This window comes from Balaenoptera ricei, chromosome 8, assembly GCF_028023285.1.
Source record: "Balaenoptera ricei isolate mBalRic1 chromosome 8, mBalRic1.hap2, whole genome shotgun sequence".
NCBI lineage: Eukaryota > Metazoa > Chordata > Mammalia > Artiodactyla > Balaenopteridae > Balaenoptera > Balaenoptera ricei.
Genome location: NC_082646.1, coordinates 42,438,034 through 42,501,492, shown reverse-complemented (window position 1 = coordinate 42,501,492; position 63,459 = coordinate 42,438,034). Strand labels below are relative to the sequence as shown.

At 46.1% G+C, this 63,459-nt stretch overlaps 1 protein-coding gene across 1 annotated transcript; it reads left to right on the top strand.

The window, feature by feature from the left end:
* Positions 1-6,107: 6,107 nt before the first annotated feature.
* PANX1 (pannexin 1) lies at positions 6,108-47,563 on the top strand. Its single transcript, XM_059929400.1, has 5 exons — positions 6,108-6,681; positions 31,039-31,178; positions 43,497-43,720; positions 44,801-45,459; positions 46,004-47,563. The coding sequence occupies exons 1-5, from the start codon at positions 6,501-6,503 to the stop codon at positions 46,081-46,083; spliced, it is 1,284 nt and encodes a 427-aa protein (XP_059785383.1). The 5' UTR covers positions 6,108-6,500; the 3' UTR covers positions 46,084-47,563.
* The last annotated feature ends 15,896 nt before the right edge of the window (positions 47,564-63,459 follow it).

The window sequence follows — 63,459 nt, the reverse complement described above, 5'->3', positions numbered from 1 at the left end:
CATCTTTATGCTAATAAATTCAAAACATGTTCCTCCTTGGGTTGCAGACAACAAATCCTGTTCAAGCAGATCACGGCAGCAGTCCCCTAACCAGTCTCTCCCTTTGTCACTCCTGTCCCTTCCAGCCACAGTCAACACAGCTGCAGCAGTGTTCTTCCACATCTGATCACATCACTTCCCTGGTGAATCTCCTTTACTGTCTTTCCACTTCACTTTCAATAATATCCAAACTCCTTACCTTCGTCAGTAAGACTCAGACCGATTTGGCTGCCCAACCTGTCCTCCTCTCCAACTTTATCTCTGGCTCCTCTCTGCTCCAGCTTTTATCAGCTCCTGTGCCCTGCTAGTTCCTTCTTGCCTCAGAGCCTTTGCACCTACTGCTTTCTGTGCCTGGAATGCTCTTTCTCTCCAGCACCCTCATCCCCTTTCCTGCCTTTCCTACTTCAGATGTGAGCTCCCCAGACTGCCCTTTCTAAAGTGGGCCCCTCCCCCTGTTATTTCCAATTTCCATTATTTTCCTTTGTAGCACATATCACGGGACATATCCATTTTACTCTTAGTTTGCTTTTTGTCTGCTTCTTTGACTGAAATGTAGGTTCCATGGAAGCAAGGACCCCAGACCTGTTTTGCTCACTGCTGCATCCCCAGCACAGACCATAGTGTAGATACATAATAGTTGCTCAGCAAATATTACTTGAATGAATAAATGAATATATAAACAGAACAGGCAGAACAGGGCTTAACTATCTTGACTTTGACTATTTTGGTCACAAAAGATCTCATATTCAAATGTCAAGTGTCAAGGATACCAAACAGACAAAACAGAGTTCTGGCACCATAGTTGTGAAGCCCACAGCTGCTTCGGCCTTCTAACTATTGACACTGGGATAAGGAGTGGGGGAAGGGACACTGGGATAAGGAGTGGGGGAAGGGAGGATTTGGAGGAGGATGTGTTATTTAATCCCTAAATGCACGTTATAATTATAAAAAGCAATGTCATCAAAAATAAGGAAATCCCAAGAAACTTTCACGGCTAAGGGGAGCTAAGGAGACAAGACAACGAAACATAATATGGTATCCTGTATGGGGTCCTAGAACAGAAGAAGGATAGTAGGTAAAAATTAGGGAAATCTGAACAAACTAGACTTTAATTAATATTAATTTATCAATATTGGTTTGCTAATTGTACCAAATGTACCATATAGGGGAAACCGCTACAGGCGTCTTGTACCATCTACTCAATTTTTCTGTAAATCTGAAACTGTCCTAAAAATTAAAGTCTATTTTTTAAAAAAGCAACATTATACACACTCTCATGTGACACCTTAAACTCCTGAGATTGGTAGTGACAGCTATGAAAAGCTAAGTGCCCCGGGGAGGAGGAAGGGTAAGCTGGGATGAAGTGAGAGAGTGGCATGGACATATATACACTACCAAATGTAAAATAGATAGCTAGTGGGAAGCAGCAGCATAGCACACTGAGATCAGCTCCGTGCTTTGTGACCACCTAGAGGGCTGGGATAGGGAGGGTGGGAGGGGAATGCAAGAGGGAGGGCATATGGGGATATATGTATACGTATAGCTGATTCACTTTGTTATACAGCAGAAACTAACACACCGATGTAAAGCAATTATACTCCAATAAAGATGTTAAAAAAAAAAAATCTAAGTGCCCATGATGTGGCAGGCACTGTTACATATATGATCACATGTAATCCTTACAACAACCCAATGAGGTAGGCGGTCTTACCCTTATTTGGAAAATGAGGACATTGAGACTTAGAGATTCTCAGTGATATACCTTTGGTCACATAGCAAGTAAGTGGCCAGTCCAGGAGTTGAACCCAGGCCCTTCTTACTTTCACATTTCCTGCCAGAGAAACTTGGCACACATTGGATTATTTGATCTGATTTTTGCAGTAGGAAAAATGGCTCCCTTAACCACCACTCTTTTTTTTTTTTTTTTAAATCAGAATAATCTTTACTGATAGGCTCGGTGCTACCTTGTTAATACGGTCACGTTGTCGCCGTGGCTGAGGTAATGGGGACAGCCCCGCCCAGCGCCGGCCCGGGCCCTGGGGGCGGGGTTGGCCTGGAGGAGACGTGGTTATTGCGTTGGATTCCTGCCCTCGCTGGCACGCTGGCGCCCAAGCCTAGCCTCACCCCGTGCCCACTCACGCACACACTCGCACGTTTACCCGCTCACGCACAGACCCACGGGCACGCTGGCGCCCTCGCTTTCCTGCCCGCACGCTCCCTCACTCCCACACACAACATCCTTTGTTTTAAATGAGCCCGAGGGCTCCTGATAATATACTCGCTAGTTACAGTAATCATAGTAAAATACAGATTTGTCGGGATACAGGAGAAAGTGCATGTTGACCTTTGACTGGAGGGTGGACCCCGGCCCCTCCCATCGCGGGCTCCCGGTCCCTGAAGGGGGCAGCCCTGACATGCCACTGAGACCGACCAGGGTTCTTGGCCTTCCCCAATCAATAGAAATTGACTAGAGGCCAGACAAGAAATTCAGGAAGGCTTTATCGTGGCCCCTGCTGTAGCAGGGGAAAGTGAGCACAAACCAGTTTCCCTTGCTTGCTTGCTCGTTACATGGGGTGAGGGTAGGGGTGTGTCCAGGGGTCAAGCCGGAGGCGGGGCTTGGGTGTCTTGCCCACCCCTTAGGTGGTGCTGTGTGCAGGAGGCATGCGCAGTACCCTGCTTTTGCTCCCAACACCCTGTTTTTGCTCCCCGTTCTTCAGAAGTGGCAGTTGTTTTTGTTTTTCTCTTTTGTAGCTTTTGGTCCAGAATTTGCCTCAACTGTGCATGCACACAGTTATTTTTAGTCCCATAGAGTTTCTTTGTATTTTGTAGCTTGAGGAGAGGTGTGTCCACGTGCAAGCTTTGCAGCACTGCAGCAAAGGGTCCCAGGTCCCAGGGCTATCTCACCACCACCCGCAGCTCCCTCCTGAGTTGTCCTGCCACCCCCCAGGCCCCTCACAGGCCAGCATCCCAGGCCCAAGACAAAATCAACTAAAAAAATAAATTCTTCATCTCGCAGCTGAGCACCTGATGTAGGGGAGAGGGGCGGCTCCGGGCCTTTCTGGCCAGGGGCTCCACTAGGGTCATGGTCAGCCCCTGCCCAGCCAGTGCCCTGACGATGCCATCTGGGGCACTGGGTGGGAGAGGTGCTGAGCCCCACAGCACGTGGACAGGAGGCTGGGGGAGTACCACCACTCTTTTCTGTGCCATTCGTGACTGTTCTCAAAGACAAGGTGCCAGTTTGGGCTCTGATTACTTCTCATGTGCAAAATCTCAGCAGCCTCTTACATGGCCTCTCCACCTCCACTCTGCATTTCAATCCAGTCTACATGTGGCTGGAAGACTAATCTTTAAAGCGCAGCTCTCTGTATATTACTCCCGTCCAAAACCTCCCTAATGCCTACTGAAAAAAAAAAAAAAGATTCCAGACTACCTTCTCTGGCCCCAACCCCTTCACTTTTATCTCCCTCACCTTCCTCTTCCCTATACCAGTGTCAGAGGTCTCCACTTCCCATTTCCTAACAAGTTCTCTTTCTTGCCTCTGTTGTAAATTCAACACAGGTGGATTGACTTCCTGCTAAATTTGAACAACTCTGCCAGGGCTGAGGGTAACTGACAAAACTGTTGGGATTCCATCCAGATCCTCAGAGGAACGTGATATCTAATGAGAAAGCAGACATGCAATCAACCATCACGCAAGGCAAAATGAGCTAAATGCTAGAATAGAGGAAAGGGATAAGGGAGAGAATGATTCATCACAACTGGGGGATCCTGGAAGGCATCTGGAAGAAGGGACATGGGAGCCTGTTGGATACGTAGATTCTGACAAGGAGAGAAGGGGCAAGGTATCCATGCTTTCACTCCCTCCTAGAAAGTTCCTGTGCCAGCTCTGCCTGCCACAAACGGACGCATCCCACCAGGCCCCATCTTTTTATGCACACCCCTTGGCATACCCCACATTTCTCAATATTACTTACACTTTCTAACATGTATCATAGTTAATTGTGTACATTGCCTTATTTCTCTTACTAAGCCATGAGATCTTTAAGGAAATGGAATGTGTCACTTCATCTTTGCTTCCCCATCCATCGAGCCCAGACCTGGCCCATCACTACCCTCTAATACATGCCTTGAATGTATGGCAAAATGAGTGTAAGTTGGGCCACCTGTTTTTAAACAATTTTCAAAGTGAAAGATTTTCAGATTCCTTCATTTAATAAACCTTTATTAAAATACCTACTATGTGTCAGGCATTTGTGCTAAGTGCTGGAGATGAGAGTGCTTGGTATACACGAGTGTGGAACTGCCCTCATGAAGCTTACCATATAAAGGGGGAGACAAACGTTAAATAAATGGACAAACACATACTTGTTGAATCATAACTGTGATTCTCATTAAGAAGGAAAACTAGAGGGCAACAGTAATGGATAACATTTACATAGCACTCATCAATTGCCGGGCAATGTCCTAGGCGCTTTACATATATTAACTTTTGATCTTTATCTCAATCCTAAGCAGTATAAACACTTTACAGATGAAAAAACTGAGGTACAGGAGGGGCAAGTAACTTTCCCAAGGCCCACAGCTAGTATTACAAGAATACTTAACAAAGGGACCTAATCTAGTTTAGTATTATCAGGGAAGACTCTCCTGGGAAGTGGCACCCAGTAGCGATCAGGAGGGTGAATCTGAGTTGGCCAGGCAAAGAGGCTACCATGGAAGTGTTTTGGGCAGGGGAAGGTCTGGAGGAGGCATGGGGCTGGCTAACTTGAAGAACTGACGGGAAAGTAGTGAAGCTGATAAGGCAGGCAGTGGCCATGTTAAGAAATTTGGATTTTATCCTAAAAACAATGTACACTTTAAGTAGGGGAGTGAAAGGATCAGATGGGAGCTTTTGAAAGCTCCCTCTGGCAGCCATGGGGGAGAATGGCTTGCGGGCCTGCAGGGTACATAACCTGTATGCGGTTAGGAGAGAGGATGGCGGCAAGGAGCGTGGGCAGTGCAGGTGGAGAAAAACTATGAGATTTTCTACATTTAGGAGAGAGAAGCCACAGGATTTGGAAATTGGTTATGGCACCTGGGCAGAGATTGCAATGTTATACAGGGCACTCCAGCTTTCTGCTTTGGGCATACGGGTGGATGGTGGTGCATTGAGCAAGATGGGGAAGACTGGAGTTCAGGTTGAGATGAAGATAAGGATTGCTGTCCTGGCCATTGTGTGGTCCTGGTCCTGTGAGTCATCTAAGTGGAGAGTCGTGTAGGCCATTGGATGAGGGCTCAGAGAACAGGGCAGGGTGGAGATGTACATATGGCAGTTGAGGGCACAAAGAAGAGGCTTGCGTGCACGGACCTGCCCATGTACAAAGAGCAGAAAAGGCAGCCCAGCCCCAAGGAGCCCTCACGTTCAAAGGTCCTGTCTGCCCCCAAATGTTGCTGATTAGAGCGTCTCTTGACTATTTCTCAGCATCCACTACCTGAAAGTGGTTCAGAAGCAGCTCTCCCCCAACACCCGCTTCCTGCAGACACCCACTGCTGGCTCCCAGACCGAGGCTCCCACGGGGAAAGCACGAGGCTAAGCACAGACGCCTGAGACCTAGTCAGACGCAGGGCTCACCACCACTGACCCCGCACTTCCCTGTCCCGCAGTGCTTCTGGAAGAGTCCAGAGTTCCCTCTTCCGCACCGGCTTGGTCTAACCCGCTCGATAGCCTTTTAGGGCCCCGTTGCTCTTTGAAGCGTTCGCACCTCCTTTTAACCTGATTCCGCCACGTAGAAATGTTGGGGGTGAGGCGTAAAAGGGGGCCATCCTGTCCACAGGGTAACAGGTCGCTTTCAGAAATGATTTCAAAAATCCCGGGTGCCAGGAAGTGGAGAGAATGAGGTTGGGGAGAGGCGCGAGCATTTGACGAGGTACCGCTCGCCGGGAAGCTCCCTTTGCTGGGGGTGGATCCCAGGGTCGCTGGATGCTGCCGCGCGCACCCGCCCCGCGTCGCCTCAGCTTCCGGAAACTCCAAGCCTCTCATTACTCCGGCTCCTCCGAGGTTCCGGAAGAGCGCAGCGGAGCGGGCCGAGAGCGCACGGGCTGGTCGCCAGGGCGCAGCGCCGGAGCCGCGGCGAGGCTAGCGCTTTGTTCCGCGGTTGGGTCTCGCGCCCTCGGGCGCGCGCATCCCGGGGACCTGCGGGTGCGGCTCTGCCCCAGGCCCGCGGCGGAGGAGCAGGGGCGATCCCGTGCGCCCGGAGCAGTCCCGGAACCCGCCAGGCCAGGCGCCCAGAGAAGACAGCTGCGGCGCTTCGAGACACAAAGACCAGTGGGATGTGGAAGCAACTGGGGAGCCGGCAAAGGGAAAGCGAAAGCCGCGGGCCCGATCAGTGACCGGGTGAAGGCGCCGCGCCGCCCTCCCGACGCCGGCGGTACCCGGGCCTGCCCTTGTGAGCCTTCCTGGCCCAGCCCGGTGCGCCGCAGCCATGGCCATTGCTCACCTGGCCACCGAGTACGTCTTCTCAGACTTCTTGCTGAAGGAGCCCTCGGAGCCCAAGTTCAAGGGGCTGCGGCTGGAGCTGGCCGTGGACAAGATGGTCACGTGCATCGCCGTGGGGTTGCCGCTGCTGCTCATCTCGCTGGCCTTCGCACAGGAAATCTCGATTGGTAAGGCCCGGGGACAGCGGCACCGGGGCGGGCTGGGCCGGCGTTATCAGAGGTGCCCGGGTCTCTGGCGAGAAGTGATTTTACCGCGCGTCCCTGGCGGTGCCCGCCGTTGTCATGGGCGTGAATGTTGGGAGGGAAGGTAGCCCGAGTTGATGGGCCGCAGCATTCTTTGTTCGCGTGCTCCCTTTTCCCCCCCTGCTGTGGACACTTCTCGCATCCCTGCTACCCGTTTCTGTTCCCGGCTGCCCACTGATCCCGACTCTGGCTTAGTGTTCAAGTCCCACTCTCAAGACCGGCGCCGTTGTCACCAGATTTGCCTCTCTTTTCCCTCCCACACATTTCTGCAGTCACCCAAAATTTGTGTCAGAGAAGCTCCCGAGTGGCTAAACGGAGGACGTGAAGAAAAGTAGCCCATGAAAAGTGCTTTCTCCCTTATCTTACATTTAGTTGATGTGTACTGAGACTTTACCTCTGCAGGGTTGTGAATAATGGGAAATAACTGCTCTTGGCCAGTATTAGAAGGGATACCCAAATCCTCTACGTGGATGGCCTTATTTTGAATGTGAGATGAACGAGTCTCCTTCTTGTAAATTCTCCTTTATCCTAATAACAGTTATGTGAGATTCTGAGACTCTGGTGGTTTGGTCAAGATCACGTGGCTAATAAGCAGCTGGTCTTCCTCATCATCTCTTCTGACTTTGAGCGCAGGAGAGAGTGTTTATGAGTCAAGAGGAAGGCAGTGTATGAGGCTAGACACAGCTCTGTGGGGAAGGAGGCCGGTGGGGCTGGACAATGGGGAAAGCTTATGTGAGAGATTGGGCTGGCCCTGAGCCCCTGCCCGTGGGTGGGATTTGGATAAGCAGAGGTGAGACCTTTGCCAAGATTTTGGGATGTCAGAGAATGGTACGTGTTCCTGGAAGGAGAGAAACAGCGAGGAGTGTCCTGACTGAGGCAGGAGGATTAGTCAGGGTTCCTGGAATGTGAGAGTGAATATGGGCCTGAGTTAGTGAGAACAGAGGAGTACAGACTTGATGGTTTAAAAAGTGCAAAGTTATTATTTGAGCAGAGGCTGGACTGGTTGAAAGCAGCCCTTAATAAGTAATAGCCTGAGGGTACATGTAGGGTCTGTGAAGGAGGGGAGTTGGAGCTAGGGAGGATGCCATAAAGATGAGGCATCAGTTGAGGTCTTGTGCGAAGGTGGGCGCCAAGACTAGAAGGGAAAGGATGGGAAATTTCCAAGATCAAGGAGTAATGATCCACTCTTGGGCCCCTAGCTTTTCATCGGCCGCAAAGGGCCGAGACTGATCAGAGCTATCAGAAAGGCTGCAGGCCTGGGTGATTGGAGAGTGATATTGATGGAAATGGTGAGGTTGAGGGAAGAGTTGGTTAGGAAAAGGTTACAGTGAGCTTGATTTTGTGATCCACACCACTAAGTTGTTCAACTTGGCAGGAAGTCGCCAAATTCATTGTGGAAGGCAGTCTTCAGTTTTCCTTGTCATTGGGCAGGCATAGACAGTCAAGGCTTTCCCTCCGCCTTCCAGATGGCCGGGAGTTGAGGCTTCCGGTTGGAAGGAAAACCGCCAAGTAGCATGGGTCCTGGAGATAATCTTTCCCTTCAGCAAATGTTTCTTGAGTACCAGCTGTGGGCCGGACCCAGTGCTGGGCGCTGAGGACCCAGGAGTCAGGGAGACATGGACCCTGTCTTGGAGGAGCGGCCATCTGATGCCAGGAGGGAGAAGCTGGTTACCATTCATGATGAACCCCGTTCAGCTGCCCCACTTGACTTGTAAGCATAGGTTGTATTGCAAGTACCTCAGATTTCCTTTTGCAGTAATTTCCTTTCGCAGTATTTTTATGGCAAGGCAGAATCTGTGTTTGAAATGTTGAAAGGCTCAGTGGGAGGTGGATGAGTGTCATTCCATATGGCTCCACGGAACACATGAGTGTCGCCATATGGTAGGTGCAGGAGGTCAGAGTTCTGTGCCACGGAAGGACCTTCATTTCTACCACACCTGTCCCCAGATGCCTCTAGAGGTGCAGCCCCTTTCACCTGGAGGTATAGCTATATCTACATTTATATTTCTATCTCTATCTATATCGAGAGAGAGTTAGCGAGTTAGTTTAGGAAACAGCTGAGTGACAACTCTGTGTAGAATTACAAGCATAATTAGGCTACATAGCCTTCAAGCTCTGAAATTCTAGGAATATTTACCTAAATCGTTGAAGACGATTCCCTAATTCCCTAAGCATGCTACTTTTCAACAGACCAGACTCTGAATGGGATTCTTGTTCTTGGGGTCTTTTGATGGGTCTGCAGTACCCTCGGCTTAGGGCTACTCAGGACCTGGGACCGAGATGTCCTCCCTCAGGGACTGCTTTGACTCTCTGGTGCCCTAGCCTGGTGTCTTAGGAGACGGTGGGAGAGCAGAGCTCCTATCTCCCACCAGGATGCTTCATGCCCGGCGCCAGGGAGGCTGGACCAGATGAACAGCAGGGGCAGCAACTGGACCCCTGGGGAAGGGTGCCTGGTCCGCCCAGGGAACCTTCTCTCCCTGCTGCCCTCCCAGCAGGCAGCTGTAGTTCTGGACAGAGGGACTTGGTCCCTTGGGGTTAGCTCTGCTCTGCTGCTGTCATTTACAGGGCAGGCGCTGGGCCCGCCCCAGTGAGCCAGGGGACAGGGAGAGCTGCAGCTGCTTCCAATGCTGTGAGTTCCCAGTTCCCCTCGTGTTTCCTCCAACTGAGTCAGCAGCCAGGTGGCTTAAGTCATCTGCTCTGTCATGGCTGATTGTAGGCACATCTTTGGGAATGTGTTCAGGCTGCCCTTCAGCATGTACCAGGTGGCAAAGCTGATTCTTCTTTTCAGGGGTGTCTATAAGAATGGGCTGATATTTAGGGTCTCAGGGCAAAGGTCCCAAAACAGCATATCCTCAGCTCACATTTAAAGCCAAAGCACCAAGGGAACCTCCTGGTCCTTTTCCAGAAAGATGCCTGCTATCCAGAGAGGCTACTGATACATACATGTTTTTCTTTGTTAATGTTTTTTTTTTTTTTTGGTATTTTATTGTACAGATATACCTAAATACCTTCTCATGGTAAAGGATTCATAAACCTCCTTCACTATGTGTTAGAGGTGACCACGGTAAAACAGCCGTTCTCTGCATTAATATAACGTATACACATTTTTTTTAACCAAACTGAGTCACATTGTAGCGGTTTGCATTTTCCTGCTTAGTATGGAAAGCATACTGTGTGGAAAGGTGTGGAAAGCCTTCTGTGTCAGTACAGAGGCGTCACCTCACTGCTTTTTCATAGACAGGCAGGCAGATCTTCCATAGCGTGGAACGTTCTCATCATAGTTCAACCAGGCACTCCCCTTGTGATGTACGTTTAGGTTCTTCCGAATTTTCCACGATTACACATCAGGCTTGTTGGTACATAAATCTTTGTAACTCTCCCCTCCGCCCAGCATTGAAAGGAAAGGAGAAGAGACCAGTATCGGTTTCCAGAAGGATGAAGTCATTTTCCAGGATAATTTTGCATTCCTGAGTTCTTATTTCAAGTAAGGAGAAGAAAATGCTGCCTTGTATACCCTCCACCTCCAGCTCCCTCTGAATGTGATGCTGTCAGACGAGTGGAAGAGGGATTTTGATGTGCTCCTGGTTTTAAGAAAGAAATAGCCTCTTTCAAGGGTAAGAGTGCAACTTGCCATGGACTTTCTGATGTGTCCTCGTAGCACACTACATTTCCTTCCAAGCACTTATCACAAGTTGCAGTTAGGTAATTATTTGCATGATTATTTGTTGAATACTGTCTCGCCACCAGCCTGTAAGTTCATCAGGGACAGGGACCATCTATCCTCTGTCGGGTTGACTGCTCTGTCCATAGCTTCCACCACAAAACTTGATACATAGTAGGCATTCAATAGAGTGTGTAAATGAATGGAATCATCAAGGATATCAGTAGGATTTTAGCATTTGGGAATCCTGAGTGTTAGTTATTCTGTTGTCTGTAAGATGGGATTTTATGTATCTTGAAAGAGTTCGTCTTAAAAAAAGTACCATCAAAAATATTTGAAAACTCTGTATAATGTCATTGGAGCTGACTAGAATAACAGTAATAGAGCGTAGAATGTGAACTGACAGATAATAAGCAAACATTTAGTAACGATGAGATCGATTTTAAAAATATACTAGAATTTACCCAAATAGCATTTGTTCTGTTTCAGTGTACACTGTTGCCTGACTTTGAAAGACCCAGTGAATTAGAAGATCTATTTTTAATTATTTACTAATCCCTTTCTCTTCCCCCCACCCCACAGAAAAAAAGAAAAGCAAATGAAGTTGTGGGAAAAACCCTATTATTTCAGAATAGATGAAACTCCCACCCTTGGCAGAAACTGAACATATGTCTTGAAATCTTCGCAGATTCTGGGTTTGGATTAGCAACATCCTTTTTCAAAGCCATGCAAACACCCACCCTTCCTCTGCACATTGCTTCCTTGGATTGCTTTCTTCTCAAACCCCTAACTGAGGCAGTGAGCTTAGTCCAGAGTAGGGGAGGGGAGGCAGTTTGGGAGCATCGTGCCCTGGCTGAGTGAGTTGGACACAGCTGCGTGCTTTGGGGTTACCGAGGGCACCTGGGGCCACTGGTTTCCAGGGGAGAAGGCACCGAGATGAGCCTGGCTTTGTGTGGGGGCGCAAGGTGTATGGCAGCAAAGGGAGATTCTTCTCATTTATTTATTCACCATCTCTAAAGCTTGCACTCCTTTTTCTCAAAAGCCATTTGTGTATGTGTATATTTATCTGATTAAAAAGATATGGCTGACTGTAGAAAATACGGGAAATGTAGAAGAGAAAAGACCTGTAATTCCACCACCGTTATAACACTGAGATAACCACTGTTAAATCTTGGTGTGTTTTCCCCCAGCCTTAATTATGTATACATAGCTGACAACTTGTATTCTACTTTTTAAAAACCAAACTCCATTTCGGGTCATTTTTGCCTCTTTCTTAAATCTTATAAACTTGCTTTTTGTTGGCTACCAAATTAAATGTCGAATAGGTGTATTGAAACTGAACCCATTTACAAATTTTTTTGCTAATATAAATAGCATTGTGAGGAACACTCCTGAACATACACCTCTAAGCTATAAAGATCTCAGTATTTCAACAAATTATATAAATCTAATTACAAAATCAAAGAAGAGTGGCACTGTTTTCCGACTTTGCAAGTCTCCTTGATGCCTGGCTCAGTAGAAGACCACTGCCTGCTCCTATCAGCTTCTCATTCATTGTGCAGTGATATCCCACGTCAGTAGCCTCTGGAAACCCTACTGTATATACTCACAAGAGAATGAGAATGAGAAGGCAGATAACAACTTAATAATATTATGAAAAGAGGGTTCACATCATGAACCTCCTGGAAGAGTCTCAGTTTCTGGATCCCCCTCTGAGAACCATTCTCTGGGGTCAAACTGGAGAGTGGCGTTTGCAGTTAGAAGCACACGAGGTGTGCACATTTCATGTTCAAAAGGCACTTCCAGTTGTCCTTCAGAACACGGTTTACACTCCTGTCAGCATGTAAGGAGCAGCCCTTTCCTCACTTCTTTACTGCTACCTAATATTTTCAGAGTTTTCCGTTTGCCATTCTCATGATGGAAATGGCATCTTGTACATCACCGCGACTTCGATTAAAAAGAAAAATTCAAAAAATTTTTTTAAACTACACATGAAAAAAGTCTATTTTCTCTGATTAAAAAAAAAAGAAAGAAAGAAATGGCATCTCACTGTTTCAGCCTGTAGTTCCCTGTATGCACTGGGATTTCACAAAATATAGTTCTGGGCTCTTTCTCTGACACTTGGCAGTTTCTAGAGGCTGCTCATTGCCTCCAGGCTAATTACCATTGCCTTTTGGCCTGGAGTATTTGATCCTAGAGACTGTCAGGTCTCAGCTGATTATCATTAGCTTATAAAATATTTCCCTCCCTCCTCCACCCTTCCACAGTCTCTTTTTATCTTTTTTTTTTTTTAAGTTAAAAGGTTAAAAAAATAAGTTGCTTCAATTCTGACCCCTCTGTTTCCTGTTTAAATTTAATTAAGTAGCAAAACTAGCAAATACCATTTTTTAGGAAATATAAAGATGTCTTTACAAAATCTTTTTTTTTTTTTTTTTTTTTTTTTTTTTTTTTTTTTTTTTTTTTTTTTAAATTATTATTTATTTATTTATTCATTCTTGGCTGTGTTGGGTCTTCGTTTCTGTGCGAGGGCTTTCTCCAGTTGTGGCGAGAGGGGCCACTCTTCATCGCGGTGCGCGGGCCTCTCACTGTCGTGGCCTCTCTTGTTGCGGAGCACAGGCTCCAGACGCGCAGGCTCAGTAGCTGTGGCTCACGGGCCTAGTTGCTCCGTGGCATGTGGGATCTTCCCAGACCAGGGCTCGAACCCTTGTCCCCTGCATCGGCAGGCAGGTTCTCAACCACTGCGCCACCAGGGAAGCCCTACAAAATCTTTTTTTAATATTAACATCTACTCCACATTTGATGATCAAATGTGGGTTCTCAAAGTTGTCAAAAAGCATAGTCACTGCAGTGTGGAAAGGTGACTTTTCAGAGAGAGAAGTGCTTATTCAGCTGTACCCTTTCTTGGCAAGGTTCACCTCTCCTCTCTGATCAGGTTTTCTTTTGCAAAACAGATAATGATGCTGTTAAACAAGATAATACATGGAAAGAGCCTGACACATGGTTTGTATTCAATACATGTTGGTTGACTCAAACTAGTGGCATAAGCTTCTACAATCTGAAGGTAATTTGCAGTATTATGAGCAGCCAACAAAGCTGAGACGGAGGCCTCATGCTTCTCTCCAGGGATCGTGCAGATTCAGGTGCTATTCAGACAGGCACTGGAGGCTCAGCTCGATGAGTCTGGGTGACCGTAACTGTGACTTGCCCACCTGTGTTCCTTGGAGAGAGGAGAGTCCAGGGGCTGATGGTCTTGACATTCTTCTTCTTAATAAGGCTTTATTCCTTTTTGAGTCTCTATAAACATTCTAAGCCCTTACGTTCTCTGTGTTTCTGTTTTGCACACATTGAAGTGAATTCCAGAACAGAAAAATGATGCACTTCGGAGAATTGAAGGAACACCCTTCCGGCACTTCTTGCTTACCAGAAAGGAAAAGCTTTGTGAAGCGTATGTGACCGGAAGGTGTCTCACCTTGACTCAGTTTCTTCCTTTGTAACATGAGGACATTGGACTAAAATTAGTTATTATGTGCACTCCAGTACCTTTCTGATTCTGGGTGGTTCATGCCTCGCCTTACTGTAATTATTCTTTCTTACCTTTCGTGTCCATTCATTCACATCCTCATTCATGTCACTTATTCACTGAGCACTGCTCTGTGTTCTAGGATCTATCAGTGAAGGAGACAGACATTGTCCGGGAGCTTGCAGCCTGGCAGGGGTGACAGCTTCCCAATAATTACAGAGTTCTGGCTGTGATAAGTGCTTTGAGACAAGTGCCATTGCGGGAGCCTCGCCCCGTCGGGGGCATTGAGATGGCTTTCTGAGGAAGTGACAGACATGATTTCTTGGAGAATGGAAAAGGATCAGTGTTACAGGGACCTGCTGAGCAGGGGGGAAGGGTGAGTGGTACAGATACGAGAGCTGGGCAAGGATCCGATCATGGAGGGCCTCACGGGAATTTGGATTTTAGGGTTTATCCAGAGCAGTCGGAGGGCTTTTAGTTATACATGACATAATCAGGTACACATTTGAAAAATCTCACCCTGGATACTTTGTGGAGACGGGAATGGAGATGTGGAGAGACTAGTTAGGGGCTGTCACGGTTAAGTTAAGGCTTACTAACTCTGTGCACTTGGAGGACGAGGACTGTTATATGTATCTTGGACTCCACCATGGTGCTTTGTATGGGGCAGATAGTTTATAAAAGTTTATCGGGAGCCATTGCTGGGAGCTCTGCGGGCACACGCGATACCTCCCCGTTGTTCTGGGATGTTGGAGCTGATTTGGGAAGGCCCCAGGCTGGCCGCATCCAGCGGTTCTGCTCTGGGGCTCCACGGTCTCGTGGAAGCCCGGCCTGGCGCAGTGTACTGTGAGGAAGGCTGTGCCTGGCAGGGGTGGGCCGGGTCCATGTGGAAGCCTGGTCCAGGGTAGACCCCAGCAGCCGGCTCTCATCGCCTGGCACAGCAGGAAGCCCTGTCCGCTGAAGGCCTGGGAGAAGCTGCAGCTCTGGAAGGGCCTGGCCGGGGCCCTGCAGGTGAACAGCCAGAGGGGTTGGTGTCCAAAGGGAAATGTTGCCTCTCACCTCTGCACTTAGGCAGTTGCTTCTAATGCCTTCCTTCCCCTGCTGTCCTTAGGAGCAATGTTAATAGCTGCTGTGTGTATGTGCACACACACACGCGTGCGTTTTCATTAAGACTTCACTTTTTTAGGGCAGTTTTAGTTTCACAGCAAAATTGAGGGGAAGGTACAGAGATTTGCCATATATTCCCTGCTCCCACACATGCACAACCTTCTGTGTTACCAACATTTCCCACCAGAGTCGTACATTCTGTGGATTTGGAAAAGTGTATAATGACATGTATCCATCATTATGGTATCATATGGAGTATTTTCACTGCCCTCAAAATCCTCTGTGCTCTGCCTATTCAACCCTCACCTGTATAACCCTTGGCAACCACTGGCTTTTTTACAGTCTCTATAGTTTTGCCTTTTCTACAATATCATACAGTTGGAATCATGCAGTACGTAGCCTTTTCACAGTGGCTTCTTTCACTTAGTGACATGCATTTAAGATTCCTCCATGTCTTTTCATGGCTTGGTAGCTGTTTCTTTTTAACACTGAATAATATTCCATTGTCTGGATGTACCACAGTTTATTTGTCCGTTCACCTACTGAAGGATGTCTTTGGTTGCTTCCAAGTTTTGGCAGTTACGAACAAAGCTGTAGTAAACATCCATGGGCAGGTTTTTGTGTGGACGTGAGTTTTCAGTTCCTTTGGGTAAATACCAAGGAGCACGTTTGCTGTAAAAGTATGTTCAGTTTTGTAAGAAGCTGCCAAACTGTCTTCCAAAGTGGCTGTACTATTTTGCATTCTGACCAGCAGTTAATGAAAGTTCCTATTGCTCCACATCCACACCAGCATTTGGTGTTGTCCGTGTTCCAGATTTTGGCCCTTCTAATAGGTGTGTACTGGTATCTTGTTGTTTCATGTGCTTATTTTCTATCTGCATACCTTCTTGGGTGAGGTGTCTGTTAAGGTCTTTGGCCCAGTTTTTGAGCTGTTTGCTTCTTATTGTTGAGTTTTAAGAATTTTTTGTATATGTATTTTTTATTTGAGGTATAGTTGATTTACAATGTCGTGTTAGTTTCTGGTGCACAGCAAAGTGATTCAGAAGATATTTGTAAATATAAATAAATATATTCTTTTTCAGATTCTTTTCCATTATAATTTACTACAAGATATTGAATATACAGGAGGACCTTGTTGTTTATCTATTATACATATAGTAGTTTGCATCTGCTAATCCCAAACTCCTAATTTATCCTCCCCCCCACCCACCATGCTCCCCTTTGGTAACCATAAGTTTGTTTTCTATGTGCATGAGTCTGTTTCTGTTTTATAGATATGTTCACTTGTATCATTTTTTTAGATTCCACATGTAAGTGATATTATATGAAATTTGTCTTGCTCTGTCTGACTTACTTCGCTTAGTATGATAATCTCTAGGTCCATCCATGTTGCTGCAAATGACATTATTTCATTCTTTTCTATGGCTGAGTAATATTCCATTACATATATATATATATATATATATATATATATATATATATATATATATATACACCACATCTTCTATATCCAAGGAATTCTTTGTATATTTTTAATAACAGTCCTTTATCACATGAAGCCACCATACATTGACACTGCCTGTGTGCTAGGTCCTTTTAGCATGATATTTTTCCCAGCAGAAATTCTTCAAAACAGGTATAGATTTTAATTTTGGGGAGACTGTGGAATATTGGTTAAGATGTGAGTTTGGAGACAGACTGCCTGGGTTCCAATCCTGGTGCATCACACATACACTGTGAGACGTTGGGCAAGTTACATAGTTTCTCTGTGCCCCAGTTTCCTCATCAATAAATGGGGTAATAGTAAAAACCTATCTCACAGGGTGGTGAGGATTAAATGCATTAACACACGTGAGCCCTAGAACCATGTCTGGGACATAGTAACCTTTCAGTAAAGGTTAGCTGCTACACACGCCCCAGTACTTAGGACTCTGACAGATGAGGAACTGAGGCCAATAGAGGCCAGATAACGTGCTCAAGGGCACACCGAGCAGAGCTGGAGTGCAGCTTTGATTCTGAAGCCTGAATTCTCGGGCACTGCTGTGTACTGTGCCCTCCCCGTGTCCTGTGCATCAGGAACAGTGCACTGAAAGCCGCACGAGCTTGTACCCAGCACAGAAGCTACTAGTTTGTTCTGGGTCTCGGCGCTGCTGCCACGGGATCATCCTCCCCACTCTCGGGACCATCTTCCCCATTCCTTGCTTGCTTGCTGGGGGGGATGCCTTCCCCGTTAGCATCATGGCCAGCCCCATCCCCAGTTCAGCACCGCAGCCTCAGCAGGGCATCAGGACCATGGGTGCATGAATTACAGCCCTAAGGATATTAAAACACAGTCCCTCCACCCATCCTGCCAGACCTCCTTGCCATTATCATAGCATCAAGTCTAGACTTCCCAGCATGTCATCCCAGGATGTCCTTTATCTGATTCCCAGACCTGGACTCTCTTCCAGGCACAGTGGCGTGCTCCCCTTCGTAATACGCGGTGAACTTTAAAGACTCCGAGCCTTTCTCGTGCTCTTTCCCAGCCTGGGTTTTCTCCTCTCCTCCCTTCAAGTATGAACGTCTGCCATGGCTCAGCCATTACCTTATGCAATTTTTTTGTTTGTTATCGTTAGTGGTTCATATTCTTGGCCTCCTCCTGGACCGCAAGCTCTTGGAGGACAGGGGCCATGCTTTCTTTGTCTTTGAATCCCCCGTGGTACCATGCCCAATAAATGCTTTTTGGGTGGAGCGACCATCAAGGTCTGCGTACCTTCGGGAGAACAGCTGTGCTCTGTTGTACCAGAAGAGAAACAGCAGGAACAGCCCTGGGGGAGAGCAGGGTCCTTGGCTCTTTCTGGTATGCTGCTGGCACAAAGGCTCTGTGGCATTAAATACCAAATGTAGACACTCAAGGCCTTCTACGACACAATAGGATCTCTTTGCTGCAGGAACTACAAAATCTAGCTCTTAAAATCTAGCAACTTTGAGGGAGAGGTGATACAAAAGGACTTAACAAAGTTGGGTCTAGTTTCAGGCTGGGGCCCCGTTAAATCTCAAATCCCGATTATCCAAGGCCTGCTTTCACAATGCGTATGTTCAAGATTTACAGAAGATAAGACCAACAGGTAAACCAGTAAGAACGGTGAAATTCAAATAATTACAAATGCACTGAAGAAAATAATACAGGATGTGACAAAGGAACCGTGTATCTTTGTATCTCCAGTGCTTACCATGGTGCGCCCGATGCATAGAAATAAAAACAGCTACCATTTATTGAGTTCTTACTATCTGCTTGCACTGCGGCAGATATTTCATTAATCATTATAGGAATTCTATGAGGTTTTGCAAACAAGAAAAATTAGGTTCAGAGAGGTTAAGTAACTTGCTAGCAAGTAAAAGAGAAAACTTAATAACTATTGGGTATCATGGGATCTTAAAGCAATATTCAGGAAATAAAGATTCTAGAACCTCTTCTTATAGATGTACCTAATTTTTTCTCTTTAGGCTGAAATCCCTTCCCCACACCTAACTGGACTTCCGTGTTGTTTCGCACAAATTAGGCCTCTGTGTCAGTGAGGACCAGTTGGACAATAATTTTCTTCTAACCCTTTTTATACTTAAAAGTATCTATTAACTTGCCCCTTGGCCTTAAATGCGCTGTTCCTTAAATGTTTTCTTTCTTAAGCCCCCTCCCCCCACCTTGGGGGGCAGCATCCATTTCTCATGTTCATTTTGGGGTGGTGCCTGGTTTCCCCACTGCCCTCTTACAGTGCAAAAACAGAGACCTCATTTCCTCTAGTGGAAGTGTGACCCGCCTCGGGTTACTGCAAGGATTTATTTCTGGCTCTCACATGTCCTTCTTGCTGTGACTTTTCTCATGATGTAGTTTATTTGATCTGGCCCTTCCTTCCCTCCATGGGTGCAGCCTCCGTCCCTACTGGGTGAACACCTCTATTGGTTGGCCCCTTCCACCCTGCCAACAATCTTTCTGCCAACAATCTTTCTGACGCCACATGAAGTAACATTAGGTACTCTGTGTTAGGTCTTCACGCACCAGCCATTTGGCCACATTAGCCAAAATTTTTTTTTTAATTAATTAATTAATTTATTATTTTTAGCTGCATCGGGTCTTAGTTGGCGGCATGTGGGATCTTCATTGCGGCGCACAGGCTTCTCTCTAGTTGTGGTGCACGGGCTCCAGGGTGCATGGCCTCAGTAGTTGTGGCATGCAGGCTCTCTAGTTGTGGCGTGCAGGCTCAGTAGTTGCAGTGCTCTGGCTTAGTTGCCCCACAGCATGTGGGATCTTAGTTCCCCAACCAGGGATCGAACCCGCGTCCCCGGCGTTGGAAGGCGTATTCTTAACTGCTGGACCACCAGGGAAGTCCCTGGCCCTGAGGTTTTTGATGACAATTTCTTTTCCGCTCAGGACCAGGCTGCCAGGGAAATTGAGGCTGGCCCTTTCCTGCTCTGCTTGTGTTACTGGCTGGCCTTGCTGTACACAGCGCCTATCCTTCTCCACTCCACCCTGCCTCCACCTTCTCTTTCCCCTGGTCACTTGTTCTCAGGGTGTCATCACATTGGGGAAAGAGGAGGGCCACACACGTGGGATTGTATGGAACCTACACCAAGTATTAGCTGTCTGCCTCTGGAAGTTGCTTAACCTCTCTGAGCCTCTGTTTCCTCATCTGACAAATGACACTAAATGATAACTAGTTCACAGGTTCTTTTATTCGATTGAGTGAGAGCATCTAATTCCTATCTAATCGTAGTATTTAGTAAATGACATCTGTTCTTGGTGATTCTGTGATGGAGAGTAGCTTATATGTGATTAGCACATAGGGAATACCAGTATCATGTGTGAGTCACATTGGTTCATATACTTTTTTTCCAGCATGTGAATGATTTGTGCCACCAAGGAAGAAGATCTGGATGAAGCAGGCTTCAGAGGAATATGGCGCATATGATGCCCATTAACCCCACGCTCTCCCTCTTGGCTGCACATGGTCAAATGTCCTGTTTTGGAGGTGCTGTCAGGTGGTTCTGTCTGGTCTTTGTGTGTTTCACTTTTTTACTTGGGTGCATAACTCAGCAGCCTTTCTTACACACCCTTCATCACACTACTGTGTTTTTAATCAGGATTGTTGCTGTTTGATTAGTGCTCTAGGTACAAAATCTGCAGAGACTTTGAGTGATCTGCCTCAGTCCTATATACTGCCATAGCTGTTATTTTAGTGATTTTGCAGAATACTACTTTTTTTTTTTAAATACACAAATTGTATTATAGCAGAGATGTTTGTATTGATTTCCCTTTTTACCTTTCATCTACCTTTTGTGTTAATCTTCATTTCACAGAAGCAAAGCCTTTGCCCTGGACCAGGCTAGGACCTAGAGGTGATGGAAGAGACTTCAGGCAGACGTGTGCTGTGACTATTTCTTCATACTCTCTCTCACCTGGACTATTTTTTTTTTTAATTTGTGTTATCGTTATTTTTATTTTTATTATTTTTAAATTAATTCTTATTAGAGTATAGTTGATTTACAATGTTGTGTTAGTGTCTGCTATACAGCAAAGTGAATCAGCTATGCATGTACACATATACACTCTTTTTTAGATTCTATTCCCATATAGGTCATTACAGAGTATTGAGTAGAGTTCCCTGTACTATACAGTAGGTTCTTATTAGGTATCTATTTGATATATAGATTCTGTTCCCATATAGGTCATTACAGAGTACTGAGTAGAGTTCCCTGTACTATACAGTAGGTTCTTATTAGTTATCTATTTGATATATAGTAGTGTGTATATGTCAATCCCAAACTCCCAATTTATCCCTCCCCCCCTTCCCCCTTGGTAACCATAAATTTGTTTTCTACATCTGTGACTCTACTTCTGTTTTATAAATTTTTTTAGATTCCACATATAAGCGGTATCATATTTGTCTTTCTCTGTCTGACTTACTTCACTCAGTATGACAATCTCTAGGTCCATCCATGTTGCTGCAAATGGCATTATTTCATTCTTTTTTATGTCACTTGGACTATTGCAATAGATTCCTGACTGGTCTCTACTTAGGTTCTTGACCCTGAATGGCCAGTTTTTGACATAGCATCCAGAGTGAACCTTTTAAAATAAATACCAGAAGATGTCTTTGCTTTAAAAATTCTGAAATTATTATTATTATTTATTTTTTTTTTTTGGCTGCATTGGGTGTTCGTTGCTGCGTGCGGGCTTTCTCTAGTTACAGCGGGGGGTGCTACTCTTTGTTGTGGTGCACAGGCTTCTCGTTGCAGTAGCTTCTCTTGTTGCGGAGCACAGGCTCTAGGTGCGTGGGCTTCAGTAGTTGCAGCACGTGGGCCCCAGAGCGTGTGGGCTTCAGTAGTTGTGGCGCGCGGGCTCAGTAGTCGTGGTGCACGGGCTTAGTTGCTCTGCAGCATGTGGGATCTTTCCAGACCAGAGATCGAACCTGTGTCCCCTGCATTGGCAGGTGGATTCCTAACGACTGTGCCACCAAGGAAGTCCCTAAAAGTTCTGAAATTATTTTGTGTGAATTTTTAGGATTGAGCCAATGAGTAACTATGTTGATGTATTTAGGAGCTAAGGGTCTAAATGAAGGAAAGATACAAACATGGAATAAGGGAAGACAAGGAAGATCCCAGTGGTGTTGGATTGGAATTAGAAGTCTCATCATAAACTCACACACACACACAGACACACACAAATCGATTTCCTATCTGTGTCTGTTGAAAGGGCCTGGGAGCAATGACATCTCAGTAGCAGTGAGCACAGCTAGCATACAAATCTTTGTTTTAAAATTTTATTACCGGGACTTCCCTGGTGGCACAGTGGTTAAGAATCCGCCTGCCAACGCAGGGGACACGGGACACGGTTCGAGCCCTGGTCCGGGAAGATCCCACATGCTGCGGAGCAACTAAACCCATGCACCACAACTACTGAGCCTGCGTGCTGCAACGACTGAAGCCGGCGAGCCTAGAGCCCGTGCTCCGCAACAAGAGAAGCCACCGCAGTGAGAAGCCTGCGCACTGCAACGAAGAGTAGCCCCTGCTCGCCACAACTAGAGAAAGCCCGCGCGCAACAACGAGGACCCAATGCAGTCAAAAATTAAATAAATAAATAAATAAATGTATTAAAAAAATTTTTTTTTATTACCGACTAAAGGAACCGAAGGCTCATTGGAGAAATGGCCAATTGTAGGGCTGGGGCAGGGAAAGTACAAGATAAGCCCAGAACATTTTGTGTGAGGAAGTATGGAAGTGCTCAAAACCAAGGGGAGCATGTTAGGTACAGGAGCTTATTTGAAACAATTTAAGCATCAAAATAAATAAAAGTAACGGATTATAAAATATTGAAAAACAAAAGACTACATGAGTCCATGTTTATGCTAAAAAAGAAAAAAATGTGGGGAAGGTGAAGTTCCTTTTTATAGTAAAATGCCAGCTAATAAATGTAGAGGGAAGAATAAAGTTGGAAAATCTTCATTTTGCAACCACAGTTGAAGTATTTGATTCACCACTGGGTGAAAGCTTGTTGGGGAACAGAATGCTTACAGTCTAGGAGGGTCGTATCCCATAGACCACTTATTTCTCAAGGGAAAAAGACACTTTTAACAGCAGAGCCCTGGCAGAAGGCACCTTAACCAAGTGACCATCATAAGTGACATTACCTGTCATGGGGGAAACTGTTGTCAGGCGCCACCAGGGGTGTCCTGTGGATGACCAACAACCCTTCCCTTATTGGGATCTCTGCCAATAATGCAGAACCTAGATCAGAGCATGGAGAAACAATGAAGAAACACAAATGAAGGGGTGTCGCACAAAACAGAGGGCCAATGCTCTTCACACGGTAGGGTCTTGAATGACAGAGAAGGGCTGTGGAACCCTCCCAGGATAAAGCGACTAGAGAGATGTGACATCTGAATGCACTGTGTGTGGTGCAGGATTGGATCCTGAGTAGAGGAAAAAAAAAATTGCCGTAAAGGATAGTTTGGGAAATCTGAACATAGATAGCAGTAGTGTTTTCGTTTTTTTGTTGTTGTTTTTTAATTTGGTAATTGAACTGGGTTATGTAAGAGAATATCTTATTTTAGAAGATACCCACTTTGAGAGGAAAGGGTCATAATCTCTGCAAGTGGTTCAGAAAAAAGGTATATATTATACATACATGTATATAAAAGGAGAATGTGTGGCAGAATGTTGACAATGTGGTATTTCATTGTAATATTATTTTTTATGGTGATACTGTGTTTTATACGTTTACAAATTTTATTTATTTTTTCCAGTTTTATTGAGCTGTAATTGACACATAATGTGTAAGTTTAAGGTGTGCAACATAATGAATTGATATATGTATATATTGTGAAGTGATCACCACAGTAAATTTCATTAATATCATCTCCTCAAATAGTTATAATTTTTTTTCTTATGATGAGAACTTTAAAGATTTACTTGCTTAGCTTTCAAATATACCATACGGTTTGGTTAACTATAGGCTCTGTGCTGACGTTACATCCCAGAACTTATTTATCTTATAACTGGAAGTTTTTACCTTTTGACCACCTTTACCCATTTCCCTCACCCCACCATGCCCAGCCTCTGTCAACTACCAATCTGTTTTCTGTCTCAGTGAGTTCAGTTCTATTAGGTAAAACATATACATAAGATCAGAACTATTTGTCTTTCTCTGTCTAATTTATTTCACTAAACATAATGCCCTCAAGGTCCATCCGTGTTGACACAAATTGCAGGATTTCCTTCTCCTTTATAGCTGAATATCGTTGTAATATTCTTGTAACTTTTCTATAAGTCTGAAAAAAATTCAAAATAAAATGTTTAATTTTAAAAAAGAGATGAGGTAAACAAAGCAAAATGTCAATATTGTTTTAAACCCCTAGGTATCTGTCATATTATTTTCTGTAATTTTCTGTATGTTTGAACTAGTTAATCTCAGATGATCAAAATTTTAAAAAAATAATGTTTAAATACATTGAGTACTTTTTTTGCATCTTTACTAGAACATTAAGTTCTCATATCTTTTTTCCCTGGTACCCAGGTCATTGAAACTTTATTCACTGGACAGCTGTCAGGTTTTACATTGGATTAATACAAGTTCTTCTTTTGTGTGGTCTAGACGTTCTGGATGTACTAAGGGACTGGATTCTCCACCTCAGGAAAGCGACACTTCAAACCGGTGCTGAGTTGTCTAGTCTGTTCTTCTGGGTATAATGCTGGCCTCATGGTTCCTTCAAGCTGCGGTCTCTGTCTGGCTCCCTTTTCACTTCCGCTCTTGCACTTAGCAGGCTGTATAATATTATATTGTTCACGCCATCATTCTTGACTGAATTAAAGGAGCCCTGCAGTTTCCATCGGAGGCTCGCCACCTTGACTGTATGTTCCCTTGGCTGTCTGCCCTGTAGTCCCAAATCCTGGACCATGTGGTCCGGGCTGTTATTCCCCTCCATACGTGAGAGCATTGTGCACTGATGGGCCTTTGTCTAATTTGGTAGACCCAGAAGCAGAAAACTATTAATGCAGAAATGCCAAAGAGTTTATTGCTTGGGATGGGTAGTGAAGTATCTGGGGACTTCTTGGGACTCATTTAGAAGATAACACTAGATTATGCCCATCTTATCAAGGAGCAGATATTAGCTCTGGTTGGGTTGTCTTTAAAAGCCAGGCTTAGCTGTGGGAAAAAAGAGAACTGGTGAATCAACTTGGTTTAAAGGAAAAGAAAACTATCATTCCGATTCAGTTTTTTCAGTTTGGGCTACAGAGAGTACTTATATATTTTCACACTGGTTTAAAACACCTGTGCCGTGGGGTCAGTTCCCGCAAAGCAAAAGTGAAGGCAAGAATGGACCATTTGGGACTTTATTTATTTGCTTGTGTTTGAAGCTAGAGGTTGGTTTGAAGTCACCTGGAGAGGTGAAAGGGGAGGAATTTGTTTCTTTTTTAGAGAGAGAAGTAGTCCTGAGATTCTTGGAATTTTACTCTATTTTATCAGGGTTGGGATCTCTGAGTATTTGGCAAGAAGGGATCCTTTGGGACAGACTTCATTTGGTCTTATGTTGGTGTCGAAGGTGCTTGAAACAGATTCAGGCCTGTTTCATCCTGATGAGTTCTTGTTACTATTTCATGTTTATTTTTAAGCACTGACCACTACCTATCTCTTTCTCTACCACACAATCAGGGTCCCTTTCTATGTGATTATTCCCATTGAACTTGAGAGTTTATAATGCAGTTGTTTTCAGTTTTTCTGACAACCTTAAAATATAGCAAGAGCTTTCAAATTCAGTGCTTCATAGGTTGTATTATGACCTACCTGGATCCCCTGGGTATGTGTATATATATGTGTGAATGGTGTGTGTATGTGTATCGTTTACATTAAAGTGAAATAGAACTGAGTTTTTGTTTTGCAAGATAAAAACATTTTGCAAACTTTTAAAATATTCTATCGATAGTAATGACTGCTGTGTTCCCTTTCTGCCTCCCAGAAACAGCAAACCCAGGACTTACTGTTTTGTTCAAAGAAACTTTCCTGTCTCCCTCCTTCTCTTTTGACCTTCTCTGACCCAGCTTTCTTCAATAACCTGTGCTTCTTGCCTCCTCTTTCTCGTGTTTGGAAGGTAAAGATGGAAACCTGGGTTGATACCCCATCTCTATAACCCACTAGTCACGAGAGCCTCACTTTCCTCATTTTTAAAATGGGGTCAGTGTACACAGCAAGGGGGGGGGGTTCCCTTTTCTTGCTTCTGCTGCCCCTTCACTCTCTTCACTGTGCTGGTTACCAGGTTAGAATCTCTTCCGTTTGAAAATTCCTCTAATGTCCTCCCAGGCAGTTAACTAGATCTTTCTATTGGTGTTTTGTTAAACTTGCGATTTTGGTGAGTTGCATTAACTTCTCAGGAAGCCTGATTCTTGCGCTACCCTCACAGTTGCATGTAGCGTTTAAATGCAGAAGCAACGCAGATAACTTACTCCCACACAGCACCCGGGGAGGGAGGGTGCATATGTTTGTCGGAAGATGTTGGGGGCTTGCTCAGAACTCACAGCCCTTCAGGTGTGGGCCCTCCCTCCTAACCAACTGAGTGATAATAATAACTAAATTATTATAACTGAATGAGAAGAATGAAAAGAAAGCTTATCAAAAAAAAAGAGGGACAGCAAAACGAGGCCAAAGCCCCTCCGGATGGGGTGGACCAGGAACAGAGAGCCTTGCACTAGCCTTGCACTAGCTAGTGTTGGTGCCACGGAGAAGCTGCTGGGCTGGCCCACCTCCCTGGCCCCCATCCTGTCTCCTCTCAGGCTGTGTTACCCTCTGGTTCTCCACCAGCTGCGTCTGTGGTACAGGAACAGGTTTTAGCTGGGCTGACACTTAGGGAGAAGGGGTGACCCGCACCCTAGGCTCCAGACCGGGGCCCGGAGGCTGGGTGGAGGGATGTCTGTGACGTGGGTCACTTGTTAGCAGATGTTGCAGCTGCTGCCACGAAGCCCCCGGAGCACACGTTTCCTGCCCGTGATCTTTCATTCTGTCCGGCCAGACACATATGGAAAGCCCACAGCTCTGTCTGCACTCTCAGCTGGACAGAAGTGGTGGTATTGTTCTTGGTGTAAAGCCAAAACTTATTTCTCGGTTTCTGTACAGTTGTGAAAGGCAGTGCAGATCTCACTTAAAGCTACTCCCTAGAAATCAGAGTGCCCTCATTCAGCCAACACGCGGCAGAGCGGAGTGGAAAGGGCATGGGGCCCAGGCTAGAGGATCACTGTGGATTAGGGACTCTGTTTCCTCAGCTGGGATAATGGTATCTGACAGGAAGACTTGATTGTTAGTTGAGATACTATTTATCATAGTACTTGGGAACGTTTAAAGCACCCAGACAGGTGTTATTTATTTGGTACAGGGTGCTCTATGAAGTTGAGAGGGAGGGAAGGAGGGACGGAGGGAGGGAAAGAGAGAGAGAGAGAGAGAGTGTGTGTGTGTGTGTGTGTGTATGTTCACTCTGCTAGCCAAGAGTTGAGATATTACTAGAGGAGATAAGACGTGCATGTCTGTACCACATGGTTGAAGGTGATTATCTGTCTCTGATGGCTTTAAAGGGCTCTGGGAGTTGAGTGGGGACAGTTTCATGCAGAGGGTGATATCTGAGCTGGGCTTTGAAGGATGGGCCATGGAGGTGGACGTGGAGGGCCATTGACTTTAACAAGTATTGGAGAGAGGGCCCCCCGGGCAGAGGGATTGATGTGAGGAAAGGCACAGATTTAGGAGCAAATGGGGCCTGTGCAAGCCACAGCAATAATTGGGTTGGATTGGAGCATCAGTTTGGATTTGTCTTCTGGGTGGCAGGGAACCAATGAAAAAATGTTGAGCCAAGGGAGTGTCAAGATCAGAACTGAGCTTGAGGGTGGATGATCTGGCAACAGTTTAAAAAGGTGGAGGAGGGAGACCGGAAACTCTCCTTACTGGAAGACTACTAGGAAAATATATAAAACATCTGTTTACCTCCCAATAGTATTGGTTTTTTCTTCCAGTTTTATTGAGGTATCATTGACAGACAGCACTGTATAAGTTTAAGGTGTACAGGGTAATGATTTGACTTACACGCATCCTGAAAGGATGACCACGGTAAGTTTAGTGAACACCCATTGTCTCATATAGACACAGAATAAAAGGCAAAACAATTTTTGTGATGAGAACTCTTAGGATTTGCTCTCTTAACCACTTTCATATAGAACGTACAGCAGTGTTCATTATATGTGTCATGTTGCACGTTACGTCCCTAACACTTATGTACCTTATAACTGAAAGTTTGTACATCTGACTGCCTTCATCCAGTTCCCCCGCCCCCCATCTTCCACCTCTGGTAACCACAAATCTGATCTCTTTTTTCTATGAGTGTGTTTGTTTGTGAAGTACAATTGACCTACAACACTGTGTTAGTTCCTGGTGCACAGCATAGTGATTTCGACATATTTATCCGTTACGAAATGATCACCCCTCCAATATCATTTTGAAGAGTAAATGAGATAAAGGATGTGGAGTTAACATTTGGAGATGAATCACGGTGGTCCAGGTCCCGAGCATCCTAGCCCCATGGCTGCAGCTGAGCCTCCTGACATGGGTGCTTTTAGGCCAGGCTAGGCTGTCCGGCCCTGGGTGAAGGTGTTAGGGCTGCACAGCCCAGCTCGGGTAGGTCCCTGCACCCTCCTGCTTGGACCTCCTGCAGGTCCCTCCCTTTACTCCCGCCCTTCGCTCCCCATTTGGCTCCTGCCCCTGCCTGGCTCTTGACTTCCTTTGTGTCCCGTTTCTGGCCTGGGAATATCCAATACCCAGGGCTTGATCTGCTCCTTTTCTCAGATTTGACCTTGACCCTTGCTAGGAAGCTCTGCCCATGCTGGTTAGTTGGAGTAACCAAGTGTTCAAACCACCCCGTTCCACCAGAGCCCCGGCTCCCAGGACCTCCTCCAGCTCGGCCTTGTTGGAGTGACTGGTCCAGAGAGGGGCATTTTAAGAGACTGAGAGTTAAATACAGATTCAAATTCTGATGCTACCATTGACTTCCTTGGGTGAGGGATTGCTGAATTACTGTGAGCTTCAGTTTCCTCCAGGGTAAAATGAAGACGAGACCCATCTATCTGTCTATTCCCCTCCCTCGATTTGGTTGTGAGGTTTAAATGAGGTAATGTAATGATTTAAAGGTGGCGTGGTGTCCTGTGAATATTGGTTGTCTTTTCTTCTGATCTTCCATTCCAGATGAAGAATGTTTACTTAGGAGCTCAACACGTGCTCAACCTCTGTCTGTAGACTCTTGTTAAATTTCCTTTCTTCTTCATTTGCAAAAGCTTTGGTGTGAAGAAGTTGAGTTATTTATGCTCCAGCAGTTTCCATCACTGCCCTGGGGGAGGTCCCTGAGGTCCCAGGACAACTTGAAGCACTTTTCCTATGGAAAGAAGGTTACTAGATGCTGGCTACATGCACGAGGACTTACAGGCCAGACAGGTTTCCATGAAATCCTAACAGCATTGTCCATTTTCAGGAGAATGTGTTTGGACAGATGGTGCTAAGCAAGCAACTGGCCAGAAACCATCCATCTATAACCTGGGGCCTGTCTGTCCTTCTTACAGTATCTGCTGTTTTATGCCCAGTAAGCCTTGGTGTCTGGGACCTCATCAGAAGCATTTGACAAAGGAATAACTGATGCAAGAGCAGAGTGAAGCTAGCCCCGGGGGTCCTGTGCTATCCTGATTGCTCTATTTTTTATAAAATGTAAGAACCAAGTTTAATGGGATAAGAGTTGGAAGGGACCTTAAAATGTCTTTCCCACCCCCAACTCATATTTAAGCCATTCCTGGTTGGCAAGAAGTTACCCTATTAGAGGATGCTTTCAGAAAGTGTGTGACTTTTCACAGTCATCTCCAAGGGCTCTATCTGAGAATTCCCTTCTTGACGTCTGTGGGCATAAAGGCACCTGATGAAGAAGAGGGGGTACTCAGAGCCTGGCCCGTTGCACCCCCTTCACCACAAGAATCTACTCTCCGGACAACATACCATCAGTACCCTCTCCTGTCACAAGTATAAAGGCCAACCCCTCACCAGAGGAGGGCGACCCTTTGAGGCTTTTTATGTCCCTCATGAAGGGACCAGGGAAGTCCAGCTCAGTGTCTTCCTACTGTCCTGTCCTCTCTGCAGGGTGGGGAGGGAGAATGGTGGGCACCCCCCTCCCCCATCTTTAAAGCTGTAACAGAATCTGCTAGCCACTTGGTACAGAAGGATGTGCAGTGTGCAACTGCCGGGAACCAGGTACACTACTCAGAATCTAGACATTAATGTCATCCCCATTTGGAGATCCCTGGCTTTGTAAGTAAGTGACCTGAGGTCACCCGGCTGTGAGGGTCAGAGTTAGGTTTAGATACAGCTAACATCAGAGCCCAGGCACTTGGCACTCTCCCGCTGTGCAGGCTGTGGAAGAGAGCGTGTCAGCTGTCCCCCAGCAGCTGGTCCCTGTGCCTGGAAGGGACACATGTTCCTGTACCTGCTTGATGGGGCAGGGGAATGGGGCTGGGCTCAGGGCTGCCAGGAGAGGCTCAGCACCAGGCCCTCTGCCTGCTGGCGAGGAGGGGAGACACAGCTTCAGCCCTGCGCCCCGAAAGTCCTACTGGCCTGTTTTCCACGGTGGCCCATGTGAGTCAGGAGGCACTCAGGAGCATGAAGAATCTTCCAGGTAGTAGCGGTAGCATTTGCGGAGCGATGTAGTTCTCAGTTTGCAGAGGAGAAAACCGAGGTCCAGAGCCCCTTCCCAGAAGAGCAAGTTAACGGCAGAGCCTCGAGTGGGACCCAGCTCTCCTGGTTTCCCATCCCGCGCCCATCTCCCTGCCTGCAGGTTTGCAGTTTGGAGCATCTGCCTTCTGAATGGAAACCACTTGGGCTGCAGTTTTGGCCTGTGCCTTCTTTTTTCTTAGAAGAGTTGGAAAACAGTCTATTTGCCATCCAGTGATGTATTACCAAATGTTCCATCAGCCTTCTCTTCCTCAGGCTGAATGTTCTTTGTTTCTTGGCTCTAAAATGGACTCCTTTTCTGGTTCAATTTTCTGTATTGACTCTCCTCCTCTCTCCCTACTCCCCACCCTATAACCCTCTCCTTCCTCTCAATCCTCACCCCAAATTAAACCAACTCAGCGTGTTTCCTTTGCATGTGTTTGGCTCTGGTTCCTTTCCTGCTCACTTTTCCTTTATGATGGTTTCACTTCTTTCAAGAGTTTTTCCCCACCTGAGCCCAAGCTGCTGTCATGACCAGTGTTGGCCAGAAAGCTCTCAAATATTCAGCTTTACTGCAGACTTGGGGGTTTGGTTTTGGTGCTGGCCTTGCTCCCGTAGTGGTGTTTGGTGACTTAGCAAACACCTGAAAGTCTGAGGCAGGGAAGGAGGGATTATGGGTGGGGCAGGAAGGGTCCAGACACCTGCACTTTCATTTACTTGGAACAATCTGTTCTTGTTTCTTAGGTACCCAAATAAGCTGCTTCTCCCCCAGTTCTTTCTCGTGGCGTCAGGCCTCCTTCGTGGACTCTTATTGTTGGGCAGCCGTCCAGCAGAAGGACTCCTTGCAGGGTGACTCTGGAAACCTTCCATTATGTCTGCATAAGGTAACTGGGGACATTGCAAATCTCACCTGTTTGCTTTATAGACGTGGGAACTGAGGCCCAGAGAGGCTGCACCAGTCCAAAGCCACATGGATGCATGTGGCCAACCAGGGCTGTGACTCAGATCGTAAAACTGTAGCACATTAAAATCAGAAGGAACCTCAGAGATTACTTGGTCCAGCACCTTCCTTGAGCAGATGGGAAACTGAGGCGCTCCTTGATTTGAGCTCCACAGTGGCCGGCACCTCATGTGTCTCGGTGGCCTTTCTACCCTTGATGCCCAGCGGTGTCTGAACCATACGAGGCTCTCAGTACATTTTTTATGCCTCATGAGCTTTGTTAGAGAACAGCAGAGTCGGGACTCAGAGCTTCGGCCAGCTCCTATTCCACCACACACAGAGTCTCTTGGAAAAAGTAAGGACCAACGTAGAGGTCAGTAGCTTCCAGCGCATGTGTTACTGCAGCATCGAGAAGCCCAGGGATGACTCCGTCTGGGGGTATTGGTTGCAGCACAGCTTTTGGAATACATGCCTTTGCTTTCTGATGGGTCCACATGCTGCAAGGAAGGGGAGATGCTACCTGGGAGACACCAGTGTCCTGCAGAGAAGAGGGGCAGGTCAGGAGCTCCGTGGTTGGGGGAGTGTGGAGGCAGAGCTCACAAAGGCTGGGTAGTGTGGAACTTGGGCCAGAGTTGGCAGGTTTGTGCAGGAGGACGTTCTCTGCGTAATGAAGCAGCTCCGTTGGGTCTTCTCCGTACTTGTGAAAGTAGGACTTTGTTTCAGCCTGTCATTACTTTCAGCCACTGGTTCTTTTGTTCATCGTGAAAATGAATAGAATGTTTGTGCATTCTTCAGCATCCACCAAGGAAAGCATGGTATGTTAGCTTTTTTTTTTTTTTAATTTTATTTTATTTATTTATTTTTGGCTGCATTGGGTCTTCATTGCTGCGTTCAGGCTTTCTCTAGTTGCGGCGAGCGGGGGATACTCTTTGTTGCGGCGCGCGGGCTTCTCATTGCAGTGGCTTCTCTTGTTGCAGAGCATGGGCTCTAGGCATGTGGGCTTCAGTAGATGTGGCACATGGGCTCAGTAGTTGTGGTGCGTGGGCTTAGTTGCTCCGTGGCATGTGGGATCTTCCCAGACCAGGGCTCAAACCCGTGTCCCCTGCATGTGCAGGCGAATTCTTAACGACTGCGCCACCCAGGAAGTCCCGGTATGTTAGCTTCTGAAAAGCCAAAGGCTGATGTTTGTTTGACTCTCTCCTGCCTTGACCTGTTGCTGAACACACAGTCCTTCTTTCTTAAAAAGAACAGTTTAAGTCCTTTGCTGTGACTCAGGCTTGTTTCCCTCATGTTTATGTATTGCGTGCCATTTGGCACAATGATGCCCTACACTGACTCCTTTCTTCTTTGGGGTTGGGCTTTTCTCTTGGACTTTCGGCCTTAGCGTCAGCTGGGTCCTCATCAACTTTGCATGATGCAGTAGCCCGGGCAGCGAGTAATAAGGATCTTCCGTATGAATGGGCACAGTTCTAGAAACTGAACATCTTTGTTTGCAAATCTAAATGCATGCTGTTGCAGTTTAAATCTGTTTGTTTTAATGGTCTTCTGGGAATGGAAAGTTGTAATCAATGGCTGGGCTGGAGATTGATGGATCCACAGAATAGGAATATATATTCTGGGATTGTCCAGTGTAAGAGTTGGCAGGGACGTTAGAGACTGCAAAACCTTTAGAGCAGGAAGAAATTCAAAGATTGTGATCCAAATGCATTTTACACGTGAGGATAAGGACACCTTGAGAGGTCACGCCCAGGAGTCACAGGACTAGTTGCTGGCTGTAAGATGAGAATCAGGTCTCTGGGCTCCCACTGCCCCTGCAGGATAGGAGGGGAAGTCTTGTAGAGCAGCGTGGGTAGTCAAGCCTTAAGTTTTCAATGTTAGTGAAAGATGAAGGAGCTCTCTTTCTGGTGATGGTAGTCTAGCTTGTTTTGTTGGAAGTTTGGCTGAGGATCTGAGCAGAGTTCTTGCCAGATTCACAGGGCTGGAGACAAAAATTGAATAGGCCAAGTTGGAAGGACCCTGGTCAACACCGTAGGCTTGAAAGGCCATCGCTGAGGAGTGAGGGGTGATCCAGAGTTCAGCCAGCCCTCATAGGGTCTAGAGTCTTGGTTCAGAGCATTTTAGTATTGATTGAATGAAGAAGATTTGGGATTGTCAGTGTCTCTAGTTCACCTGCCATCCAGAAGCAAAAATAAGCCAGTCCTCCCTGGAGGAAGTAACTTCATCCAGAGCCTCAGATTCTTGCTCCGGTTTTTCACATGTGATGTTCAGCACTCAATCAAAAATAACCAGAGTACGAGAGAAAACCCAGAACTAGAAACAGACCCACAGGAGATCCAGATAAGATAGGAGGATCTTACCTGGATAAGTGTGACTTTCTTAGCCAGGCCAAATTCTGTAATCACAGCTGCCTTATTTTCACATTGATGCCTTTTCAAGTGGTGTGTGTATGTGAGAAAGTATACACATCGTAAGATTCACCGTTCTAGCCATTTTTAAGTGTGCAGTTCAGTGGCATTAAGTACATTCACATTGTTGTGCAGCCATCATCACCATGCATCTGAACTTTTTCGTCTTCCCAAACTGACACTCTGTACTCATTAAACACTAACTCCCTGTCTCCCCTTCCCCAACCCTGGCAACCACCACTCTGCTGTCTGTCTCTTTGAGTCTGCCTACTCTAGGTACCTCATATAAGTGGAATCAAATAATATTTGTTCTTTTGTGTCTGGCTTATTTCGCTTAGCATAATGTGTTCCAGTTTCACCCGTGTTGTAGCATGCATTGGAATCCTCTTCCTTTTAAAGGCTGAATAATATTCCATTGTATGTATACGCCACATTTTGTTTATCCATTCATCCATCGGTGGATACTTGAGTTGCTTCCATCTCTTGGCTTTTGTGAATAATGCTGCTGTGAACATGGGTGTATAGATATCTGTTCGAGTCCCTGCTTTTGGTTCTTTTGAGTACATGCCCAAATGTTGCGTTGCTGGATTCTTTTTTCAAGTTTAGAAAGCTTTTCCTGTTGGTTTTCTTTTGGCCTCTCCACACTCAATGGGCTCATGACTCTTCAGCTGGCTGGGACCATCTCCTCCAGGCTCCTCATTTCACAGAGGGGATGTGGAGGACGACGGCAGGCGATGCCTTGTCCAAAGTCCCATGGCCAGATGGGTTGAGCACATGGCCTCTGTCAGATCTCAGGTGTTTTTCACATGTGAAAAGGTGCAGGTTTGATTTGTGTGGCTTCAGAAGTCTAGACTCTCACCTGTTAGTGAAAGTTACCAGTTGGTGAACTTTAGCTTGGCACCAAGAGGGTCTTTCCAGCAGAAGAGCTGTCCAGTGGGGCAGCCCACTGTTGACACAGGAGGTCCTTAATTCAGAGTGGACGTGAAGATGTGTGTCGTCTTCCCATATCTTTACTCCTCACTCTGTCTGTGCTTCCGTCATGTAAAAACCCACCTCCTTAGATTAGTTCTTCGTTCTCGACACCCAGCTATATCCCCCCCCTCATTCATTCAGGACTTTGGTGAGAGTTCTTTACCCTACGGTGCCTTCTGGGTCCTCCCACATGATGCATCTGATGCACCATTCTCTGTCTCCAAGGACTTTCACCTCCTTTCCACTTGTCACCATTCCGGTGGACACCTCGCTCTGTGTGCCTCATTACCTGGAGCTACGTTAGGACATCCCACCCCGTACCGCCACCTCCTGCCCTCCAAGGCCCTCCCCCACCCCCTTCAGAGCAGACGGAAGGTCGGACACGAGAACACCCTCAGCTCCCTGCCATCACACGTCCCCGACGTCCCCACGCAGCACCAGCCTTCCCTGTCCTTTTGGTAAGTGGATGGGGCCCCTTCTCCCGAACGAAGCTGCTCTCCTGTGTGACCCACTGTGCTCCGGATCCTCCTCCCCGGCTGCAGGAACACCTCCTCCCCATCTTTCTCCTCTGCATCCTCAACCCGTCCCTTCTCGCAGGCTCTCTTCCCACTGACATTCTAGCACGTCCATCTCCACCAAACTGGTCTTGCCAAGGTCACCTACGACCTCCCTGTTGCTAAGTTAATTCTCACTCGCTGGGGCTTATGCTACTTGGCTTCTCTGTGACATCCGGTCTTGCGGACCATGCCCTCCTGCAGATGCTCTCTTGACTCTCCGGTTAGAGTCTCCCTTTGTCCGTCTCTGAGAAGTTGGAGTTCTGTCCTAGGCCGCCTCCTCTGCACCCCCTCCCTGGACCATTTCATGTCCCTGGTTTCAGTTTCTTTCCATGGGCTGTTCACAGCCAGGTCTTTGTCTCCAACCCAGCCTTCTCTCTTGAGCTCCGGATCCACACACCCAGCTGAACCCTGAACTTGAACACTTGAAGGTCTGGCACGCACCTCCGGCACAGCTTGTTCAGAGCTGAACTTCCATTTCCTGCCTGTCCCCACTGTGACCTCTAGCTCAGTTAATGACACCACCAACCATCCTGTTACATCAGCCAGAAGTCTGAGGGCCATTTTGACTCTTTCTCCATCCCCACATCCTGTCAGTCACTGAGCCCCATCAGGTCTGTTTTCATAAGGAGCTCTTGAACTCTTCCTCCTTCTGTCCAGCCCCTAGGGCCATCCTTCTGTCCAGCCTCTAGGGCAGCGGCCGTCCTCTTGCCCATCTTGCTGCTGTCATTCCTACTCTCCTACCCCTTTCCACATCATCACAGGTGTTCTTTTTTGCCTGACTGTCATTTCCCTAAACAAAACCCTCCAGTGTCCCTATGAAATGTCTTTATTTCTTTAAAAAAAACAAAACAAAACAAAACTATTTTGGCTAACAAGGTTCACTCTCCCTCTGGCCCTTGTGAACCACCGCAGCCTCACTTCCAAATCCGGTGAACTCCTAATGCATTTTCCCAGTCTCAGCTTAAATATCATTTCCACCTAGAAGCTTCCTCTAAGTCTCTAGACTGAGAGTTGTTGCCAGTTCAGACTGCTTCAAGGGCCAGGTGGGTCAATGTGAAGCTTCCAGGAATAAAACTATGGGCCTGCTGTATAGACAGTAGACTACATGCCCTGCCTCAGGCATTCAGATCCTAGAAATGGGCCAGTGGCCAAGCAGCATATCAGCTTCACTCAACCCTGGTCTGTGTTGCTTGGTTGTGTATTCCCAGAGCAGCCTGTACTTTTCCTGGAATCACCCTGGGATATGGTCATTACTTGCCTTAATTCTCCTTAATTGATTCTTTATTTCCAAGACTCTAAGTTCCATGCAGGCGGAGACCATGACGTGTCTTGTTCATCACTGTACCCCGAGAACAATGCACAGTCCACAGTGGGTGATCAGGGCACACATATGGAAGGGAGGAGGGGAATGAGGTGGTTTGCAGGTCCTGAGCAGAACCGGACTTAGGTCTCTAGGAGCATTCTGACTGGTGCTCACAATGAGGGGGTTAGAGGCACAGGGTTTATGTGAACACTTCTCAACGCACTTCTGATGCCAGAGTTAAAAACCAGGAGACCCAAATTCCCGCCCCAAAGAAGTTACTCAGTGTAATATTGAAGTATGTGTTGGTGTAGTTTATGGCAGTGGTATAATTCATGCTGTCATCCCTCCCCACCTACTTCTTTCATTTCTCCTGCCCTGTTTCTCCTCCCTTTCTCTCCCGCTCCCTTTATTTCTAGTAGCCTCTAGTATCTCTGAGGAGTCGTCTCTGATGGAAATATAGGTGCATTCAAGGGGCCAGCAGGTGGCACCCTAGGACTGTTTGACAACTGGCCTTTTTTTGGTGTTCTGGTCTCTTTGTTCAAGTTCATAAAGTAGGCCACTGTTAGGCAAGATTTCTTTCTGAAACAGAATAGCCAGTTTTTGACTGAAAAACAACAAGAAAATAAAATTAACAAAGTTGTCAAATCTTGCTATATTTCCTTTAAGTGGATTCACAGAAACTTAGTTGCAGGGGTTCTCTGAGGCTTCCAGACCAGAGTTTTTCAAACTTTAGCATTATCTGTGTGAAAACACAGGGTCCTAGGCCCCATCCAGAACACAAGTTGGAACCTGTGGGGTTAAGGCCAGGAATGTGGTTTTTTATCTACTTTTTAGGAGAGTCTGCTTCTGCTGGACCAGCTTGGGTTCCAGTGTAGACACCACTCATCTAAACCAGTGTTTCCCAAACTCTGTGTGCACGCAGATCACCTGGAGATCTTATTGAAATATAGACTCAGATTCAGCAGGTCTGATGGGGGCCTGCATTCTGCATTTCTAACAAGCTCCCAGGTGATACTGAGGGTGCTTCTCTGTGGACCACTCTTTGCAAAGCAAAGATCCAGGGCAGGGGCTGGCAAACTGGCATACCTGCTCCAGCCAAATCCAGCCCATCACCCATTTCTGCAGATAGTTTTGTTGGAATACAGCCATGCCCATTCATTTACACATTACCTGTGTCTGCTTTTATACTATGACAGAGTTGCCTAGTTGTGACAGAGGCCATATGGCTCACAGGCAGTTCCCGTCTGGCCCTTTGCGGGAAAAGGTTTGCCCATCCCTGATCTAGAGCTCTGAAGCCCTCCCAGATGATCCAGTGAAAAAGAACTCCCTGCCTCATAGGATAGTCCATATCATGTTCGTACAGATCTTTAGGAAGGTTTTTCCTTGCTTCCTTGTAACTTGGTTCTAATTCTATGGACAGGAGTCTTTTCTTCTTTCACACACAAATGCTCTGCTTGCCATCTTCTCTTTTATAGGTCTCTCCTCCTGTTAGGTCCCTCCCAGAATGTCACCCAGCACGAAGCCTGCTGCCTTGGGTATCTTCCCTTGAGTGCAGAATAGAATGACATACCCCCTTAATTCTCTCTCCTCTGTAAACTGCCCATGGAATGCATCAGCCATTCTGGGGAGCTCTTCACTCATTGGACTTCCCATAATTGAGGTTATCTTTAAATGCATCACTATCCAAACAACATACATTCAGGAACCCACATCTTTCACGAATCCTTATATATCGCTTCCCCTGTGGCATTTGTTCTTGGTTTACCTGCTTCCTGCTAACTGACCCTTAAATGTTAGAGTCTCATGTCCTCCCTGGTTCTCTTGTCTTCTTCTCCGTGTTCTCCTTGGATGATCCCAGCCATGTTCTTGGCTTTGACCATCTATGAGCTACAAAAGCCAGAGTTGCGAGGATGGCCAGATTTTCTTCTTTTTTTTAGTTATGTACGACACACCTCCACCAGGGCAGTGCCTTAACTACACCTCCACCACCCCTGCCTTAACTACAGGTATCTCACGTTCAGACTCTCATCTTCTCAGGTCTGCCTCCCTCCCCTCTGCTGTGAATCTTTTCCTCCTTGTTTCTTTATTTCAACTACTGGTACCACCACCCATGCCCTCATGTAAGCCAGAAACCCAGGATTAGCCTTAGTTCTTCCCCTTTTCCATCCATCACTTCCAGCTGGGCACTGGAAGGTATGTTTCCCCCTCTGTGTAGTCTCAAGTCTGTCTTCCTCTCCCCACTGCTGCTGCCTTAGTTAGTGCTTATCCCTTACCCCCTCTTTGCTGCAGTAAGCTCCTGCCTCGTCTCTCCTCTCCAGTGTCTTCCTTTCTCCATGGCTGTAATAATCTTTCTAAAATAAATTCCCATCATGCCCTCCACCGGCGGCTTCCCATACTGTGGGAGCTTCATAATTCGGTCCCCGCTTCCCCTTTGTATGAGTTTCCTAGGACTGCCGTGACAGATGACCACAAACTCAAGTAGCTTGAAAGAACAGAAATGTCTTCTCTCCTAGATTTGGAAATCAGGGTGTCAGCAGAGTCGGTTCCTTCTATGGGGCTCAGAGGGGAGGGTCCATTGCATGCCTCTCTGCTAGTTTGTGGTGGTGGCCGGCAGTCCTTGGCGTTCCTTGCCTTGTAGATACATCGCTCCAGTCTCTGCGTCTGTCTTCACGTGGCGTCTCCCCTGCGTGTCTCTGTGTGCTTAGAGGGATACCAGTCACTGGATTAGGGCCCACCTTAAGTTAGTACGACCTCATCTTCACTAGTTACATCTGCAAAAACTCTATGTCCAAACAGTGTCGTGTTCTGAGGTTCAGGGTGGACATGAGTTTTTCAACCTACTACACACCCTTCCAGCCTCAGCTCTTACTGCTTCCTCAGCTGTGGGCTTGCTCATTTACTTTGGTGCCAGGGATGGGTGAGAATTCACCAGGTAGACAAGGAGAAAGAATTCTAGACAGAGGAAAGAGGATGTCTGAAGGGCCACAGAGAGCTGAGTCTTAACATAATAGTGCTTTTTTTTTTTTTTTTTGGCTGCATTGGGTCTTTGTTGCTGTGCACGGGCTTTCTCTAGTTGCGGCGAGCGGGGGCTACTCTTCGTTGTGGTGTGCGGGGGCTATCTTCGTTGTGGTGTGCGGGCTTCTCATTGCAGTGGCTTCTCTAGTTGTGGAGCGTGGGCTCTAGGTCCACGGGCTTCAGTAGTTGCAGCACGCGGGCTCAGTAGTTGTGTCTCATGGGCTCTGGAGCACAGGCTCAGTAGTTGTGGCGCACGGGCTTAGTTGCTCGGCGGCATGTGGGATCTTCCCGGACTAGGGCTCGAACCCGTGTCCCCTGCATTGGCAGGCGGATTCTTAACCACTGCGCCACCAGGGAAGTCCCCATAATAGTGCTTTATGGGTTGTTTGTTGTTGTTTTGCCTCACTGTACTTTCAGACATAGCTCAGACGTTACCTCTTTTACAAAGCCTTCCCTCACCTCCCCAAGGACATCTCTATTCCCTCAGTACTACATATTTTGTGATCATCACTTTTACGTTTTGATTATTTAATTATTAGCTGGTATTGCCACCTGACCTGTGTGGTCCTGGGGCAAACTGTGCACTTCCTCTTTGGGGCCATGCTCCCAGCCCACTGCCTGATACCTGGCAGGTGCCCAGGAGATGTTTTTGAATGAATTTACCCATCTGCATTTAATCCCATAAGACGTGATCACATCCATTTCACGGGAGGAGTCGTTCAGTCCTAATTGGATGCTCCTTTGCCTTAGATGAGCTAGAGGGGATTTGAACATGGAGGGAGGCTGGGGCGGATCCCCTCCAAGGTCCCTGCCATCTGGAGGGTCTGTTGTTCTAACTACAACCCTTTCCAGAAACAAAACAAAATTTTAAGGCAGATAGACTGAAAAGTGTACCAAGTTCTTGGTTTCACCTTGCTGTGAGAAGCTTCACCAACTTTGGAATAGCTCAGCACTAACTAACATGGGCATCGTACAGAATCATGCAGTCATAGCTTTGAAAGATGCCAAGCATCTCAGAACTAATTGGGAGTAGACAGAGCTTAGAAACAAAGCCGTTCCCATCCAGCAGATGTACTCATAAAGCTCGGTAGTTTTTCCATGTTCCTTATTTGGGCAAAAGGATTTTAAAGACTATAATTTAATGCTTTTTTTGGATTCTGATTTCATTTGAATTCATTTTAAAGCCATCTTGCTGCAGATTCACTGCAATCACCTTTTTATTTTTGATGAAAAAGAAAACAGAGGTTTAACTATGGAGAAAAACTAAGAAACGGGGCATTCAACTACATTCCCCTAGAGGTGATCAAGGTACAAGGATATTTTAGAAGAAAGCAAACACCTTTAAACATTCACGTAATACCTTTAAACATTCATTTTTCAAATTGCAGTGAGCTGTGTTGAACTATTCATTGGTGCTAATTATTGCACCGTGTTGGCATGTTAGAAAAATTCCTGCAGACTGTAAACAGTCACTTCCTAATTCAAAAGAACAGTTTGAGATAAAATGCTATTATTCAAGTAGCTTTGAACCAAAAGTGACTTATACACATATTTCACAGCCCCAAGTTAGAAGTAGTGTTCCCTCTGTGGTTCCCAAAGGAAATGTCTGTTTCTTTCAGTTATGGAAGCAGCACAAACTCAACGTCACGCAGTTAAATTTTTATACTAATGGGCACCCTTCAGAGTGACTAGCGTTGAAGGAACACTGCGTTTCAGTGTAGCCAACTATGAATTATGTAGCCAAAATGCAGCTAATCACAGCCTGTTGTGTGTGTCATTGTGTAGCAGCTCTTTGCAAATTGGATTAGTAGTTTTGAGGACCCCATGCCATGCCAGAACCCCAAAGGGAAGCAGCTGCGTTGGTGAGGGCTTTGCGGAGTTTCTGAGCCATTTGTGCTATTTCTCTTGCCCTTGGGGCAGGGATTCCTAAAGCGGGCTCCATGATAGCATCAGGAAGTCCACAAACTAGGATAAGAAAACAGAGGGCAGCTTTATTTTTTATGTACTTCAAGCTAAAACTTAACATTAAAAAAATATGTATGTAAGTAGGCAAGAATCTATAGTGGTATTAGTGCCATGTGTGACTGTCACCCACAGAAATCACAGCTATCTTGGAGTATTTTTTACTCGTCATCACTTCAGAGTTGCTGTGTTGTTGGACCATCTGTTAGATCCCATTAAATGTGTTGACAAAGACGCACATACACATTTGTCTTTTAATGTTGTGACAGCTGTATATCAACATCATCCATTTCCTTTGCGAATTTATGTGTTATTTTATGCATTTAAAAACGTTATTCTTCATAAAAAAAACAAGGAAAGACTGAGGAGCGGTCACAGAACCAAGGTGTCTAGGGAGACGTGACAATAAAACTCAATGGATACCCTGGATGGGATCTTGAAACAGAAAGAAGACAATAATGGGAACACTGGAGAAATCCAAATAAAAGCCTGGAATGTAGCTAATGGTAATGTGCCAACGATGGTTCCTTCGTCTTGACAAGTGTGCCATGGAGATGTCCGATGTCAACAGAGGGGAAAACTGGATGAGGGTTATTCGAGAACGCGCTGGACCATCTTTGCAACTTTTCTGTACATCTGATCTATAGTGAGAGTCACACTCTTACTTGGTCTGCTGCCGGCTCCCAGAGAGGTCGGGGTGGGAGTTTTGTGTCAACTCAAGGCCATCGTAGCCTCTTCCTGTTACAACTCTGAGGAACTGTGGAGAGAGACCAATCCAAAGGCAGGGAGGAATTTTCCAGAGAAGTAAAATAATTTGCAGTGTATTATGGTGAAAGAGGCATGGTTCTGGGATCAGAAAGGTCAAGCTTCATATTCCGTCTCTTATCACCAGCTTTGTGCTCTGTGGCCAGAAACTGCTCTGGGCGTCCTCTTTGCAAAGTGAGGCCATCGGCAACGGCTTTGCCAGGGTCATTGTGAGGACTGAAGATAACGTGCCCACTCAGTAACCTTTCCGTTGGTTTTAGCTGCTGTGTTTTAGTGCCTACGACATGCCAGGCACCATGCAAAGCATTTTTCATAAATTATCTAATTTAATCTTTTTAACACCTGTATTACGTGACCATTTGATAGATAGGGAAACTGAGGTCAGAGGCTCAGCAACCTCGCTGCGAAGGCCACTAAGCTGAGTTTAACTTCAGATCTGTTCTGGCTGCAGCTTCCTGTGTCTTCTCTGAGGCTAAGCCTTTCCATACTGCCCTGCGGACCTGGTTACTGGATGCTTTTCGCTCTCTCTGACTTCTGAATCCCCTCTCATTTGTTTTGAATATACATCCAGATCGGGTTGCTCCCCTCATGACTGTCACCCATTGTGGTTGGCTTCTCTGGGCTTGAGATTATCTGGCTGTAAAATGAGGATGTTGGGTGGCCCTCACGGTCTGTCCACTATGGAAGTCCGTTCTGCATTTTGTGAATTTTACCTGCTTATTTCAGCTGTTTCACGGGGTGATTACAGGATCACTGAAGCCAACATTTTTCTAATTTGTTTTGAGCAACGTTATGCATTTCTGTCATTCTCCCAAATTCCAGAGAGGAAAAAAAACAGAGTTCTAAAAGCCTTAGTGACCTCCTAAAACCATAGCAATTAAAAAAAAAAAAAAAAGAAGAAGAACCCAGAGGCCACTGTGACATTTACATGTTCCTTAATTGCGATTTTGTCAAGGGATTATTCTAAAGGACAGGGGGAACAATTTAATTTTTTGTTTCCTTCTGTAATTAGGGAGGAGACACCATGTGTCACCATGTAGTTGCCAACGATTTCAAATTAAAGTCTATCGAAGTGGAGGGGGGAAAGGTAGTTACCAGCGTCACGTATTACCTGGACAGGTGAATTTAGCCATAAGAAGTAGTTATTGGGTAAGGAGCCTGACCTTCACAAGCGATGTGGGCGTGCACTTTTGTGTCAAAATGAGAAAACCGCTAGCAGCGCTTAGCACGGTTACTTCAGGGGGTGGTCTGTTGATCCCGTGATTCGCTCTCCTATTTTTCAGTTTTTCCCCTACATCCTGTTACTGGTGGCCATCCTGCTGTACCTTCCCTCCCTGTTCTGGCGTTTCGCAGCTGTTCCTCATCTTTGCTCAGATTTGAAATTTATCATGGAAGAACTTGACAAAGTTTACAACCGCGCAATTAGAGCTGCGAAGAGCGTGCGTGACCTGGACTTGAGAGACGGTGCCTGCCCAGCTCGAGAAGTTAACGAGAACCTGGGGCAAAGGTAACTTAGCCCCCAGCAGCTAGCCCATCAGGATTTGGGAGTATGAATTAGCAGCCCTTCTCCTGGCCATCCGGGCTTAGGCTTCTCACTACCAGTACATGGGGAACTGTCATCCACTTGGTGACCCCCCCTGGGAGCCAGGAAGGCCCACTGCCCCAAATCTCACCCCCACCTGTCTGCCCCAGCACCTGTCGTCACATCAAGAGTCCTTCCCTTGTGGAGTGAAGCATCGCTGTCTCATGTTCTCAAATGCAGCGCTGGTTGCTTTGACCTACCCCTTCATGGAGAAGCACAGAGGGTGAAGAGACCCCTGAGCACAGAGAGCAGATGGGAGGGAAATGGGGAACAAGTAGACAGCGCCTTGCTTTTTTCACGTTCTTGCTCCGGTTTTTGTTATTGACAATAGCAATATTATTAATAGCTCTCATTTTTAAAAATACTTAATATAGCTCAGACACTTGAGTTTTCGAAATTACGTTATCTCATCCTCAAAACATCATTACAGATAACGGCATTTATTTATCCCCCCCCCCCTCCTTTTTTTTTTCTAGGTAAAAACACTGTCTTATAGCTTTAGGTGGGAGACCTGGGACCTGGACCCGGTCTGTGGGCCCGCAGGCTAAACCCACACTCACCCACCTGTTGGCCTTCTGCTGCTCGCCTATAGGAGGCATATGTGTTCCGGTTAGGCTAGAAAAATTTTCTTTACCTTATTCTACACACTTGAATGGTAAATATAGGTTAAAAATACAGCAGCAGAACAAGAACTAGCAAATTTATTTAACAAACATTTAACATTCACTAGGTGCCCGGAGTTGTTCTAAGAATTTGCAAGTAGAACATTTAATGAACTAGACCTTCCTTAAAATATTAAGGGGGGAAAGTGTTTTATTATTGCTTTTCCTTCTTTTTTTTTTTAAAAAAAAAACCTGATTTTATTCCCTGGTACTCTAGTGAAGTTACAGGTAGAGAAGTATGGGAGGGAAGGCACTGGAGATTTTCGGTGTGATACTGTTGAATATGTTTCTATTTGACAGTCTTGGTTAAGGGTTTAAATTATTTTTATTTGTTTCTTTTCAGTTTGTGGGAGATATCAGAAAGCCACTTCAAGTACCCAATTGTGGAGCAGTACTTAAAGACAAAGAAAAACTCCAAAAATTTAATTGTCACGTACATCAGCTGTCGGGTGCTGTCACTCAGCATTATACTGTTAGCAGGCGTCTACCTGGGCTATTACTTTAGCCTCTCCTCCCTCTCGGATGAGTTCATCTGCAACATCAAATCCGGCATCCTGAAAAATGACAGCACTGTCCCCGATCGGTTCCAGTGCAAACTCATTGCTGTCGGCATCTTCCAGTTGCTCAGTTTCATCAACCTCGTGGTGTATGTCGTGCTGGCTCCCGTGGTGGTCTACACGCTGTTTGTTCCATTCCGACAGAAGACGGATGTTCTCAAAGTGTATGAAATCCTGCCCACCTTTGACGTTCTGCATTTCAAGTCGGAAGGGTACAACGACTTGAGCCTCTACTTTCTTTTCTTGGAGGAGAATATTAGTGAACTCAAGTCGTACAAGTGTCTTAAGGTTCTGGAGAATATTAAAAGCAGCTGTCAGGGCATTGACCCCATGCTTCTTCTGACAAACCTCGGCATGATCAAGATGGACGTGGTTGATGGCAAAAATCCTGAGCCCGTGGAGATGATGGCAGAGGACCAGGGGGACCAGACGGCAGATCTCAAAGGTAGGCTTAGCTCTCAGGGTGGAAGCTGGGGAAGCCCACAGAGCACCTCTGCAGCCGCCTTTTATGAATGACTGACGGTCTTTCCCCCTGCCCACCGTTGTTAAACCATTTTCCTGGTGTGGTTTTAGGTGAAACCCCTCAGTGCTGGGGGAGAGAGGCGAAAGCATTGGTGCTGCCCCAAATTTCCAAAGGAAAGCATCTAGGTTGTGCTCTCTTCCTTCCCTTCATTCTGTCTTTCTCATACTCCACCCCTTGCTCAAGCATTCTTCTCTGATGTCATTCTTGCTAATTTTTGTCTTGTTTTACTGGCTTTTCTCCCTATACTGCTGATCATCTTGTCTTTTATTCTCCATCGCTTACAAAAGAGACTGAGAGTTTATTGATTTAATTGTCGCCCTGACCCAACTTCAGCTGCTCTGCAATGAGGCTAAGATTAACTGGGTAAGGCAAAGACCAGGAGGTAGATTTATAGCAGAAGTTAATTAGTGCCGATGGGTCCTGCCGAGGGACTTCTGTCATAAATACTTGTTTTCCATTTTGACAGATTTGAATGTACACAATGGAACGAAAATAAATAATGGAGAGCAGAATGCTCGACAGAGACTTCTGGATACTTCTTGCTGATGATTTTTTCCCGTGAACTTCAGATCAGTGACCTGGGCAACATGGGATTCATTTTGGCTGAAACACCTCTGGCAGGTACCCAGCTGGTTCGCAGTAGATGGTTCTCAGCAGAGATACTGAGTATGTCTTACTGAGTCCCTGGTGAAAACGATGGTCAACAGAACGTTGTGGAGGATGGTTCATGAACTTCCTACGAGACAACGTGGAGACAAGTAAGCCACAGCAAACGTAGATGTGTACGTCGTCATCAGACGGAAGGTGGAAAGACTAATCCTAGTAAGAGTAACAGACCTCTTAGTGCCTCAGAGAAAAACACCTTTATGTACAGATGGTGCAACGAGCCTCAGAGCTACTGGAAAGCAAGGACTTTGGGAGGTTTTTTTTGTTCTGTTTTATGAAATAATAATAAACATGTCGGGGTATAATTTAATATGAATCTTGTCTGTGCCCTGGTGACTGTTGGATGAGAAAAATATTCACTGGCTGACTGTGGACCCATAAGTGGATCTGCTCCTGGCAGTATCCTACATTGGAAGAATTGCTGGAGCCTCGATTCTCGTACACCAGGCTCTGGACCCAGCTACCTGTCAACCTTGACCAACCGAGATCCTCTAGCCACTATGTGGTGCCCTCTGCTGCAAAGGGCAGTGGACCCAAGTGCTGCTCTGACTGAGAACTTCGTTAATAAGATAGCATCGAAAGGATATTGTGACTTCCATACAGGAAAGAATGCTTCTGAAAAAGCCCAGTGGGGAAAGCTGAACATACAGAAGAAGTTAATCCAATCACTTTGGAAGAGGTTGTCTGCAGGGAAGTCCTCTGTTGTCAAAAGCATTTGAGACAGGATGTTACTTAAACAAATTCACAGAACACAGAAGGCTTAAAGTGAGGGACATTTTGCCTATTACGATCAGAGCGTATAAATGACATCTGCCACATGGGTGTGCTTGGAGCCAGAACAACTTCGCAGTTTATTTATATTTAAGAACATCTTTTAAAAATTCATTTAAATTTAGAATCGTGTGATGTCAAAATTGAGGCCATTTGGGAAGAACATTCTAGCATTGATGGGGAATTATAGAATAAATGTTACAAATGGGTATATAGTGTATCACCCAAGCATTGTTTCATAAACATTTAAGGCTGACCCAGAATATCAAAAACCTTTTTCCAATTCTGATCATGTAAATAGATCCTACACTATGTTTACATTTTATACAAAATTCTTAAAAATGACATCTGTGGACCTCCCTGTTTTTATTCTTAGAAAGTTAATACATTGCTAGTGGATAATCCTCAGGAACTTCAAAGTTTATGGATGGCTCTTAGGGACAGTTGTTTACCTAATCTAATTACATAAGCTGCTCTCCACCTTTCAGAATATTCACAAAAGCAGATTTTATTTGTGCTTCTGTGATGGTTTCTGAGATGGAAAGCTAATGATAAATATCCAGGATGCAATCAGTGTTTTACATTATTCTTACTGCATAATATTTATTACCATGGAATAATAGTGTGACTTAGAAATGTCAGTAACCTAAATCATCAATTTTGCTGCATTTTTATATCACTATATCTGAGATGTTACATCGCAGTTCTCTACACTGGTTTCTTTTTATCATTTGAAAAATTTCTGAAATATATTTTTCTGTGCTATCCTTTTTTTTTTTTTTTTCAAAAAGCCTCAACTTCTTTATAGACAGCCCCTAATTTATAGTTTGAAGTGGTAAAAGTAGATACATTATTTTAGGAGACCAGGGACTCTCTAAGCCCTGTCACATGTAATTCTTTAATTAGAGCCCTTAACCTCTGTGCACCACCCCCATCCCTACTCTCTGAGTTCCAATAACATCTGTGATGCCCCGGACATCACACTAGTGACTGGCTACAAGGATGTGAATAAGGCAGGTCCTCATCTTTGAGGAGTTTAGAGACTAATAAAAGGCAGTGAAGACAGAGGCAGGTATCTAGAGGAAGAGTGACCAGACTGAAGGCCCTTCCAGAAAACTCCCAGCAAATGCTCTGTGTTCTCAGGAGACACCATATTGTTTTTCTCTTTCCCATCATTTCTGTAGCTAATGATTTTGAGAGTCTAATTACAGTTCTTCCCAGAGGTTCTTTAGCCACGTGTCCCCCAGGCTGAAGCTTAAACAAAACAAAGCACAGACAGTGATTTTGAACAGAAAGAGCTCCAATCACCTTTTGTACCTTACTTGCAGGGTTCGGGGAACCCATGCCTTGGGGTACATGATACTGTCCATGAATAGTCATGGTGCTAAGTCTGATGTGGATGTCTGCTCATACATTTTGGCTTGAGAAAATGTGTTATTAGGAAAGTTAACTCCATCCACTGCTGGCTTAGAGGGAGGACTACTTTTGAGATGGCAGATTTCCGAGGATGAGGAGTCATCATTGCTTTAAAAAGGGGGCAAACAGATCCTCAATGACCACCGCCAGTAGTAGCTGACTTTGTTTCTGGCTTGTGTCTTCCTAATAAACCACCACGAGGCCTCTAAACCGGACTCGTAACACCAGCGTTACAGCTGGGGCTGGGACTGATTGTTCTGACAGCAGTTTCCAGCTCCACTTTTAATTTCTCCAAGGGACAGGCAGAGATCCTCTAATATGGAGGCTCTTAAACTTTTGGGAGGTTACAAACCCCCCCTTGTAAGTATATTCTTTTTTTTTTTTTTTGTAAGTATATTCTTTAAAGCTATGGACCCTCTCCTCAGATATACACACAACACTACATACACCTTCAAGGGTCACCGTGGTCCACGCAGCCCAGGTTAAGAAGCTGTGCTCTAATGCCTGGGGACCGAGCTGCATGGCAGGGAGGCTCCCGTGGCCCTTGTGGAAAGCTTCTGCTTCCGACAGTAAGTCTCAGCTGTACACTTACTTAGTGAAACCACGTTTGCACACTTTTGAATGAACTGTCGTCCCCTTTGAGTAACTGACATCATTTCCTAGAGTCAGGCTGAAGAAGTCAATTAAAAGAGCCGGTGGGGTGGGGGCAGTAGCTTGGAGTGATCAGGCAGCTGGCATGGACCGCTCTTCTCTCTCTGGCCACCAGGAGTGATCTTATGCCAAACCCAAGTCATTGCCCCTCCGCAGCCAGCCTCACTGGAATGTGGGGAGGGAGGGCATACACCTGACCTGTAAGAGGCTTTGTCCTACTTTGTAGTCGTCCTGGGAGAATGCGAGAAACGTCCCATTGTACGGCGGGTCTGGTTGCATGTTTGTGTTTCATGTGTGGAAGCTTCCTTCCTGTTCTGAGTACCCTCTCCTTTCCAAAAATGAGCTAAGGTGGGATGGCAGGGCACCGTGGGCATTGGCCCCGTGAGAACTGTTCAGCTCTTAGAAGCGGATTGTTGCACAGCTTTTAAAATGCATCCGTGTTGGTTTCTTTTGCTTATCTCCAGGATAAATCGAAGATCTAGGAGGGTGGGAGTTTTTACCCATTGTTATATCACAAGCTCCTGAAAAACAATGGCTGGCGTGTAGTAGGCATTCTGTAAATATTTGAATAAATGAACACACCGTTATAATAAATCCTAGTTTGTGGGCAACTGTAATTTGATTTTAAAAGGCAAATGGTCCTCTGCAAGGGAGGGGAGGCTCATTTAGCCTCTTGGTGGAGAAAGGAGTAGTTCTGCAAATGAATAGGTTTCTGCATATTAAGTAGTGACGATTTTTAGCTTTTTATCGTGGAGTAAGTTGTGATCACTTTCCAAGTTCAATACAAGTTCAGTGTTGCCTCGCAATGATTAGGGCGATTGAAATTATAAAGGTCCTTGTCTCGGTAGTTTCCCAAAATAACCTCTTGAAAAGGAATGTCGAAATGTGCAATTGTGAGTAATTGAGGTTTCATCTGATGGCACTGGGATGAAATGGCTCCTTCTGGGCGGTCATTGGCATTTTCGCCCTATTTTTCACAAGTAAAGTGAAACCTTCGGAAAAGGTTGGCAAAGATGATATTGTGTCGTTTGTGGAATGTAATAGATATTAATCCGTGGTTGGTTTGTGCTGCCTGCTTTAGGTGAAATGTATTGTTTCTGGGTTCTCTTTTTAGCTGTAAAAATACTTTGTCAGTTAAAGCATGCGGTTTGATCAGTCATTGTTCTTCAAGTTCCTGAAATTTCTAAAAGTTTCTTATGCCTTGAGTGCCTCCCCCTGCCCCACCAGAAGAGGAAGAAAGAATTCCACAATGTCACAAGTGTTTCCTACAAAAACTGAAGCCATCCGCTCCTCTTTAACAAGTTGGCTCTTTTTAAAGCACCAGAATGACAATTTAATGGTATTCTATAATGTGGTGCTCTAGGCGTAAATTCTTTCTAATGACTGCATTTCTTCAAAACTTCTAAAGAAAAATCAGTATGTTCTTTCTGCTATGTCATTTGGTAAGAATGATTGGTTTCTATTCCACAGAGGTTGAAGGATGGGAACCAATTACGGTCTTGGAAAATGACCTTTAAAAAAAAACCAAGAACCTTGAAAGCTCTGCATTTGGGTGGTTATCACTGTTATATTTCATATTTCCACCTAAGTCACCTGTCCGCGTCCTACATTCTGACCATGCTGACTTCTCTTTAAGGAGAGTTGAAAGGCTGAAAATCAAGGCTGCTGTGTCTATAGATACAAGTGAAACAGTGTTTTTGTTCTGCACTGTCCTGTGTACCTAAATAAAACTTCTTTTCTAATGAAAAATGTGTCTTAATATTTCTCACCTTCTCTTCAGGGAAGATGTAGCAGAAGCTGAGTTCTGAAATGTCTTGAGGCTCATTCCTCTCTGCTGAATACACAAAATTCAGTAGGCGTCATGGCACGTATTAAAATCCAGTTGTCAGTAACTAAAGGAAAAAAGTCCTTGATGAAGGGCCCACAGATTCTGGAATTTCTAAAGCAGAAATCAGATGCTTTCTGATTGGGAATTGTTTGCCTGGGTTTGGAGAGGAAGGAATAGAGGCTGTATACTGCCAAACATGGGTTGGCCTGCCTCCCTCTCTTAAGAAGGGGACTCCCTTGTACAATGGTCAATTAACACAATTGACTGTTGTGGGTAATAAATCAGCTGCATGAAATCTTAATACAGTGCCTGCCACATAGTAAGTACTCCGTAAGTGCTAGCTGCGACTGTCATCACCTCCTCCAGCTCCCCCACTGTTTCCTAGGGTGGCCCCCCTGGGAACCTTGGAGATTGTATTAGTTGTCTCTTGTTCCATAACTCTTTACTATAATCATGACAGCTTAAAGCAACACATACTTATTATCTGGCAGTTTTCTAGGTTAGAAGTCTGGACATGGCTGAGCTAGGTCCCCTCCCCAGCGTCTGACAAGGCTGCAATCAAGGTGTGGATGGGCTGCGTTCTTACCCGGAGGCAACCCTGGGGAAGGAGCTGCTTCCAAGCTCCCTCGGGTTATTGGCAGAATTCATTTCCTTGCGATTGTCTGACTGCTTTTTCTGACCGTTGGCCGGAGGCCACCCACAGGTCCTGGCGTGTGGGTTTCTCTAGCATGACTGTGTATGTCATCAAGCCCATAGGACTGTCTTTCACAACAGGAAGGGCCTGGTCCCTCTTAAGGGTTTTGACCTGATGAACTCTCTCCCTCTTGATGAACTCAAAATGAACTGCTTTGGAGCTGCGTTTCATCTGCAAAATCCCTCCTCCTTTGCCTTGTTCTGTTGCCTAGAGGCGAGTCACAGGTGCTGCCCCACTCGGGGAGGAGATTACACAGGACATGAACATCAGGGAATCACGGGGGCCACCTTAGTGTCGTGCCTGCCAGGGAAGTCATCCTAAAACCCAGCCTCTCTGTTTCCGAGCCTGCGGTTTAACCTACCCCGCACCCTTCTGAGGCACTCATCCCCAACACTGTTTTTCAGGCTCTTGTCACTGCTTCCCTGAATTCCACTAATGGTCCTTCTGTGTCTAACGCATCTTCCGCATTCAGTGGCCTTTGTGGGAAGCAGATCTGATGATGCCAGCCCTCATCACCACCCCAGCCCCACCACTTCTAAATCGCTCGGAACTCTCCATGGATTTCAGTATAAAAAGCAAACTTTAGGGGCTTCTCTGGTGGCGCAGTGGTTGAGAATCTGCCAATGCAGGGGACACGGGTTCGAGCCCTGGTCTGGGAAGATCCCACATGCCGCGGAGCAACTAGGCCCGTGAGCCACAACTACTGAGCCTGCGCGTCTGGAGCCTGTGCTCCGCAACAAGAGAGGCCGCAACAGTGAGAGGCCCACGCACCGCGATGAAGAGTGGCCCCCACCTGCCACAACTAGAGAAAGCCCTCGCACAGAAACAAAGACCCAACAGAGCCATAAATTAATTAATTAATTAATTAATTTTTAAAAAAAACAAAAAAAACCAAATAGAATCAAAAGTAACTTAAAAAAAAAAAAAAGCAAACTTTAGGGGAACTGCCTCCTGCCCACTGCTTCAGGCTCATCCCCGCCGTCCCTCCTGTCTTTGATGCGGCCACATGTACTGTTCCTTCAAGGTCTCTCTGCTTCCTCAGGTGCTCGTCTCTGTCCCCATCCCCTCTTACCTTTTATTCAAAAGTCAGCTCCATGTTGGTGGGAATGCAAAATGGTGCAGCCATTCTGGAAAACAGCGTGGCGGGCTCTCAAAAAAAATTATAGAATTACCATATGACCCAACAATTCCACTTATGGGTATGTGTTAGTCAGCTTAGGCTGTCATAACAAAATACCAGAGGCTGGGTGGCTTAAACAAGAGAAATTTACTTTCTCACAGTTCTGGAGGCTAGACGTCCAAGATTGAGATTCCAGTCAAAGCAGTGTCTGGTGAAGACTCTCTCCCCGACTTGGAGACAGCTGTCTTCTTGTTATGTCCTCACAAGGCCTTTCCTTGGTGCATGCACATGGGTGAGGGGGAGAGATCTCTCTTCTTCTTCTTATAAGACTACCAGTCCTATGGGATCAGGACCCCACCCTTATGACCTCATTTAACCTTAATTACCTCCTAAAGATCCTATCTCCAAATACAGTCACATTGGAAGTTAGGGCTTCAACATATGAATTTTAGGGGGACACAGTTCAGTCCACAGCAGGGTGTAAAACCAAGAGAATTGAAGGTAGGGTCTTGAAGAGCTGGTTGTACACCCATGTTCATAGCACTATTGTTCACAATAACCAAAGGTGGAAGCAGTCAAAATGTCCATCAATGGATGAACAGATAAAGAAAATATGGTACATACATACCTCCCTTGTAGCATGGTACATGCTACAACACAGATGAAACTTTAGGACATTATGTGTGGTGAAACATGAGTATTTTACCACAATTTTAAAAAAAAACTCCAGCATCTCCTACAAGAAGCTCTCATGACTTCCCCGCTCCTCTTCCCCTGATTCAGATGTCCCCCCTGTGCTCAAGATTACACACTGCCTGGGTGCTTGGTGCACTGCGGTATTGCATGGGGCCAGGAAAGCTCTTGAAGGCAGTGTTTTCCTCATTCTGTAACCAAGCAGGACCCCATGGGGCCTCCCCCATATCCTCTGCTTAAGCTCCTCTCTGAAGTACCGAGATAATAGTATTTGATGTACATTTCCTGAGTTGTTTTGCGGATATGAAGCCCCACCCTCTCTCCAACAAATGGAAGATGTTAACTACTTGACTACCCGTGAGCACATAGCCCCTGGCCTCCTGGAGCCTAAGGACTTATAATGTCAACCCCTGTGACACCACCCTGCTACCTCACCATCAGCCAGTCAGAGAATTGTGCACATGCTGATCACGTACCCTGCGACCCCCCTCCCTCACCTGGCTTTTAAAAGTGCTTTGCAGAAACCCTACAGGGAGTTTGGCATGAGCCACCCATCTCCTTGCATGGCCCTGCAATAAACCTTTCTCTGCTCCAAACTCCACTCTTTCAGTTTGTTTGGCCTCACTGTGCATTGGGCACACAAACTTGGTGTTAACAGTTCTTGTATCCCCAGCACCTGGCCCACAGCCTGACACCCAGACACTAAGGAACTATTTATACCCTCGTATACCCATGAATGTCTTCTGAGAATACCCAGTGTAGATGAGAGCATCAGATCAGAAGGGAACTGCCCCCTCCCCCAGCCCAGCCCATCACTGGGTCTCTACCACCACTCCGTCCATTTTGCCCAATTAGAGGTGCCACGTACAACACACCCTCCATTTCCTTCTGTCACTTTAGTGACCGAGGGCTGAACTGGGGGTCTTTCCGAAACACCTGTAAAGAACTCTCCTGCTTGGTGACTTCTCCATCTGCACCCGTGCGAATTGATATCTGAGCGGCCTCATTTCTTTCTCTAAGGTGTTGGGCTGCACCCTACAGGTCTGCAAGCCCTGTCCTTGCCCAGCCTCAAGACCAAAGAAAGAGCCTGGGATCAGTGACAGAGACATCAGTGGTTTAATGGGCAGGGGTGTTAGGAAGCTTTGACTGAAACCGCCTGCCTTGGCCAGGCACGAAGATAACCACTTGCCTGAGCCGTCTCACAACTGGGCGTCCCGATAAGGAACACAGTGCTGCCGCTGAAAACTAATGGGAGAATCTGGGAGGGGCCAAAAGAGGGAGGAGATGACCAACGTCCCAGAGCCCTTCGTGCTGGAATCCGTCTTGGCTGAGAGATGTGCACGCCACCAGGAAGGACCCCGAGTCAGACTATGGGCCCAGCAAGACTACTAGCCCGAGACAAGCCGGAAACTAACCCCATTACCATAAACCCCGAGACTGCGAGCCACGTGGCAGAGCAGTTCCCCTGGGTTCCCTTACCCTTCTGCCCTCCGCCCAGGCTCCTTCCCAATAAAGTCATTTGCTTTGTCAGCACGTGCGTCTCCTTGGACAGTTCATTTCTAAGTGTTAGACAAGAGCCCACTCTCGGACCCTGGAAGGGGTCCTCCTTCCAGCAACAGGGGGAGCTTACATGTCTGAAGCAGGGCACTGGAGGGACACCCCATCCTTGTGCACCAGATGGCGGGCAGGACATGGCAGCACTCTTCGCTCTGGAGGGAAGGGGGAGGTTACCGGTTATAGAGGGAATTGACATCAGGTCACCTGAGAAACCAGCAGAGGATCATACCCCTCACTGCCCCTTTGATAAACTATCATAGTAGAGAGAATTCTGCTCTAAAGATTAGAACAATCACTAGCTGGGACTGGGGGCAAGTATGTAGGCGTTTGCTGATTAGGCTCTCTGATTAAGAGGGAAGGTGAGTCAGGTGAGTAGGGTGTGGGTGAGGCAGGGACTGGTCCAGCAGGGGATGTACAGAGAGCAAGAGAACAGCCATCTGGAGTGGCCTGATCAAACATAGGGGTTCTAACATACACCACCTTATTTAAACACTGATGCCGGTGGAGTAAGAGAACGGTGACACCTTCTGTTTATGACTTGTGCCCAGTCAGGAAAGAGGCTTAGTCTATGCTGCTTCCCCTATACCACCACCACCACCACACCGGGGTGAGGGCAGGGCATAAAGAAAGATGCTGGAGGCTGATGACCAGGGCCAGCAGCTCTGTACTTCTTCTGATAAAACCGAATTCCAGTAACTAAACCGCAGAATGGAGAATTTGTTGATTTGAATCCTACCTCTTCCCCTGTCAAATAACATCAGTGTTCCGGTTCCCTTCTTGAAAGTGAGATGAAAAAAAAGAAAGGACAAATAAATGCTTCTTTGTGGTTCTCTAGAGACTGCAGACCCCTCAGGGAAAGCAGAAGGAAGTCAAATCCAGTGACGGAAGGAAAATCAAGATACATTTTCCAAGAGCCATGTTCCAATGCTTCAGTGCGTCTTTTCTCAGACAGGAAGAAAAGAAAAACCAGAGAAACCAAAATGCTATCAAAAATCACTTCCAGGGCTTCCCTGGTGGCGCAGTGGTTGAGAATCTGCCTGCCAATGCAGGGGACACGGGTTCGAGCCCTGGTCTGGGAAGATCCCACATGCCACGGAGCAACTGGGCCCGTGAGCCACAACTACTGAGCCTGCGCGTCTGGAGCCTGTGCTCCGCAACAAGAGAGGCCGCGATGGTGAGAGGCCCGCGCACCGCGATGAAGAGTGGCCCCCACTTGCCGCAACTAGAGAAAGCCCTCGCACAGAAATGAAGACTCAACACAGTCATAAATAAATAAATAAAAGAACGTGAATTTCTTTAAAAAAAAAAAAAAAAAATCACTTCCAAATCCCCAGAAATGTAATTCACATTACCTCAGGAAGCAAAGAGATAGAGCTTCCATGGAAACTTCAAAGATATGAAAGGAAACGTTCTCATGGTAATTTCAGAGGTAAAGAATCCCATAAAGATTTTAACATTTGTGCATTTGGTCATTTTGAATATCAAAACTGTCTGTTGCAAAGGAAGCTTTAAGCACAGAGGCCCTTGAGGCTCTTTACTACCTTTCAAAGTACTTAATAAATTATCACCCCTTGAGATAAGGGAGGCTACACTTTTTAAGGGAAGAGAAAAGAAATTGCCCCAAACTATAGCAGCTGCAAATGGGAGCAGAAAAAAGAGTAAGCATTAGATAGAACAAGGGTAGTCTAGAGGGCTCCCCAATAGATTATGATGAGAGCCACATAAATAATTAAAATTTTTCTAGTAGCCACATAAAAATAATAAAATGAAACAGGAGAAATCAATGTTAAGAATTATTTCAGCTAACCCAACATATCCAAATTCTCATTATTTCAACATGTAATTGATATAAGAAATACTGAGATGTTACACATTTTTTTAACTGAGTGTTGAAATCCAGCCCATCTCATTTCAGACTAGCTTCCCTCAAAGTGCTCAGTGGTCACATGTGGTCAGTGGCTACCATATTGGACAGAGCAGGTCAAAACAGAATGTTTCACCCATGTCCGCTCCCACCCCATGGCATGAACTTTAATGACTTGTGTCTTTGCCAATGTCTTTCTTTTGGCCTCGGGGTCTTGAAGTCCAACTCCTCTCCGAAATATTATCTGTCCCTTTCATCAGAAAGAACTGGGTGCACATTCTCTGTGCTCTGAAACACAAGTCTATGAGTTCGTACCACCTGCTCAGCACGAGATGCACATTAAATACCTCCTTCCTCCCCTTGCCGCAGCTTTAATCTGGAGTAAAAGGAGTGCTGCTCCCCCAACCTGCATGCACTCTTGCCTTAATTGCTGTTCTGTTTGTTGTTTGCTACTTGTCCTTGTTCTCCTCAAACAGGCTGAAGGCTGTTGTCTTAGTGTCTTCATGGTGAAACAGAGCGGGACCCTGTGGGTACCCCCCCGCACCTCCACCCCATACAAATCCTTTCTGTGTCTCCCGTTTCTGGTTTGTAGGAAGTAGGCTTCATTCAGCCTCCTTGACTTTCTCTGAGTTCCAAAGGGCAGATTCAAACAGTTGCTAATCAGGGAAGAGAGGGAATGCAGAAACAAGGGAGAAGCAGTCAAGAAACAATAGTGCAGCCTTGGGGCAGGGTCCTGGTTCCTCCTCAAGAAATAAAATAACAAAATACTCTTGAGTTCTGTAGGAACTAAGGCCCCCATGCAGGTGGAGGCTGGTGACTTCAGGCTGAGCACAGGATCCCTGGAGCCCCACCCTGTAACCTCACAACCAACCAATCAGAGGAAAGTCTGTAAACAGTGGAAGATAACAAAGACTCTGACCCCCCTCCCCAAATGATTCTCCCTTTAAAAACTTTCATGGTCAAGCAGAATCTTCAGAGCTGGTTTTTGGACACGAGTCCACCTTCTCCCCAGGTTGCCAGCCTCCTGAATAAGCAACTTTTCCTTTCCTACCAGCACTTGTCTTTCGAGTATTGGCTTTTGAGTGGCGGGCAGCCGAACCTGAGTTCAGTAACAATAGTAGACCTCCCCCAACCTCAGTCTAGCCAGTGCCAGCAGAGCCAGATGAAGTGAGATGGGAGGGAGAGCAAGGACAAGTGGGGGTGAAGACGTGTGTTTTACTCCTCTGAGCGCAAACTGCATGTGCTCAGGGTCATTCTTTCTCCTTCAACCAAAGCCTTGATGATGGAGGGAAGGAAGCATAGTAGAGTCCCTCCAAAAGGGTTTTCCCACAAATGAGCTGGCTAAGTCACAGCCTCTCACTGCCCAGGTGAGAGACATGAATACTCCATGTGCTCCCTTGGCAGGATCAGACACTGGACAGCTCCACAAAGAAATCTCTGAAGCCCAAAGTGGAAGGAATTTGGGACTGAATGAGCCAGCTTCTGACAGCTCCCTTTCCATACCAAGGCCCTGTGGTGGAAGAGAAGCTTGCAACTCTGGGGTCAGAGGAGAAGTGGAATCGAATCTTTACCTTCCTGCTTAGAGCTCTATGACCTCGGTGAGCCTCAGGTCTTTCATCTGTAGAATGGGATAGTAATATCTCACAGGACTTTTTTTTTAACTTTTAATTTGGAAATAATTATAGACCCACAGGAAATTGCAAACGGAGTACAGAGCGGTCCCCTGTACTCTTCACCCAGCTTTCCCTAATAGTAATATCTTACATAATTACAGCATAATATCAAAGCCAGTGGAATTGATAGTGGTACACTCTACAGACTTTATTCAGCTTTCACCAGTTTTATATGCACTCCTGTGTGTGTGTGTGTGCACACAATTCTATGCAATTTCATCACACGTATGGATGTGTGTGACCACCACCACAATCAAGATACAGAACAGTTCCATGACTACAAAAGAACTCCATGCTACCCCTTTATAGCCACTGACCCATCCCCAATCTCTGGCAATCACTAATCAGTTCTCCATCTCTATAATTTTGTCATTTCTAGAATGCTACACATATGGAATCATACAGCTGTTGACCAATAAAAGAAAAAAGCACAACCTGAATGTTGAGAATTGTGTTTTATTCAAGGACATTCTGAGGACTATAGTCTGGGAAGGCAACCTCTCAGATAGCTCTGAGGGAGTGTTTCAAAGAGATAAGGGAGGAGCCACGATATATAGGAGTTTGTTGCTGAGAAAAAATGTAGTAAAACATCAAAGATTATTGCTAATCACAAAAAAACCGACATCTCAAGTTAATGATCTTAGTGCTTTTCTATATATGGGAAGATGCAGGAGTTTGGGCTCATTGAAATTATTCCTTTCATACGCACCTTAACTATCTAGGGCCAGTGTCCTGTTTTTCTCCATTCTGAAGTCCCCTCAGGGCACACCCAGGGGCAGCTGCAGTGCCTGATGGCTCTATGGCCAGGACATCCTTTATTTACTGAAATTGCAGGCGACATTCTTTGTTCACAAAAGATACAACCTTTTGAATTGGCCTTTCTTTCACTCAGCTCAATGCCATCCAAGTTGTTGCATGTATCAATAGTTTGTTCCTTTTTATTACTAAAGAGTATTCTGCACAAGCTTGTTTGAGGACCCCACAGAACAGCACAAGAGTAGCACAGACCAGCAAGTCACTAGCACAGGGCTCAGTAAATGTCAGTTCTTCTTTCCTGGCAGCTGATTCTGAGGTCTTGCTGAAGGTGGACACCAGCTTGGGGCAGCGATCCCCACGGCCCATGAATTCAACTCCCCCTCAGTTTGTCTTTCTGCTGGATAAACCCTATGGTCAGAGCACATCTAGTCCACTCCTCCCTTTTAGAGCCAAGGACAGTAAGGCCCAGAGAAGGGAGGAGGAGAATATAAGACCCCAGGTCCTGGATTCTGAGCCTGGGGCTCCCTTCCACTGCACTGTACCTGCTTCCGGGCCTGCAGGTTACGCCAGGTGGCCAATCCCCCGCTTGGCCCTGGGGCAATCTTTGTTTAGCACATCAGTTGGGGAACTGGGCTCCTTACCAAGCCGGTGAGTCACCCCTGAGCACCAATCGGGTTGGGGCAGGGACCCAAAGATGGTGAGCTTTTCCCTAGATACAAAGTTCTGATGAGGATGAAGACTTCATGACTTCAAACTCTGCTCAGCTGCAAGATGAGACGGGAGTTCCCTCACTCAACAAAGGCTTCTCAAACTCCTACCGGGACCGATGATGGGGACACAAAGTTGAACAAACCAACAGGCCTCAACTTCATGGAGTTTCCTTGGGTAGATGGTGACAAAAAAGGGAGGGGGAAGCCAAGGAATACTGTTGCCACAAAAATAGAAATGAGGTTTTTTCCTCTCCTGATAACCAGGAAAATAAAGGGAACAGTGAACAGGCTACCTAAACTGGTCTTAGTTAATCAATCCTAGTTTTATTTTTAACTGTTACGAATCTGTAGTGTCTGTAGTTAGATTTGTCCTTTACAAAGCTAACCTGTCATCCCTAATCCTGTGTAATTTAGGTAATTTACATCCTGCACCTGGTTTTTTTTTCTTTACTCTCCCTATAATCTCTTTTTTTTTTCATAAATTTTATTTATTTATTTATTTATTTTGGCTGCCTTGGGTGTTCGTTGCTGCGTGCGGGCTACTCTTCGTTGCGGTGCATGGGCTTCTCATTGCGGTGGCTTCTGTTGTTATGGAGCACGGGCTCTCGGCACATGGGCTTCAGTAGTTGTGACACTCGGGCTCAGTAGTTGTGGCGCACGGGCTTAGTTGCTCCGCGAGCATGTGGGATCTTCCCGGACCAGGGCTCGAACTCGTGTCCCCTGCATTGGCAGGCGGATTCTTAACCACTGTGCCACCAGGGAAGTCCCTCCATATAATCTCTTGTAGCAAATCACCCCTTGTAGCTGTTTGCATTTCAGAAAGGAGGTCGCAGACCAGTAACCCAGAGACTAACAGACCCAGTTACCAGGCTGCCAGACCCAGTTATCGGGTTGCCTTACTCCAGCAGTGATTGTTTTGAAATAATGCGAGAAGAAGAATGCAAGACCTTCACCATTTTGATCCTTATCACTCACTGCAGACCGCGAGCTCCCCATAAGAATCCCTGTAATTCCCTAGGAACGGGGCTGCACAGTTCTTTTTTTTTTTTTTTTTTAAATAACTTAAGCAGGTACTTTATTTTTTTTTAACATCTTTATTGGAGTATAATTGCTTTACAATGGTGTGTTAGTTTCTGCTTTATAAAAAGTGAATCAGCTATACATATATATATATCCCTATATCCCCTCCCTCTTGCGTCTCCCTCCCACCCTCCCTATCCCACCCCTGTAGGTGGACACAAAGCACCAAGCTGATCTCCCTGTGCTATGGGGTGCACAGTTCTTGAGGCACTAACCTACTGTGTCTTCCCTTTGCCTGGCAAAGAAAATAAAGAGCCTCTCTATTTCTTATCTTCCAAATCTCTGTCTCCGTATTTTTATTTGGCATTGGTGCACAGGAAGCCAAGATTTTGGCAACAATACTAAGCCTTCATTTCTATCTGTCATTTCACCTCTCCCAGCCGTCTCTGCCCAAGGAGGGGCTCAGACTAAACACCTCTGACATCTAATGTCTGTTCTCTGGATCCAAGTCCTCTCCCGACTGTCCCGCACTGGCTCTCAGGAACCCAGACAGAAGGAAGAAGGGAAATTGTATTTGTTGAGCACCTGTATGCCAGGCATTAAATAATATACATTGGCTCACTAAATCTTCACAATCTAGCGAGGACGTTCCCTTAGTTTGGGGGTGAGAGACATAGGCAAGTGGTTAAGGGAATGGGCGCTCAAGCCACCCGGGTTCTTTCTGTCTCGAGGCCACCCTCTGACTGCTGTGTGCCCTTGGTTCCTGGCTCCACTGGGCCTTGGTTCCTTCATCTATAACATGCGTCATGGGGTTTGGTGAGAACGAAAGAGATTGTCTAAATAAAGGCACTAAACATAGTGCCAGCACATAGAAAACACTCAAAGCTTAAAAAAAAAAAAAAAAAAAAAAGTCTAAGCATTTTCTTTGTTCACAAGTAAACCATGTTTGAAAACTAGAAAATCCCAAACTATTGGAGCATAATAGAATGCACTGTGGCATACTGAACAAGTTCAATTTTGGTTTTGATCAGAAAATCTGGTTTAGCACCTGAACTCTGAAACAACGGGTGATGGTGGGAAAGTCATATAAAATGTTTCTCTCTGTATGTACCAATGTCTACCTTTCAGGGCTGTTGTGAGGATTCAATGAGACAATGCACCTGGCACTCAAGAGGAGCTCAACAAATAAATAGTAGCTGTTTCTCTTCCCTCAAAGAGAAACCCACTCACAACAGCTAAGTGCAAGGGATCACTCCGAGTTTCTTCATGGCAGCCGGTGGTGGGACATTCGGCTGGGAAAGCATCCTGGAAAAGTGATTGCAAAGCCTGGAAGAGCTCCACCTTTTCTAAGAGCAGCTGCACGCCCTGCCCTTAATCCCCGGGTTTTGTGGCTGGGCCCCATGTGAGTGGCAGCAAAGACAGGGGAGGGTTGTGAGAGTGACGTGGCTATTTTCAAAGCTACTTGGGAATATCCCTGAGTCAGAGAGCCCCCGAAGAGCAGCCAGACGGGCCTTGTGGGTGTGAACCTTGGAGCATTTGGAGCGGAGGCTGGAGAAGCTACGTGGGGGAACCCCAGCCCCCGGCTCTGGGCAAGCCTGGGTGGGCGCTGGGGAGACCAACGCATCACGCACGTCCCAGCTCTGACGTCAGCGCTCCTGTCTCCGAGCCTGAGCCCCCGCTCACCCCTTCCCGGCCACTCTCAGTTTCTATTCCCCCTTCCTCTTTTTTTCTTTATTATATTTTTAATTAAAAAAAATAAAGATGATGCAAGCTGTTCATGATTACATATGCGTTTCCAAAAAAGAAATCAGACGAGACAGAGATATATGGAGTGAGAGTCCCACCTTCACTGTCCCCCGTCCCCCTCCCAAGCCCCGCGCCACTGCCCTGCGGGAGTCACGGTCACCGTCTAGGTGTCAGCCTCCTCGCCTGTCATGGGTGCGACATCCCTCACCCAGCTTCGTCTCCGCATGAGCCCCTGCCTCGCTGTGCCCACTTAATGGTTTTAGGACTGAATTGTCCAGGAAAGGGAAGAGCGTCATAGTTTTCGCACACATACATTTTTCACCCAACAAACCATTTTAGTCAAGCGTTACTGGGTCCGGAGAACTTCTTTCTCCAGTGGATTTAAAGAGGGTTAAGAGGGTGGGCTCTGAAGGCGGGCAGCCGGACTCCTCCCTGTGGTTTTGTCCCATGACTTGAGCAAGCTCTTCAACCTCCTTGCAACCCAATAGGCATTTGGAAGATGGGGATAATAACATCTACCTCAGAAGACTTGTGAGGATGAAATGAGGGACCACGTGCAAGAGCTACGTGCCTGGCACAGGGGAAGCCCAATGTGAGGACTCCTTGTTTGATTAGAATTCGTTGTGTTTGCCTTAAAATTTAACTCTCAGACAGTAATCTTTTTTTTTTTTTTTTTGGCCCCCCTGTGTGGCTTGCGGAATCATAGTTACCAGAGCCAGGATAGAAGCGGGGTCTCCAGCAGTGAAAGCCCGGAGTC

Bases quoted from the DNA above. Each gene is read 5' to 3' on its own strand.
- PANX1 (XM_059929400.1), top strand. From the start codon at position 6,501: ATGGCCATTGCTCACCTGGCCACCGAGTACGTCTTCTCAGACTTCTTG. The intron at 43,721-44,800 runs GTAACTTAGCCC...GTTTCTTTTCAG, and splicing joins AACGAGAACCTGGGGCAAAG to TTTGTGGGAGATATCAGAAA. The intron at 45,460-46,003 runs GTAGGCTTAGCT...CCATTTTGACAG, and splicing joins CCAGACGGCAGATCTCAAAG to ATTTGAATGTACACAATGGA.